We start from the raw sequence: 72089 nt of genomic DNA, 5'->3' as shown, positions 1-72089 counted from the left end.
TACGTATTTCACGTTCGTTGCAGGTGAAGGCACGGGCCCGAAAGCAGCAATTCTGCACTGTCCTCTTGGCGCGAGCGCGAGCGCATAGAACGGATATTTAGCGAAAAGAAGAAAACTGAAATAGCGCTTCGGGGAGGACCGGCGGACGGGCTAGACGGGCTTCGTTAAAATTACCTGCGCGTGCTCAGTGTACTCAACGTGTACCCAACCGCCGCTAAAGTCAGTCTGGATATGTAAAAAGAGAAAAGAAAATGTATCAGTATGTTCAGAAAGTTGTGATTGCAGAAATTCGTTTCGATAATTAATACAATTAATTAAACAGGCTTCTGTATACTTGAAGTGTAGGCAAGCGAGAAAACGAAACTGTTCAAAATGTGACGTGTAGCAACTATTCAAATTTATTTATAACCTGCAGTTCACTTTTGCAATGGCCCTACATTAGAGATACGAGCGCTTTCCTAAGCGCAGTAGAAGAAAAGAATATATACGGCTAAATCTTGTACAGTCTTTTTGTATTTATGCAAAATATGACAGTGGTCACCATCCTAATTGGTCACATAAAATACAGCAGTATATAAGCTGGTGGTGTCGACTAGACGTGTGTATAGGAATGTAGAGTGTCAATATGTGATGTTGTATCTTGTGCTGTTTCTGAATGCGTTGATGTATAAAATCTATAAAATGCTGTGATGTCTGTGTATCGCGTATGAGTGAAGTGTGGCGTGGGATATGTACATACGGCATTGTCTGGCGAGGCGCTGAGAGCAAGAATTGCTGGTTTCTTTTTTTCTTTAGTTTGAGCGCTGTCCGTTAGGTGGCGCGTGTCGCCGCCCAATTCAATGAGTCGCGCGTTTATGTGTCTACTTATTTGAGTGAAAAACATGGAGGCGTTCCATGGCTGCACGTAGCAGCCACAAAGGGTTCGGTCTGGTTCGGTTCTCGGCCTCTCGTCCAAATGGGATCAGTCCCATAGCCAGTTGAATGGGTGTTCCGTGCGGTGAATAGCGCCAAGTGCGTGCACAGACGCGGTGAGGATTACCAGGGAGTTGAAAGTGGATAACGAATGCTAACAGGTGAGCAGGAGCGTTGGACGATCGGAACCGACGCCGCTTAAATCGGTGATGCTTCGCCTCGCCGCTGTCAACCGAAAACGCCGGATCACTTGCGGCAAGCACAGCAAGCAGATGCTCTGTTCAATAAAGACATCATTCCATTTGTCGCTATTTTGTTTCCTTCTTTGAATGTTTTCTGGCCGCGAAGTAAATGCAGCTGGCCTCGCGAAAGCAATCGCGGACAAACCCCCTCAAACGCGCCCCCGCACTCCCCCCCCCCCCCCCCCCCCCCCCCTCACATCGTCGCCCCTACTCGTATTAGGTGCGGTGCCGGTGCTTCGAGGCGCGTTTCGGAGTGCTTTGTGCGCAGGGAAGGCAGCGAACGGGCGTACGCACTTGAGAAAGGTATTTTAGCAAAAAGCAGTCCAGCTCGCTAGGCCTTACTCGTATTGCTCCACTGTCGCTTGCCAGCCGCCATGTTGCTTTTGGGGGTGCTCACTGTGATTACCTGCTGATTGCGTGCCGTGTGACTGCCCATGGGGTTGTTACTATAACGAAGGAGGGGTAGCGATATCTGTGACGGCTTTTGACTACCCCAAGTGTAGTACCCTACGACAACCCTTTTGTTGAGAGTGTGGGAATCGGGCGCGTGCGCGTTGCTGCAGTGTATCGAGTCCAGCTCGGCTGGTTTTCCTTCTTCACGAGGGTGAAAAGGCTGAACGTTTTTTCACATATTATCTATGCCCAACTTTCAATCTCTTCTTGTGGAAACGGTGGTGTTGATCAGAACAAGAACAACGACTTGAGAAGACACCTTCCTCATATGCGGCAACTAGGAATGGTTTCACACTTCTTTGTCTCTGCATGTTACACCTGGTATGGAAAAGCGTGCGGTCGTTCTATGTTCCTGAGAGTTTAAATTCCTAATAATCTAGTTTCCCTGACTACGCTTCCATAAAAGAATCCGAGGAAACCGCTTCGCCATCTGCGATCCACAAATCACACCCTAGCTCTAAGAGCTTATGAACATTTTGTATGTTTATTTGAAATTGTACTTTTCCTTCAAGTTTTTTTTTGTGTTGTCATTGTAATGATACTGCATCCGGTGTCTTCAAACTAAAGTTTCTGCGATATAATTCACAAGTTATAGGGTCAAAAACTATTCGTTAACTTATTTTTTGATGCCTGTGATTGTTAGAATTTTTTTAGGGCTGGGCACTTGATTGATTAACCCAACAATTAATCGATTAACGTTTTAATCGCGATCATTGTTTACTCGTTAACCGGTTAAATTTGACAAAAGAAAGTAAAAATAAACACTTTCACCACGCAGGCTTGGACGAGCGCTCCTGAATCAAGGCAAACTTTATGTAAACTTTTGACCTAAAGTAAACTCTAGGGCAGAGATTTATAACTCCAATCAAATGGAGAATGTTATAGTTGTCCTAAAAGCTTCAACAGCGTCCGAGTCTCCGACCAAAGTAGCGGAAACTGATGTGAACAATCAAAGGAGTTCGCTATTGCTAAACTATGCTAACGAAGCTGTTTGCTCTGCGGCTGAAGTAATCATTTTGAGCGAGAGTGTATTTTGGCCGGTCTCAACTGCACTTCAAGGTTGATTTAAAATACGAAATTGTACATTGCGGCAAGTATCACATTATCACCGATAAAAAAATATATTTTTACTTTTTTAAAAATATTATGCATATGAATGAGAAAAACCTATTTACCGATAAATTAATCGATTAAACGGTGGCGATTGATCGGTGTCACGGTTCAGGGTTCAACCGTTGGCCAAGGAGAAAAGAGTGCACGATGACGAAAGAGATAAAGGTATATAATATAAAGAAGGAAGCAAAAAGAGCTCTAATAAACTAATCTACAAATGTGCAAAAATGTATCAATGTTCTCACATGTTCGTTTGCACGTGGCGATATGATTCTCGGTCTCTGCTGTTAATGGTGTAGCCCAGGTCGGTCAGGTCAGTCTGCGATTTGAAGTACTCTGTTGTTGGCTTGTTTCGTGTAACTGCTGGGAGTCGCTGTTACAGGTTTTGGTCACCATCGGATCTGTCATTCGTAAGTTGATCGGCTCCCTTGTGGTTACTCGGGTAGCTGCCGAGAGTCCCACGCCAGCGTGGAGTCAATGCCGAGGTCCCCTTTCCTCTTCTTCGGTGGTTGTCGAGCTTTCCCCTGGTCGTCGCCGAAGTCCTTTCAGTGGCTTCGGGGCACCATTCTGAAGCTGCGACTCTCTTCGGATCGACGCCGAAATCTGGGCTCCGCTGCTTCGGATGATCTTTTTTTCCTCTCGCCTCTTGTCCGCTTCTCTGTCCTTTCGGAATAGCAGTCCATACGGAAATGGCACCGGCGGCAATCTAGGCGGCAGGGTCGAGTGTCCCAGCGGTGCTGGAGCGTGGCCGGACGCCGCTGCTTGCCCCGGAGCGGCGCCGAGGTCCAGTCCTTGTGCCGAATGGCCGCCAGCCGTTCTTCGATACTCGCGCTTCGCCTCCTTCTTCTTCGGCGTGAAATGTGACAATCGAGTTAAGATATTTAATCGACGTCCATCCCTAGAAGTTTTTTTTCTATACATGAAAGCCTCAGACTTCATCTGGAACTCTCTTACGACATGTGCCTTTGAGATGGCATTAATGGTGAAAACTGAGATCTCCGGATTTGCTTTTGGTATTTAGTTCTAGTTTTTTCTTCTTTTTTGAATTTGGAGCCCAATGTGAGACCTGAAATTGTCCGAAGTTGTTTTCTATATTTAATTCTAAATTTAAATATTTTTTTTATCAGAGTTTAAGGTTTCAGCTGGAACTCCTTTAAAGACGTCAATTCGACAAGTTGTTTTTACATTTATTTTCTTTTTATGTGTGCGTATGGGTGATACCTATTTTGGCATTTCTGCAATCCTGGTTTTGTCCTACAAGCCCTTGAAGGCTTTGACGAAGCTTCGTTGTGCCTGGATATATTCCATTTTTCTCAAATAAATTATTAATTAATAATGATAATAATAATGTGAATCCCGGGCGGTCCTTTCATGTTGCTTCAAAAAAGAAGTCAGTTTCAAGCAGAAATCATATAAACCTTAGTCCAATACCGGTATTATGAACGCTATAAAAACTAAGAACGCAATGGGGCTGCGTTCCAGACACGCACATAAGAACGTAAGGTTGAGGGCGGAATTTTGGTGAGCTAGAACCCGAGCAAATGCGATCATTCGGAGTGCTTAACATCGTTATAAAAAAAAATTCTGCCAATAGTTTTAACCCACCAGATATCTGGAATATAATCAGCGCTTTTAGAGCAACTTCACTTCGAAAGCGTTTCAGCGCCGGCTTGCAGACGACCGTCAAAGATTTCAACAAACATTCTATTGAAAACTCTCATTTGTATGAAACATTTCTGTTTTCAACAAACACATATAAATCATACAAGATATATAAGAACTATATAAGATGTGTGAGAACATATAATAACCATATAAAAATTGTAAAAAACTTTTCAGAAGTTTCTTATAAGCTTCTTATATGTTCTTATATATCTTATATGGTTCTTATATGGTTTCTATATTTTCGTATATACGTTGTACGATTCATTTGCCTTTTTTGGACGCAAGAAATTTCTCATACAAATGGTCACTATGGCATTTCGCGGCGGCGTTAGGGATTGCTAGAGATAGCAGTGTGACGTCAGCATTTCCAGGTCACGATTAAAATGTATCTGTTTCCAAATTTTCGCCCGAACTTGATAATGCCAGATTACATTCTCATTTATTTGGGAGAAAACAAAATGAAGCACATGGTATTGATAACGTTGGAGTTTGTGATCTAGTTCGAAATTTTGGAGTTATGAAGGAAGTCCTACTTTATGTTATAAATGGGTTTTTGTTGTCTGGTGTCATTCCTACTGATCTGAAAACCGCACTTGCCATTCCGCTGTTTAAAGGAGCGGTACAATGATATTCAACTGAAATTGTTTTCACTTTGCACGAGCTTACTGACACTAGTGGGACTCAAAGAATATGGAGACCAGAGGTTGCCGTTTTTGCTACCACGCGATTTAAACCAGCACCCGTATATTTAGCTACATTGGAATGCGTACGATCACTCTAACAATATAAAAATACTGTAAACGAACATTAACTCACAGGGGAATAAAACCGGATGTCCTCTTAGCAAAATGCTTACGATGATTGATAAGAAGCAAACGTCATTTCACGCTATGTTGTTTTGTGATGTATTTGTTTGTTTTGTATAGATTTTTAATTTGGAATGAAATTGTATCTCTCATGCGTTCCATGTTTTTGCTACCGTTGCTGCCAAAAGGGCGGCATGTCCCGTCAGGCATTTATGCCATGTCCCCTGACACATCTCTGTACAGTTACGTCTCAAATGAAGTTATAAACAACAACACAACGAGGATACTCGCACGCAACGCCACTGGCCAAGAAACTCCTTTGTTCCGGTGTAATTTCAACGACAAAAGATAGCGTTTGCTTTCAATCTCTCCTGCGCAAAGCTTGATGATGTAGCTGCGAAGTCGCAGTACCACCCAGTGACGATATTTGAATGGATTGGATTTGAGCACTGCGTGGGCATTAGATTTTGGCTCCGGATGATTGATAGGTTGAGAAGCATTCTGGCAGTGGCCCGTGTTCAATCAGTGAAATGCCGACAGTAGCCGAACCATAACTATGTCTGGAACTCAGCGCGTGTCCTGTTTGCCAACCCCAGGGCGTGGCTATGATCAACAATGGCGGCATGTAATTGGCTCCAGATCACGTAGGCCATTCGTTCTGGCTGCGAGTTGAGGGGGTGAACGCTGCTCGTTCTTAATTTTTTCCGCGACTTCAATTGCGTGAGGTAAAAAATGGATTTTACACAGGTAGTTAACTTCAGGAATCCGTCCTAAGTGGTGTTTGCGCATAGTACAAAGAACGTTGAATTGCCCCTCTAAGCGTGGCGCGCTAGATACGCATGAATGCTATCATCCAATCTCAATTCTGCCATGCATTCGCGAAGTATTGGGACGCCATTTGTACAGTGCATTGACGAGCTTTATTGACAGCTTGTTGCGCAGCCAATGTGGTTTTGTGGATGGCAGAGGCACCCAGCCTCTGCTTGATGATTTTATAGATCTTAATTAGACTGCGTTCTTGAACAACTTAATCGCGTCCGCTTTTTTTCTAGATATGTAAAAAGCTTTTGACACTGTAATCTACAAGTTGGTTCTCCACAAATTGTACAACTTTGGCTTTCGCGGTGCTATTTTCGCCCTCCGTCAGGATTTCTTTTAAGGTCGTTCCCAAATCGCGCTGCAAATTATAAAGATGCACGATAAAAGCTGGCGTCCCACAGGGTTCTAAAAGTCCCCTTTACTTTGTAATCTTTACGTAAATGAAATTTCAATGACAGTGTCTAGTTGCAGTATCTTCCAATATACGGACGACACTTTATTTGTTTGCCACCATTTTAAATACCATCAAGCCGTTCAATTATTAAGGCACTACGCGACGAAAATCATGGACTGGTTGGACAAAAATTGAACTAAATTCAGTAGTTCAAAAACAAACCTGGTCTGTTTCACATGTTCATTGAAGGCCGCGGTCATTAACCTGCCGGTTTTGTTGGACGAATCAAGATGTCTAACTGGCACCTGTTCTCCGCTGGATTCTTTCTATCGTAGAAAATATCCAGGAGTTTATTTTAGAGTTAGATTTGTCTTTGAATTCGCATCTCTTACACGTATGTCAAAAACGTAGGAGCAGGAGCTGCTTACTGTTCAATCGCAAAGTTTTTATGCCTTTTTCATTTAGGAATCTATCGCGAATGCAATTGGCAACAGTGTATTGAGGTGCGGTATTACTTTGTTCGGTAATCGTGCCGAATTTTGACAAATAAGCATTGATTGCATGTTGAGGAGCTTGTCGAAGAGTGTTTTGAATCCTTTCGAAGTTTTGTCTGATCTGAATGTTTGCGAGTTCTTGCGAATGCCAAGTTTTTCTTCTTTGTTCATGCATATTGTCATGCTCTGCCATTTAAAAAAAATGAATTTATGGCCCCGTTGTTAACCAGTGAAACCTATAGGTTGTACTATCGTTTCGAAGTCCCATGTTGTGTTACACAATATGGGAGAAAAAGTTCGATATCAATGTATGCCCTTTATCATCAGTAGATTACCTGATTGTGACTACGAGGCCAATAGCATCTGGAAATTGAAACAAATATTGTTAGATTTATAATTGTAAGATTACGATTTTATTGTTTTTTTTTTGTGTGTGTTTATTTCTACCGATTGGTTTGCATTGCTTTTAACCACATTTTGTACTTCGTCTTCTGACTTGCCGGGTCCCGTCCCTCAAGCCTCCTTTGGCTTGGATAGACCCGTTAATGCACCTACAGCGTTCTTTGCTATGTGTGCAGTAAATATATCATTTTCATTAGCATTATTAATAATAATATTGGTAATAATAATTTGAAATAAAAAAGTAAAAGCCGTTTACAACTTCCTGTAACGGCGAATTAGAGCTCAGCTCTTGAGGAGGAGGAGGGAAGGGTACTGAGGGTAGGGTAGACCCCTCCTTCTCCTCCTCCTCTCCTCCGTCTCGAATATGCTCCAGGGGGGTCTACAGACCTCGGGGGGAGAGGGTCATGTGACCTCGGGGGGGGGGGGGGGGGAGGGAGGGTCGCGTGACCTCCGGGGGCGTAACGTGACTTAGGGAGTCACGTGACCTTGGGGTCACGTGACCTTGGGGGGTCACGTGACTTGGGAGTCACGTGACTTAGGAGTCACGTGACCTTGGGTGTCACGTGACCTCGCGGTTACGCCGACGGCGACGCCGACACCGCTCGAGCCGGAAACGGGCGCCTAAGAGCTGCGCTCTAAAAAAATAATTATTATAATAATATTTGTTAATATTATGATTACCATCACTCCATGTAGAGTTTTTAGAGCGCAACTCTTAGGCACCCGGTTGTCGGCATAAGCGGCGTCGCCGTCGGCGTCGGCGTAACCGCTTGTTGCATTATGGGAAGTTTCCCATAATGACGTGACAAGGGTTACCCTCGTGAGGGGTACGAGGGTTACTCTCACAACAAGGGTTACGTGGGTTACCCTCACGAGGTTCACGGGGGTTACCCTCAGGAGGGTCACGAGCGTTACCCTCGCGAGGGTTGCGAGGGTTTCTTACCCTCAAAAGGGTTGCCCTCACAAAGGTCCCGACGGTTACTCTCACGAGGGCCACGAGGGTTACCCTCACGAGAGTAACAAGGGTTATGAGAGTTACCCTCATGTCACCCCCCCCCCCTGAGGTCACGTGACCCCCCTGAGGTCACGTGAGTCCCCTCTGAGGTCACGTGACCTCAGGGACTCACCTATACCTCAGTACTCTTCCATCCTCCTCCTCAAGAGCTGCGCTCTAATCCGGCGTTACAGGGAGTTGTAAACGGCTTTCATTTTTTTAATATATAAATTCAAAATGTATGAACGAAAGTGCTAAAAACAAAATGGTGTGTTCGAAAAAAAATCTCCTTTTGAGGACATATGGCCAGTCAGGTTGGAGGTCATGGATTGCAGAAAACATACTTATTAGGTAAAATATTAACGATGAATTACTCATTAACTTTTAATCAATGAAAATAAACATAGTTCCAATAAAATACTTGATAAGCAGTATCGATAACCAATAAATACACTCTTTTTAGACAAGGAATAGCCAGGTAGAGCATTTTACGGCGGTCCAAAAAAAGACTCTTTTTTCAGTGTCTGTTGGAGCGCATCTTTGCGCCAGCCACCATGGCCGGAGAGCATTGATTTTGCCTTTCCGCACTTCTATGGTGGAAGAAAGTGTGGTGCACGTGCGTTGCTCGCTTCGGCCATGGGGGAAAGTGGGGTGGGCATGACGGCCGGCACAAAGATGGGCTCGGATAGGACACCGAAACTGAGTCCAAATTTAGGTTTCTTTAAAACGCCGTAAAAGGCTGTCCGTGCATTATATTGCCAGGAATGAAGGCAACGAGAGGAAGAACAGTGAACTGAAATTAAAAGGTTTAATATTCGAACTTGTGCCAAACAAAATAAAGAACTAACGTCGAGAGAGCAGAAAGCGTGCTGCGATTCGGCGGTCTGAGAGCAAGCGAAAGCGAAACTGATTCGACGAGGTCTCGCGCAGCTCCTCATCTAGGCTGTGTTCCAAATCTTAAGCGCGAAACACATGTACGACGAAACGGTCCGATCCGACGTGCGGACTGCCGGAATGACCTTGGGGGGAGAGGGTTTTCGTAGCATCGGAGGGCGTTGAAAACCCTCGCCTCCGACCGTCGTATTGCGCGGTCGGACGTCGGATCGGACGGTTTCGTCGTACATGTGTTTCGCGCTTTACCCGAGTAACCTGCCTCCTACGACAGCGGGTAATAGCACGTGATATCGCGAGAAAACGATATGCAACTCGATATTGGAACTGCTGGACTTTCGCCTGGATACTACGCGGATTAGCCCAGTCTTAAGCTACGAAAAAAATAAAAACATAGCAGCGATGGTGGAAAATAGCAGACGATTTCTTTTGATCACGAAGGAAGCAGTCGAAGAGGCGATAATACTAACCACTGCGAAGTTTTTCTTTGACAGTGACAATGCGGTGTTTTCCTGAGGTGGCTCCACCAGCTTCTTTTGCTCACCTTCCTTTTGGGCTGTGTATTGAGACTTAAAAATAACTTACTCCTTTAAGTTAGACATCAATCGTTTCTTAATATTATTCTGCACAATCGCTGTAAGTCGAGTGCAGATGCCTAAAGGCATGTACCTCGCATCGTAATTTTCACCAATTGCTTCTCGCGGAAATTGCCTCATCAATGTGAAGCGGTACAGCGCAGGGGGACTTCGCAAAAATGAAATGTAACTTACGTTCGCTTTGAGCCGAATATGATTAAAAATCACAAAGAAAGGTTACGAAACGCTATATTTCTTGGGGAGGGAGATGGGCTGGAGTTGATGACTGGTCATTTACATAAAATCTTCGATGCCTTCACTGCTTTACAAGCGTTATCCTCTTATTACACAATCTCTGGGGAAAAAATACTTCCACGCCATCTACTGCGTTCTCACATTTTCCTCCTCGCATGAACCAATCCGAATTCCTTCCATCGCCGAGGACGAGGTTGTGGAGAAGCTCCTGTTTAAGCTCGCACTCTAATAACAACAGGTATACTTTACAGCGGAAGGTGCACGGTCTGGATGTGGTGCGTGCGTTGAAACCAGCAAATCGCAATAACCACAAAGAGATGGCTGCACCTTATTTTTTGTCATTTCGAACATCTGCCACAAAACTCAACGGAGCGAACAAGCTTTGATGGCTTTGGGTGCAGAAATCAGACGACGAGCAGCCGCTGGAGAAATCACGTGATGTATTTACTCGATTTAATCCGACGTTACGCACTGATCGGGAAGGCTAGCGTGACGAATTACTCCGGAGTAAACAACCCGCTTCTGGAACGCTAGTTCTGACGTCATCGATTAACCTCGAGTAAGTTTTGAAACGCCACGGTACAAAACATTTACTCCGGCGTCGGATCGAGGAAACTTGGAACACAGCCCTAGTCAAAATCAGCATCTCGAAAATTCAGCCTAAAAGGTTCGACATCGAGCGATCGAGGTGAGACTGAACAGGCGCTTTCGAGGAGAAGAAAGTGGGACGAAATGATAAAAGTTACGTCCCGAGTAAGAATAAACATGAGTCTTCTAGACGTCTGTGACCGGGTATCTTTTGCTCTCGGCCCTGCGAGCGGCATTATGCCCCCTCGCTATAAGCGCATCGTCCCAATGCAACGCGAAAAGAAAAGAAAACGAATTGTTAAACTATTACGGTGAAATAAAATTAACATGCAGCATCACAGCCCTAACGCCCGTAGAGCGGCTTAAGTCGAACGACCTGGTTTACTCCTTCTCGTGGTTTGGGGTGTCGCGTTCCGTCGGGGAGCACCTCGTAGTTCAAGTCCCCAACGCGGCGAATGACCTTGTAGGACCAGAAGTAGCACTTTAATAGCTTGTCAGAGAGCTTGGCGAAGTCTCGAACGAACCGCATGTAGTACGCGGAAAGTCCCAAAGATCTTCGGACGGCCTTCTTCTGGGTGGGCGGTTGAAATGCAACTACGGCGACAGTCTTCTCAGTGTCAGGGCAAACTCCTTCGTTGCTCACAACGTGGCCTAAGAACTTTTCGTCGGCTTAAGTGTGAGTCCGGCGGTTCTGATTGCCCGAAGAGCGGCCCAAAGGCGTCGGAAGTGCTCGTCGAAGTTGGCTGAGAATACCACGACGTTGTCGAGGTAAACGAGAGAGCTCTGCCGTTTGAGGCCTAACAGCTCGATGTCAATGACATGGTGGAAATTTGCTGGCGTCGTGCACAGTCCGAAGGGTATCACCTTGAACTCATGCAGTCTATCGGGTGTGACAAAAGCAGTTTACTGTTGGTCCCGTTTGTCGAGTTCGATCCACCAGTAGTCACTTTTCAGGTCTATCGGCGAAAAATATCGGGAGTGGCAAAGCCGGTTCTGTGTGTCGTCGATGCGGAGGAACAAGTAAACGTCTATTTTCGTGATCGCGTTGAGCCTCCGGTGGTCTTAGAAAAATCGAAGCGTTCGTCTGTCTTTTTCACCAGTACGGCCGGAGAGGCCCATGGGCTGCTTGGCGGTCAAATGATGTCGTCGTTGAGCATATCTTGCACTTGTTCGTGAATGGCCTCTTTCTCCTTCGGGAAGACCCGTTACGACGGCCGATGTACAAGGAACGCATCGTTGTTGGTAACGGTGCGATATGTCAGAACTGTTATTTGGCGCACTTTTGACGTCGTCGCTAAGGGGTCGTTGAATTCGGCAAGGAGATCTCTGAACTGTCGTCGTACCGTGGCACTGAAGTCGGGGTTAAAATTGAGCTTCGGCGTCAATGTATTGTACTGCTGAGATCGCGAGGGCTCATCGAAGATCGCGAGGACTTCGGCGGTGTTCCGGAGTTCCTCCGCGTGACCTACAACGGCCCCTTTCGTGTGGTGCTACGTCTCCTGTCGAATGTTGGACACGACGACCACATTTGTCCATCCTGCAGCTCTGTTACGCCCTTGCGACGCCTATTCCTCTTCCGTAAAGCCGTTGGACGTTGCCTTCCAGAACAACTACCCGGCAAGCGACTGCATCGGTCACGACGGGCATCAGGATACTCGACCACGGCGGTATGTTCACGTGGTCCGCAATAACTCGGACGGCGGCTGATGCCGTTTGTATTCCTCCGGAGGTGAGACGGGCTGTCGCAATGTGAATCTGCTAGTTCCAAGGTTGATCACTGCGCCGTATTCACACAGGAAGTCCATGCGAAAGATGACATCTCTCTCACAGTAATGAAGGATGACGAACTTGACTGGACAAGTTTCCTCATGAATTTCGGCGCGAGCAGTGCACCTTTTAAAAGGCATGACGTAGTGTCCTCCGGCAGTGCGTATTTTCGGGCCGCCCCAGGCATCGTGACCTTCTGAAGGGGGCAAGAGAGCTTCCCGGTAAAAACGGGGCAATCTGCTTCGGTGTCCACGAGTGCCGACGCGTCGTGGCCGTCGATGGTCCCGCTGAGGCTGCGGGGCACCGTAATAGAATCGTCTTTCTGACGCATGACGTCGTTGGAGTGGGGGCCCACCGGCGTCCTTGGGGTATCTTTCAGGCGGTCGTCTTCCGTATGTCCACCGCCAGAAGTTGCCGCACTTAGTTTTCCCGACGAGGTTGGGGATATAGTTTCTCTCTGTGTGAGTTATGAAGTGGCGCCGCCGGACGTCGTGGTGACGACGAACGGGATTTCCGGGGGGAAGCTGGTGCTGGTGACGGCGGACGATGTAGGTACCAGTGTTGCGGAATGGACTTCCCACATTCCATTTCGAATCCATTCCGGAGAATTAGAGCTTTCATTTATTTCATTCCTTTCAACTCCTCGGACTGAAAACATTGGGCCCATTCCCACTCCTGGAATGGCTGAACTCCACCATTCCATTCCTTTAATTCCTAAGCGTGAAAATATAGCTGCTTAGAGCCACATTGCGTTGAAGAAAAAAAGCAGCGTAAAACTGCTGACGTTATCAAACACGGAAACCGAATGAAAAAATGTGCAAAAACTTCTTCAAATCATTTATTTTACTAAGCCGAAGGGTGGTCGCACAAAGAACTTTCTGGCACTTGGTGTCACTGCAGACATCGAGCGCGCTATGAAGCGCAAAAGGCTTGCGAGTCGCAACAGAGGCCATCAATTAAAACTAATCCCTTTCTTCACAAACGAACCGCAAACCACAACATATTCGGTTAGGATGTTCTTTGTCTGATAATACTTTACAAACCTCTAGTTCGTGCATGGCGCAAGAAGAAGCTACCTTGCTCCCTGTGCTTGGAATACTTACACAGCAATACGGCTAGTGCGCTGTAAGAAGCGACGCCGCGTATTCCTGCCCAAAATATCCACGCAATGCAGCAAAAAAATACAAAAAAAAACCGCTAACAAAGCGCAATCTGTATACTGCGCCAGCACAAGGGAGTGTAGCAGCAAATTGTGGACACTTGCCTTAGAACGTAAACGTGGGTTAAAAGCACGGAGTCTGACTGGTCATTATTCCGGTTCGGTTTAGGTTATTACAGCGGAGCTGTTAAGGGCTAGTTTCCCCATTTTCGTGTCCGTAGAGAAATAAATCTCGACACAACCCTCTGGACAACTACCGCCCTTTATAAGCGACTGCGGCAACCAGACAACCGGCCTGCCGGTTGTCTGGTTGCCGTCGTCGATTATAGATGACGGCACATAGTACAGCTCCGCTGCTCTTCCTTTTTTACCAGAATGGAAAGGTTGAATGAAAGTTTTAGCATTGACTTCTGTTGCGGTTGGGTTCTGGTTCGGTGATGTGTTTAAAATAACAATTTGGTTGTCGCTTCCTTTAAACGCAAACCAGCATAAACCAGTTAAAGAAAAAAAAACAGTCATTTAAAAGAAGAGAAATTAGTTAGTGTCATCTGCATTAAAAAAAACGGTTTTCAGAAGCCGGGCTGCGGAAGCAAGAACAGCAAAACAAATACATGCTTAATTTTGTTTCGTGATCTTTAATTTTAACGCGAACACAGTTCTATAAAAATTACGTGGTGATACAAGCGCTTGGAACCAGTAACAAAGTACACTACTCACATATGAAGTCAATCAGCCAGCACGCACAGTCACGGCGTGACGACCGCACGCACCGTACTCGCAGACTACCCACAAAAACAACAAGGAATTGGTATTTAGTTGTTGAGACAGCTGTAGTTTATTCTGCAAGAGTTTGGTGGACCTAGTTCCCCATTGTAGATGGGAAATGTATCCGGTGCAGTACGACTGCTAGCGTGGAGTCTTTAACGGATATCAGGCGGTACTTATACACGACCGCACGCTGTTGGGTTGCTTATCCATATCGAAACGGCAAACTACCTGCACTGCACGCCCGAAAGACTTGGTCGAACGGCTCGCTCGAAGGACTGTTAAAAAGGAGAAATACAACGAAGGCTTCTCGACATACGATTGTAAAAAAAGAAAAAAAAATGCAACGTGCAATTTGCCGTCTTCAAAAAACGCGCATACAAACACAAACACACACACACACGCGCACAAAAATTACCTCAAGCAGCATCCAGGGCTCTGGGCGACTGCCTCCCCGGCGACTGCCGCCGCAGTGTCGCGCTCATCGTAGCTTCGCATTTTCGCGCCTACAGATTTCGTCAGCGCAGAACAAAGGCACCGACAGCCGCCAACTTTTCGTTATATTCACGTTTATGTTTGCTTTTTCCTCCCTTCAAGAATATTGCTTAGCAGCAAAAAAAAAAAAGAAAAAAGGACGGACCCACGCCGACACTCGCGCGCACACGTCGCACAGACATGAAGAATACTTGTTTGGCATCTAAGCCACCGTGCTCTGGGATATAGTAGGACAGACTCCTCACCTTATGAGCTACACAAGCCAATCTGTAGCCCGTAGCTTGTCTCGTGACTCCCCGTGTCGCTCGGCCCAAGTGGTTGGACACGTGACGTCCTCTGAGAACTGGCTCCGCGGTGGCCCGTCCTTTGCGGTTCATCGTAAGCTGAAACTCAGTATAAAAGTGGACGCCTCCACACCGACTTGCCGGCGATAATTCGTGCGGTACATAGACGTGAAATGTACCTATATGTTGCATTATTATTGAGCTTTGTTTATGTCGTCGCTCCTGTTTTTTTAATCAAACCTGAGCCGCAGGCGCCACTCTCGCGAATATTTGGCTTCGCGCCGCCACCCGCAAGAAGGCGCGGGTCAAATTTCATGACGGCGAACTGTTTCCAATGAATCGGTAGCGGCCATATGAGAATACAGTTCCGTTCCGGTTCCGGCTCAATAGCGAATATTTGATTTCGGCTAGTCTTGTTCCTGTCCAGTTAAAAATTACGGCTATGCACCGGTTTTCGGTTCAGTTCGACACCCCGGGTAACACCTGCATGCTAATCACGCATAGTTACAACAGCCGCTTTGTCGCTTCTCGCGGTGCCAGGAAAGACACCTTCTTCGTTTACAACTATTCCGTTTTGGTTGCTTGACTGAAGACGCGGCATTTTCATCCTCGACGGAGCATACACCAGTGAGACAGTCAAAATATCAGACACCTCCAGTGCAATGATGCTGTTTCAAGAGCCACTTACCATGCCCTAACGAATTGCACCATTAGCCCGTAAGCCTTAAATGAAAATCTACAAAGCTTGCATAAGAATGGAGCCCATTCTATTCCCACTCCATTTCGAGCAAAAGTTATCTAATTCCATTCCCATTCCATTCCCCCAGCGTTCCCGCCATTTCATTCCGGGGTCGCGAAAGCGCGAAATGATTCCGGAATCATTCCAGTTCCGGAGTGGCAACTCTGTAACACATGCATTGTACTCCTTGATGTCCCGTGGTCGTTCTCTTCTTCTTCGGGGCGGGGCGTTCGGTGCGACCCCACAAAGCCCAAGCTGCCGTTAGGGACATCGCCGGTACACATGGTCGGCTTCCCCGCAATGGTTATGCAGCGGGCGTCGGTCGGCCGTCCTCCAGACGTCCGTCTTCCTTGGCGAAGGTTGCGCTGGGCAAGCGTTCTGCGGCGCTGGAGGGTCACGTCGCGGTGGCACCGTATACGGCCGAACAAGGGGCAGCGGCCGTGGGGCAATTGCAGCGTAGCTGAGAGTGGGCTCTTCCGGCGCCTCCACGGTGAATTGAGCTTCTGGCCTGTAGGCTCCCTGAATCTCTTCTCGGACGACCTCGGCGATGAAAATCCAGGTGGCGCGGTCAGCACTGTGTACCATTTTCCGTAGCTCTTCCCTGAGGACGTCGTGGACAATTTCTAGAAGGTTGCCAGCGCCGATGTCGCCCAGTTCGAATCGAGGGTATGCCAGAGTCGAAGCAACAAGCATGGCGGTGAGTCGGTTGCAGTGATTGGCTCCAACCGACAGGGCACGCTCGATGTTCGTTGCTTCGGCAACGAATTCGTTGACAGTAGCTGGTGGGTTGCAAACAAGGCCGCCGAAGATGTTCTTCACGCGTATCATCATTACGCGCAGCTTCTCCTCGGTGGCCTGAGGGTCGGCGTGGTTACTCAAGTGGAGGACCTCTTCAACAAAGCTGGTTACCGTTTTGTTGGGGCGTTCCCTCCTTATTTATAGGAGCTCTTTCGTTCGCTGCCGCCATTGCTGGTTCGTGAAAGTCTTCTTGAGTTCGGCCTTGCAGGTATCGCATGACGCAAGGGAAGCCTCATGGTTCTCAAACCGGTGCCTCGCAGTTGCCTCTAAGAAAAAGTGAAGATTTTGCAGGCAATGTCCAGCTGTCCATCCGTTGTAGCGTACCACGCGTTCGTAGTGCGGGGCCCAGTCCTCAATGTCTTTGTAGATCTCGTCCTGGAAGGTCGTCGGGGTTTGAGGAACGACTAACATGCAAACGATGGGGGAGTCAGCAATGGGAGTTTGCGACAATTGGTTGCTCACCGCCGGCTTCGTCGACTGGTGGCGAGTCTTCTCCGGCAGTAGACTAATTTTCAGGGGTAAACCATGAAGACGGCGGCTTCCTCGGGTCTCGGTCGTTTCCACAGACAGTTTTTTTTAACCGGATAGTGGGCTTGCACTGCCATGCCTTAGAGGGTTATGCCTTATGGCTGCGGTACCCCGCACCTTCACTAGGGAGGTCACCAGGGCCCGTTTTCTCGAACGCGAACCATGGTTTCAAGTTAACTATTGTCCCTAGAAGGGGGAATTCCAGGTCATGTGACTGGGAGAGCAGGTGCGCCGAGGGAGGAGCAGTACCTAGAAGCAAAACGGCCGCGGCGTCGCTTAATGAGGGCTAATAGTTCTGCTTGGTTCTGCTGAACATTCATTTCGATCTGGCTGTTATATTAATGACTCACCATCAACTTATTAGCACGTCAAGCAAAGCGATAGTTCAGAGGGACTACTAAACTAACCGACGGCAGCATTCCGCGAACGCATCAATCTTCAGCAGTCCGGGATCCAAGACATATGACGGTACATAAGCCTTGCAAGTGTTTTTATGGTGAGTAAAAAAAATGTTTTGCGAACGAGTGTTGGTACATATTTACAGTAAGACGTTTAATTTGTTACACTGTGCACGCCAACTCGTGAGCAGCAATTACTTTGCGGAGAAAGGGGGTTATCCTCAATAAAGTCTTCGTTCCGGGTGAACAGCTGAGACATTGTACTGTTTTTTTTTTTTTGTTCACAGTGCGCCGAGAGTATCCTGACAGCATTGAGGTTTCTGCATATCCCCGGTGGCCAGCAATTCAACGGTGACGAGAAGCTTAGCTTCTCGTCACCGGTGAATCGGTTGGGCAAACGGAAGCGAGGGCAAACAGTTGAGATCAGCAGGAATCGCAGAAACGTGCGTCGCAAGGAACGAAAACGAGACTACAGCACCGGCGTTGCCAGACTGGAAGAAGCACGGGAAAGTTATGCGTTGTTTATGGCGAAACATATTGAAGGAAATGTTTCTTACATTTTCGAATATTCGTCGACAAACTCTAGCATAGTAGCTAAAATTTTTTCGTACCATCGGAAGCAAATAAATTGGTCTTCAAGTACAACATTACTATATTTTGACTTAAAATACCATACTAGATCGATGACAACCAGCGGAAAAAGAGGATAAACAAAATGACTGGCTTGTTTCACCGATAGATGGCGCATCTTATTGCCCAATCAAAAATAATTAATGTTTTTTTTTATATCCAGCCGGTTATTACAGTACCTAGGAACTTTTCCCTTCCTAGGCACCGTGGTTTATCAAAATGGGTTTACCATCGCTTCGAGAAAACCGGTCCAGAGAGTTGATCATTCATGCAAGATCGCCCGTCCCAAGACCACTTCAGCAGCCCATCAACATTCGCTCATACCAGAAGCTATTGTGGACTGGAATGGCCTTCCCGATGACATCGTCACCATCACCGATAACGCGAAATTTAGAACTGTACTAACCAACCACTCCCCTCCCCCCCCCCCCCCCTCCCTATAATGCCCCTGGGGGCCTTGAGGGTAATTGTGAATAATAAGTAAATACAATAGAAACCGACGAGAGGTTTAACAGTGAACTGAATGTAAAGATTTAATCGGTGAACTTGTGCCAAACAAAATAAATAACCAGCGCCGAGACGGCAGAAAAGCGTGCGGTGATTTGACGGCGTAACATCAAGCGAGAGTGAGACTGACTGGACAAGGTTACGCGCAGCTCCTTATGTAGTGTGAGTCAGCATCTAAACAAATTGGTATAGACGGTTCGAGCGTTGAGCCTTCGGGGTGATAATGAACAAGAACTTTTGAGAAGGAGAAAATAGGACGAACTGATAAAAGCTACGTCTCGAGTAATAATAAACATGAATCTTCTAACAGTATGTGACCGGGCGTTCTGTGCTCGGCCCTGCGCGTGGCAGTATGTTCCTAAGATGAGTTGACTTAGTGGTTCACCTGGATGTTCGGCACGTTTCTAATGCGAACCATATTTTTTTTATTTTCAGGAATTAAAATTTATTAAAAAACTTCGCTCAGGTTTAAAGTAATTCATATGATTTTGCGATCCCGGTTTTCCACCGTTGTTGACAGTACATATGAACGTTGCATTAATTTTTGTCTCCAAGCACTCTAGCCATTATCCTTGAACATTTTCATGGTCTTTCGTAAACACATACAGTTCACTGCTTTTATGGCGTGATCAATATAGTTCCCTTATACTCATGCGGTTTACTTCACCCAGGGTTTTCTTCTCGTCATGTAATTGTGTGTAGGTGTCGGTGGGCGTTTGTATGTTTAATTTTTGATGTATTCGTTCGGTATTGTGCTTCGATGTTATCGATTTTTATGCGTAATGATTTACAGTGTGTAAGTTTTAGTGTGTTAGTACCAAGACTGCCTGATTGTCCATAGGCACATAATAAAGTTGATTCTCCATTATTATAGAGGCTGTGTTCACCCCTAAACTAAGACTTGAAGCTCCGCCTTCAGCGCGAGCTTTCTGCCCATGTTAAAGCAAGTTTGAACGAGCAGGCAGGTGCAACCAAAGCACTGCGGAAGCCAGCAAGCACACGGTGAAGGAGGAGCTTCTACTTTTAGCTTAAAGGCCACACGCACATTTGCGTTCGAGAGCGTCTGAGTGCGCTTGACTGTGTTGCGGCTGTAAAAAAAAAAAGGCCATTTTTGTTGTTTATGTCCCGTGCTAATCTATTTCACGCTTCATATGAAGGCCAGATGTGCCAGTCATTCGCTTTAGTTTCGCGACGCAACTCAGTCAAACGCACACAAACGCTCTCAAACGCAACTGTGCGTAGGTGCCTTAAACGTGAGCGGAGTACAGTAGTGGCCTTTAGTTTTAAGACGGGCTCATACAGACTCCTTTTCTAACATTAAGTTACGTCGCTGAAGCATACGTCTGTCTGCGCCACGAGTCCCGCGTATGGGCCTCATACTAAGCGTAACTACCAGTTCACGGAGATAGCCTGCCACGCGGAAATCGAGACGCAAATGTTTCGGTGACTTATACGTAACGCAAAAAAAAAAAAAAACTTTCAGAAAAAATGGTGTTGTGTGGATCAGTTTTTTCTCGGCTCCAATTCTGTCCTACAATCGTATGCAGCAAAATTAAAAGCTCCCACTTGAAGGGGGCGCACAGCGTATGGCCACTTCTGCGCTTCTGTTTAGCGCCATGTCATCGTGTCTGTTTAAATGAATAATAAGTTTTTAACACCAGGCTTTTGTGGAGACGCAATATCGCGCAGAGCGCATGAAGTTTGAATTTAGAACTTCACAACTCACAATGAGTATCAAACAAATTTTCTGTGTTTTTCACATCATAATTAGTTTACCTTTCGAATATATTTAATGCAAACAAGGGCCCTATTGGTGATCGATGATTGAAAAGAATGCAATCTTGGAGCATCAATCAGGATAGTTACAGCTGTTAGAATCAGGCAAAAGTATAGATGCTAGAATTGTTTCCTTTTGAATATGTTCGAAAGATGCATTTTTAATGCCCTATACATTTTAATTACTCAATATATTGTCACGGGTGGTGACTAATAAACAAGAAATAAACAGGAATAAACAATGGTTTAATGTGGCGAACTTGTGCCAAAAATAAAGAAGGAGACAGAAGAAAGCAGAGCGTCGCGGGCGTCGAAGTCGGCGTGTCAGCAGAATCGAGCGCTAGGGCGAGACTGACTCGACAAGGTCGCGGGCGGCCTCTTATCTAGAGTGCGCCGCTATCTCGAAGATTCGGCGAAAGCGGTTCGAGCGTCGCGTGATCGGGGCGAGAATGAACACGCACTTCCTAGAAAACAAAAGCAGGGATAAATGATAGAAGTTACCTGCGGTACATGAATAAACGGGAACTTTCTGGAGGACCGTGACCGAGAGTTGCTTTCTCAGCCTTGCGCGCGGCATTACTCCCCCCTTTAAAAGTGCATCGCCCCGATGCAGTGTAAAACAAATCAAAATAAAAAAGAACGATAAACTAAAGAGTCTTTTGGAGCACAAAAGGTCCACAGTCCTATCGAGCGTAGTACGGCTTCAGGCGCACGACGTGGACGACCTCAGGTCGTGGTGGGCGGCGTGACGATGTTCGTGTTCCGTCGGGCATCACCTCGTAGTTCAGCTCGCCGAGGCGACGAAGTACCTTGTATGGTCCAAAGTACCGTTTCAGCAGTTTCTCACTGAGGCCGCGGCGACGGATGGGCGTCCACACCCACACCCTGTCTCCGGGCTGGAAGTGGACGTCCCTGCGACGAAGGTTGTAGCGGCCGGCGTCGACGCGTTACTGGTCTTGAATCAGGAGTCGGGCGAGCTGGCGAACTTCTTCGGCGCGTTGAGCAACCGCCTGGGCGTCGTCGCTCTCGTTGTCAGATGGCTCATGGGGCAGCATGGCGTCCAGCATGGTCGTTACCTTCCGACCATGTACCAGCTGGAAAGGGGTGAATCCAGTGGTCCCTTGAACCGCCGTATTGTAGGCGAACGTGACGTAGGGCAGCACCTCGTCCCACGTCTTGTGCTCTACGTCGACGTACATAGAGATCATATCGGCGATTGTCTTGTTCAGTCGCTCGGTCAGTCCGTTGGTCTGCGGGTGGTATGCAGTGGTTCGACGATGGCCGGTGCCACTGAGACGAAGGACCTCTTGCGTCAGCTGGGCCATGAACGAAGATCCGCGATCTGTAATCAGAACCTCGGGAGCGCCGTGCCGGAGGACGATGGACTCGATGAAAAACTTGGCGACTTCGACTGCTGTTCCCGATGGCAGGGCTTTCGTCTCGGCGTATCGTGTAAGATAATCGGTCGCGACGATAATCCACCGATTTCCTTGCGTCGATGTTGGGAACGGCCCAAGTAAATCCATCCCGATCTGCTGGAAGGGCGTGGTCGGGGCAGGTATCGGCTGTAGGAGTCCTGCTGGCTTCGTCGGAGGCCTCTTATGTCGTTGGCACTCATGGCATGACCGTGTGTACAGGTCGACTTTTTTTGGGTAGTCTCGGCCGGTAATACTTTTCACGAATACGGGCCAGTGTCGGGCTGTAACCAAGGTGTCCGGATGTCGGGTCGTCGTGGCAGGCTTGGAAGATCTCCTCTCGAAGGTCACTCGGGATTACCAGCAACCAAGGTGTGTTGTTGTTGCCGAAGTTCTCTTTGTAGAGTACAGTACACCTTGTCGGATGGCGAAGGTCGGCAGTACTCGTGAGAAGACGCGTGGCACGGTACTCCTGCCCCCTTCCAGGTGCTCGATTAATGCGCGCAGCTCAGGATCGTCCCGTTGACGTCGTGCCATATCGTCGGTGTTCACTGCTCCTAGAAAGCACTCGTCGTCATTGTCGTCGCTGCAGCCGGAAGGGGTTTCGACGGGGGCTCTGGACAGGCAGTCGGCGTCGCTGTGCTTGCGGCCTGACTTATAGACCACTGTCATGTTGAACTCTTGTAGTCGAAGACTCCATCGAGCGAGGCGTCCTGACGGGTCCTTCAGCTTCGCAAGCCAGCAGAGCGAGTGGTGGTCCGTGACTACACGGAACGGGCTGCCGTACAAGTACGGACGAAACTTCGTTATTGCCCAGACGACCGCAAGGCATTCTTTCTCAGTTGTGGAGTAATTTTTCTCTGCCTTGGACAATGTCCGACTTGCGTAGGCGATGACTCGCTCGATGCCTTCTTGCACTTGGACTAGTACTGCGCCCAGTCCCGCGTTACTTGCGTCCGTGTGAATTTCTGTTTCCGCATCCTGGTCGAAATGTCCAAGCACAGGAGGAGTCTGGAGTCGTTGTTTCAGTTCGTCGAATGCCTGCTGTTGCTCCTCGGCCCATTCGAACTTCTTGGCGTCCTTCGTGAGATTCGTAAGTGGTGCGGAAATCCTTGCGAAATCCCGAACGAAGCGTCGATAATAGGCACAAAGTCCAAGGAATCTTCGCACGGCCTTCTTATCTGTCGGCGCTGGAAATGCCGCGACGGCGCGAGTCTTCTCGGGGTCTGGGCGGACGCCTTCGTTACTAACCATGTGGCCAAGGAACTTCAGTTCGTCATAGGCGAACCGGCACTTTGACGGCTTGAGTGTGAGTCCGGCGGTCTGAATGGCTTGAAGAACAGCTCGGAGTCGTCTCAAGTGCTCGTCGAAGTCAGCTGAAAAAACTACGACGTCGTCAAGGTAGACGAGACAACTCTGCCACTTCAGCCCTGCCAGTACGGTGTCCATGACACGCTGGAAAGTTGCTGGCGCTGTGCATAGTCCAAAGGGCATCACCTTGAACTCGTACAGTCCATCCGGCGTGACGAAGGCTGTCTTCTCTCAGTCCCGTTCGTCGACCTCGATTTGCCAGTAGCCGCTCTTCAGGTCCATCGATGAAAAGTATCGAGAGTGGCGCAGCCGGTCTAGAGTGTCGTCGATGCGGGGGAGTGGGTAGACGTCTTTCTTCGTAACCGTGTTGAGCTGCCGGTAGTCCACGCAGAACCGAAGAGTTCCGTCCTTCTTCTTAACCAGCACGACTGGAGAGGCCCATGGACTGCTTGAAGGTTGGATTATGTCGTCATTCAGCATCTCTTGAACTTGCTGATGGATCACCTCCCTTTCCTTAGCGGAGACTCTGTACGGCGATCGATGCACAGGGCGCGCGTCGTCCTCAGTAACGATGCGGTGCTTGGCAACCGCGGTCTGGCGCACCTTCGAAGACGTCGCAAAGCAGTCGCGGTATTCGGCGAGGAGGTTAACCAGCTGACGCCGTTCAGGGTCCGGAAGCTTAGGGTCAATGTCGAGCTGCGCTGGCGACGTACTGTCTTGCTGGGGCGGCGAGGATTAGTCAGTGATCGCAGTGATTTCGGCGGGGTTTCGGAGTTTCTCGACGTGGCCCACGGCTGCACCTTTCGTGAGGTGTTGCGTTTCGTTTCAGAAGTTCGTCACGAGGACCACAGTCCGCCCATCCTGAAGTTCAGCTACTCCCCTTGCGACGCCTATGCCTCTTCCCAGGAGCAATTGGAGGCTTCCCTCGAGAAGAACTTCGCCACAGGAAGCTTCATCGATCCCGACAAGTACGAAAACACTCGACCGCGGTGGTAGGTTTACGTGGTTTGCGAGGACTCGGACCGTGAGTGACGTCGCTTCGGGTTCCTTTGCTGGTGGAGCAGGTTTTCGTAGCGTCAGCCGGTTTGTTCCGAGGTCGATGACGGCGCCATACTCGCAGAGAAAGTCCATTCCGAGGATAACGTCCCTCGAACAGTCTTGCAGAACGACGAACTTGACAGGGCACGTTTCACCGTGGATTTCGACGCGAGCAGTGCATCTCCCGACTGGTGTGATGAAATGTCCTCCGGCGGTTCGTATTTGGGGTCCTTCCCACGGCGTCATGACTTTTCGAAGGCGGCGGGAGAGCCTCCCACTCAAGACTGAGTAGTCTGCTCCGGTGTCCACGAGTGCCGATGCGTCGTGACCGTCGATGACGACGTTTAGGTTGTTGGACACCGTTGCAGGGGCGTCGTAGCGATGCGTGGCGTCGGGAGAGTGGGAGCGCTCCGGCGTTCTTGGAGGCTCTTTACGTCGGTCGTCTTCGGCAACTCCACCTCCAGGGGTTGCCGCGCCTAGTTTCCCCGGCGAGGAGCGAGGGGCGACAGGCTTTCACGTCGGGGTCGGTGCATCGGCGAAGCTGGACGTCGTGGCGATGGCGACCGGAACTCTCGGCGGGACGCAGGCTCGGGGGACTGGGGTCGTCGCAGGTACTCGTCGATCTCCCGAGGGCGTTCACCACACCGGGGGCGCGGGTCGTTTGGGTGGAATCCGCGCAGCCCGAGTCGTCGGTATGGGCATCGGCGGTACACATGGTCGGCTTCCCCGCAGTGGTAGTAGAGCGGGCGGCGGTCGGCCGTTCGCCACACATCGGTCTTCCGGGGTGCACGGGGCTCCTGGCTGGCGTACTGGGGCTGGTCGTCGTGGCGTCGGTCGTGCTGCGGCGCAGGAGACTGGCGTCGGGGCGGCGCGACATAGGCGCGAGGAGGAGGCGGTGGCCGTCGGGCCGCTGTGGCGTAAGTTAGCGCGGGTTCTTCGGAGACTGCTGCGCTGATGGGAGCCTCTGGTTGAATGGCTCTCTGCAGCTCTTCCCGCACGACCTCAGCGATGGAGAGCGAAGCTGGTCGGTCCGCGGCGGGTAGTAGCTTTCGCAGCTCCTCCCGGACGACGTCGCGAATGATCTCGCGAATGCTTGGGATGCTGGACCCAAGGTCGCAAGCGGACGGCGGAACCGCGCTGACGCCGGGTAGCCTCTGGTAGTGGCTGGCTCGGGCTTGCAGGGTACGCTCGATGTTCGTTGCCTCGGCGACAAAATCTTTGACAGTTGTCGGAGGGCTGCGGACAAGGCCACCAAAGATGTTTTCTCTCACGCCCCGCATGAGGATTCGTAGCTTCTTCTCCTCTGTAGCCCGAGGGTCGGCGCGGGCGCTCAGGCGCAGGACGTCCTCTACGAAGCCGGTGACACTCTCGTTGGGGCCCTGGGTTCTGGTTCGCAGTAGGTCCTCGGCTCTCTCTCGGCGGTGGTGGTTGATGAAGGTAGCCTTGAGATCGTTCTTGAAAATGTCCCACGACGTCAGGGAGGACTCATGATTCTCGTACCAGTGCTTGGCAGTCCCCTCAAGCGAAAAATAGACATTGTGTAGGCGCTGCTCGTCTGTCCAGCAATTGTGGCGGGCAACGCGTTCATACTGGTCAATCCAGTCTTCGACGTCTTCGTACTGCTCGCCGTGGAATGGAGCCGGTGTCCGAGGAGCGACGGGTAGGCAGACGACAGCAGGAGCGGCGGGGGTCTGCGACTGGTTGGCCATCGTCGGCTGCCTGGTCCTGGGTGGTAAAGGTCCGTATTCCGGGTGTAGCCCTTGGGTTCGGCGACTTGATCGAGTCTCGATCTGGTCTTCGTTGGGTCCTCGGGAGCTTGGGTTCGGACTTGCAGTGCGGGAACTTGGGGGGCTGCGCTGCACGAACATGCGGTACCCCGCACCTCCACCAAAATGTCACGGGTGGTGACTAATAAACAAGAAATAAACAGGAATAAATAATGGTTTAATGTGGCGAACTCGTGCCAAAAATAAAGAAGGAGACAGAAGAAAGCAGAGCGTCGCGGGCGTCGAAGTCGGCGTGTCAGCAGAATCAAGTGCTAGGGCGAGACTGACTCGACAAGGTCGCGGGCGGCCTCTTATCTAGAGTGCGCCGCTATCTCGAAGATTCGGCGAAAGCGGTTCGAGCGTCGCGTGATCGGGGCGAGAATGAACACGCACTTCCTAGAAAACAAAAGCAGGGATAAATGATAGAAGTTACGTGCGGTACATGAATAAACGGGAACTTTCTGGAGGACCGTGACCGAGCGTTGCTTTCTCAGCCTTGCGCGCGGCAATATGATTTTTGTTTTATTTGGCGGATCTAAGTGAAATGCACTGCACGCAGCTTGAACTAACAGAGCTCACAACCTTTGAGTGTTTTATGGCGTGCACTTAGATCGAAACCTCCCGTCTCTGCACAGAGCTCCGCATTGAATTTCGCCCTGACCAAGCCGCACCACTACCTGAACAGATCGCTTCTGCTCTCCTTCACGATGGCTCTTCTCTGGATGGAGCCCATGTCCACGTCCGATGAGGCACAAGCTCATCCTGGAAAGCGCTGCAAGTCCTCTTTCCTAGGCGACGTGCATTCGGTGAGGTATTAAGCGTAAAATAGGTCCTGAAAGGTTTTTAGAACGGAACTCTTAGGCGCCCGTTTCCGACTTGACCGGCGTCGGCGTCGCCGTCGGCGTGACCGCGCGGTGCATTGGGACGCATGACGTCACTGATGGCGTCATAAGTGACGTCACTCATGACGTCTTCCGCATCCGCATCGCCATCGTCCCTGATGACGTCATCAGTGACGTCAGAGATGACGTCATCGGTATCTTCATCGTTACTGATGACGCCATCAGTGACGTCATCGGCATCCGCATCGTCCCTGATGACGTCATTGGCATCGCCTCTGATGACATCATTAGAGACGTGACTGATGACGTCATCGGCATCCGCATAGTCATCGTCACTGATGACGTCATAATTGACGTCACTAATGACGTCATCGTTATCGCCACTTGACCTCATAGGGGTCACGTGACCCCCGTGAGGTCACGCGACCCTCGTGAGACGACGGCGACGCCGCTCGGAGGGAGGAGTAGCAGACAGGATGAGGAGGTGAGGAGGAGAGAGGAGAGATATGCCTTCCCCTCAGTACCCTTCCCCTCCTCCTCCTCATGAGCTGCGCTCCAATCCGGCGTTACAGCGAGTTGTAAACGGCTTTCATTTTTTTCTGCTTTTTAAACGAAGTTGGCAGCTCGGAAGTTTTATTTAAGACTTCCCTTTAAAAGACAGATGGAAGGAAGCGCACAACGGAAATTGGAAAATGAAGGAGTTACTGGGCACTTATTCTATTTGTTACTATACTCGAAACCTTGATAACATGTTAGCCGCCATATTAGTGCTTTCCTGACAAAGCAGCATTTCTACGTGCCAAACTTACCTGTTTAGATCTCCGTTATTTCGCCCTCAACAGAAGACACAAGGGCTAGTCACGCTCGCTTCTAACCTATGGCGCTTATTTTTCCGTCCTAATATATATATATATATATATATATATATATATATATATATATATATATATAACGGGCATGGTGGCGGGAGGCCGAAGGCGTGGGTATAAAACTGAGAAGAAAAAAACCCTTAGTGAAAAACAGCAACAACGGACGATTTAATCTTCGACGTTTCGGCCGGAGTCCGGCCTTCGTCAGGAAGAACTTTTACAGATGAACGCGGGTGGTATTTATACAATGCTACGGTCGAGTCCAAATTTCGGAGGGGTGACGGTTGAAGCTTTCGAGAGAGGGAAGCGTAGGGCAGTTCTTATCCGGGTGAAGAAGCTTGACGGTCGGTGCCAAGTTTCAAGGACGGCGGGATGACGGTTGTAGCTTCTTGAGAGGGGGCGCAGGGTGACTTTGTGTCGGCTGCGGTGACCTATATAGACGAGAGCGTACAATAGACGAAAGTTACACGCGTTACGTCGATGAGTACCCGACACCTGCCGAAGTTACGTCGATGAGTACCCGACACCTGCCGAGAGTGCGGCACCAATGCAACGCCCGCTGCAGTTGAGAAGTACCCCAAGACAGCGCTACAACCTGCGAAAGCCCGCCGTGGAGAGCTCCCCGCACCCGAAGAAAGACGAATGACGACAGTTCGGTGAGTCCAGTTCCTCCACTCCAAACTACAGTACCACTTTTCTTAAAGTACGAAAGCTCTCAGATAAACGCATTAGGCACGAACTCCATAAATCAACCTTGCTAGTGTACCTTAACGCAGGCATTACCCCGAAGGGCATGTCGCTTTCCCTTCCTCCCGCCTGCACAAACCTCGACCAACATGACCGATCGGAATGGCAACAAGTTCTCCTTGAAGGTTCCCTTAAACTGGTCCAAATAGCGATTCAGCATAGTGACAAACAAGTGAAACAGTTAACGACCGCGACCGCTACACTTCTCCGTTCAAATGGCCCCTTATCGACATCCGAAATTAGCGCCCTATCTGAATTTGATAAAAAGAAACACCATGACCTCGCAACAATCAAGCTCCGTAAGCTACAGCGCGATAAGGTTCCTAACCCTGTTTTACCTCAGCTCACGACATCATTTAACTATAACGAACATACTCAACCGGCCATTAGCATAACAGACGATAGGTCAAGCACTAGTGCCCCTTTTGGCACTACAATTGTTAATCTATCTGGCGTGACTATATCAACAGAAGAGGAAAGACTCCTTTCGAGGGGATTAAATTTCTGTCCCGCCACAGGTTTTGTTGACGAATTTCAATTACTACGCGACCTCGACAACTTTGCTCGAAATTTAAGATTGCGGGAATACTTCTTGGACAAAACTTCTAGCTCCAACACCTCTCAGCAGCGTGCAACGAGCGACTGGACGCCAAAAGCTAACCGTGATGATTGTCTTGACTTATACATAGCCGCTGTGCAAAAAGACATAATGCGGGAATATCGCAGGCAGGCGGGAAGACGGGATAACCTCACTAAATCCGAACGGGCTAGCTTAAAAACCCTGAGCAATAGGACAGACATAACAATAAAACAAGCCGATAAAGGAGGAGCAATTGTGATTCTTAGCACTTCTGAATACATCCGAGAAGGAAACCGCCAACTAAATGACTCAAAGTTTTATGAACCTCTCGCGGATGACCCTACGGTGCACCACACTCAGATTGTGACCTCGGTTCTTAAGGATCTCCTAGACGAGGGCAGAATAACTGCTAACGAACATAAATTAATGAAACCGGTGCAGCCTTCTCCGGGCCGCTTCTACATGCTCCCTAAGATTCACAAACCTGGTAATCCAGGGCGTCCAATCATATCCGGAATAGGTACAGTAACCGAACCCATATCAGGATATGTAGACAGTTTAATTAAACATATACCTACAATTCTTGATTCGTACATTAAAGACACAACTCACTTCTTAAGAGAAATATCAAATTTATGCATACCAAAAGAATCGCTGTATACGAATATTCCACATGATGATGGAATACTCTCTTTAATTGACATGTACGAACTCCACAAACAACCGGATACCCCAGATGGACACGTCATCGCTACTCTAGCGAGGCTTGTCTTAGAACTAAACACGTTCGAATTTAACAATAAATACTTTAGGCAGGTTAGCGGAACCGCGATGGGCACCAAAATGGCCCCGAACTATGCCAACATATTCATGGGAAAATTAGAATCTCAGTTCCTTTCTGAATGTCCCGTAAAGCCGGTAATATACAAAAGGTTTATAGCTGATATATTTATTGTATGGTCGCACACTGAGGAGGAGCTGGTGGACTTCATAGGTCGATACAATGCTGCTCATCCGAGCATCCGCTTTACACATTCGTACTCTCAAACCGAAATACTTCCTAGACGTCAACGTTAAGATAGACGAAAGTAAACTCGCCACGAGCCTGTACCGTAAGCCAACAGATCGGCAGCAGTACCTTCATTATCAAAGCGACCACCCACACCATTGCAAGAACAGCATTCCCTATAGCCAAGCTCATCGTTTCAAACGAATTTGTTCAAAAGAGACAGATTTTGATGCGAGCAGTCAAAATTTAAAGTCAGTGCTAGAGAAACAAAAGTATCCACCCCGTATAATCGACGATGCAATCAGAAAAGCCAAACAACTGAACCGCGCAGACCTCATCAGCCCGCGCCCCACGCAAAGCGCCACACAACGCACAAATCTATGTCTAACTTATAGCATAAACCATCCTAATGTAAATAATGTCTTGAGACGACATTATAACATTCTCGAACAAAGCGAGCGCCTTAAACGCGCGTTTCCATCCGCCCCGGGGGTAGTCCACAGACGATCGCGTAACCTCAAAGACGCGCTAGTAAACTCTCGGATAAATTCATCGCCACCACCTAACGAATGAAGGCCTTGCAGGCACCCAGGATGTCTAATCTGTAAACAGATGCAGCACACAAGCACGGCCAGCAGCACGCACTCGCAGTTCTCGATCAAAATTAAAGGGAACTTAACATGTGCCTCGTCGAATGTCATTTACTTATTCGAGTGTACGGTATGCAAAATGCAATACATAGGGCAGACTAGAACGGCATTTAGACTGCGCTTTAATAATCACAAATCTCACGCCATAAATCTTCCGGCACTGCCTTTATCCAAACATCTCGCTCTCCCAAAACATTCTTTTGATAAATTGTCAGTGGCGCTCCTAGAATCTGGATTTAAATCAAATCGCGAACGAGAACAGCGTGAATCCTACCTAATTTACCGATTTAACACTATTAAACAAGGAATAAATGAAAGGCCCGGTACTCTGGCATCGATTAAAATGCTAACAGACGAATAGCAACAATCCAAAAACATTTTTTTTTTTATTTTGTTGTTAACAGTGGTACTGTGTTTGGGGCCGGAACTGGACCATCAACTTTTCTTTTATTTCCAGGTTCTGATATCCATTGTATTTCTTTTTACTTCTAGGTTTAACATTGTTCCCTTCCAGGTTTGACTCATGCATGCCTGCATGCACACAAAGTGACCGTGCCGCCCTTTACTTTTTTTTTTTTTTTTTTTTTTTTGGGGACAGCACTTTAGTTTGCACGTGTAACTTTCGTCTATTGTACGCTCTCGTCTATATAGGTCACCGCTGCCGACACAAAGTCACCCTGCGCCCCCCCTCAAGAAGCTACAACCGTCATCCCGCCGTCCTTGAAACTTGGCACCGACCGTCAAGCTTCTTCACCCGTATAAGAACTGCCCTACGCTTCCCTCTCTCGAAAGCTTCAACCGTCACCCCTCCGAAATTTGGACTCGACCGTAGCATTGTATAAATACCACCCGCGTTCACTGTAAAAGTTCTTCCTGACGAAGGCCGGACTCCGGCCGAAACGTCGAAGATTAAATCGTCCGTTGTTGCTGTTTTTCACTAAGGGTTTTTTTCTTCTCAGTTTTATATATATATATATATATATATATTGTAACAGCGCAACTTCATCAACATCCACACTATCATTACCATCCACAACAGTGCACCGCCTGCACGGGCGGTGTGTGCCACATGCTAGAGCTCGCGGGGCAGAATTGCTCCAGGGCTCGGCCAGTAAGGCCGGTGTTTTTTTATCTCCATTTCGTCTTTCTTACACATGGTGGAGGTCGGCAACGGTCTTCCCGCCACTCTCCTCATCTGAAATCCTGGAACTTCGTCACCGCAACCTAAACGTCACCGCTGCCAAATCCAACCCCGTGGTTTCCTCGGAGAGCGCAACGATGGCTACCAGCGCAACTCAGACAACCGGCACTCAACCGGTACCTGTTTTGACTGTGACGTCCCGCCATCGCGACCCCAGCGTTTTCGCTGGTGTCGGAGCCGACGACGTGAGTGACTGGATTGATTCCTTCGAACGAGCTAGTCGTCACAACCGCTGGGACGACTATCTAAAGCTCTCTAACGTCATTTGCTACCTGACAAACGTCGCCCGCACGTGGTTCATTAACCACGAGCTCGAATTTGACACCTGGATTACACTCAAAACGTGCATGTTGGAAGTCTTCGGCAAGTCTGCAGCACACAAAAATGTCGCTGATCGCAAGCTTGCTCTAAGAGTACAACAAAAAGGAGTGTAGGGTGCAACGCACCCACAGATCCATTCTTCTTATGAAAATAAAAGAGATGGCTCGAGGCGCAGCACGCGCACGCGCCTCGGAGAGCGCGTGCAAGAGAATGCTCTTAAGCCGCCATCACAGGCAGACACGTCGTTCGCTTGTCTCGTTCTATGTCCTCACTTTAAATTTTCCAAGCCTCACGCGAGCTCCTGACTGGACCAGACCGGTTTCGCACGATGTCCACCATCACATCGAAACAACGGGCGCACCGGTTCACTTCCGACCCCGTCGTCTGGCTCCAAAAATACTCCGCATCGCTCGCGAAGAATTTGAGCACATGCTCGAGCTTGGAATTATCTGACCTTCGTCAAGCAGCTGGGCGTCTCCCCTACACATGTTGTCCAAGAAGAACGGAGATTGGAGACCGTGTGGCGACTTTCGCGCACTGAACAAGAGCACAGTGCCTGATAGATACCCCCTCCCAAACATTCAGGACTTTACTGTCAACCTCCAAGGCGCGACCATTTTTTTGAAGGTTGACCTTACCCGCGCGTACCACCAGATCCCCGTCGCTGACGAAGATATCTCAAAGACAGCTATTACAACTCCGTTTGGTCTGTTTGAGTTTCTCCACATGCCCTTTGGCCTCAGTAATGCGGCTCAAACATTCCAGAGATTCATCGACGCTGTCACGCGCGGGCTTCCCTTCGTATTTGCCTACGTTGACGACTTGTCGGTCGCTAGCTCGACAACGGAGGAGCACACCAACCACCTCCGTCTTCTTTTCCAAAGACTCTCAACCACGGCATCATCATCAACGCCGCAAAAAGTGAGTTTGGGAGATCAGAACTCGAGTTTCCTGGGACATTGACTGGGCCGACACGGCATCAGACCTTTGCCGTCGAAAGTGCAAGTGATCAGGGACTTTCCAAGACCTAGCTCGATCACAAAGCTTCGCCAGTTCCTCGGCCTGGTAAATGTTTACCGCCGGTTCATTCCCAACTGCGCGAGGCTACTCCAGCCTCTTGATTTTCTACTAGCCAAGACTGCACGTGCCACTACCAACCTGCCTTGGAGTGAAGACGCGGAGCATGCCTTCTGCGAAGTAAAGACTGTACTTGCAGACGCTGTACTTCTGCGACATCCACAACACGATGCCAGAACCTCGATCATGACAGATGCTTCAGCTACGGCTGTTGGGGCGGTCCTACAACAACAGGTGGACGGTGAATGGCAGCCCCTGGCTTTTTTTTCCAAGAAGTTAAAGCCCGCCCAGACCCGCTACAGCGTCTTTGTAAGAGAACTGCTCGCAGCGTACTTGGCCGTCCGGCACTTTCGACACTTTGTCGAAGGTCGCCCCTTCGTCATCTGGACGGACCATAAACCACTCACCTACGCCATCCGCAACTCAAGCTCTGTCTATACCCCTCGAGAGATCCGCCAGCTGGCCTTCTTGTCGGAGTTTACGACGGACATCCGGCATATCAAAGGGAAATCAAACGTCCCCGCTGATGTACTGAGCCGAATTGACGCCGTACCTTCGCCTGCTCCGCAACTCGACATCACGTTGCTGGCTCGTCATCAGGCATCCGACGAGGAGCTACAGCAGCTCCGCACATCAAACAATTCTCTCCAGCTAGAGGATGTTGAGTTCCCAGGAGGCATCACCATCGTCTGCGACACGTCCACAGGAACGCATCGCCCATTCGTTCCGATGGCGCTACGAAGGCCGCTTTTTGACGACATTCATTCGTTGTCGCATCCCGGCGTGAAGGCAACACAGAAGCTAGTGGCCAATCGCTACGTTTGGCCTCGGCTGAAGTCCGACGTGCGTGACTGGGTGCGGACCTGCTTGGCATGTCAACGAGCCAAGGTTCACCGTCATTCCGTGCCTTCATCCACGAGCTTCCTGCCACCAGATGCCCGTTTCGACAAGGTCCACATCGACCTGGTCGGGCCCCTTCCGACATCTCAAGGGCAACGATACATCCTGACCTGTATCGACCGCTTCACAAGGTGGCCGTAAGCTACACCATTGCCCGACATGACTGCAGCCACCGTCGCCGAGGCATTCGTCTCGTCCTGGGTCGTCTGAAATCGTCACCGACAGAGGGCGTCAATTCGAATCCAACTTGTTCACCAAGTTGTCCCGAATCCTAGGCATGACGAGATCTCGGACAACTGCATACCATCCACAGTCTAACGGCCTGGTGGAACGTTTCCACCGACACCTCAAGTCCGCGCTCATGGCCCACGCGAACTCCAAGGAATGGGTACAACAGCTTCCACTCGTCTTACTCGGAGTTCGAACGGCGTTGAAGCAGGGCCTCGGCTGTGCAACCTCTGAACTCGTCTATGGGACGACTCTCCGATTACCATCGGACTTTTTCGAGGTCGACCCGTCTCCAAACACGAGGCCAGAAGACTACGCCACAAAGCTGAAGGAGGTTTTTACAGACCTACGACCAGTTCCTACGCGCGCAGTATCTGCCAAGACTCCTTACGTCTCTCAGGACTTGTACAGTGCAACGCATGTGTTCGCGCGCCAAACAGCCAGACGGAAACCGCTCTAACCAAATTATATGGGACCGTTCCCGGTTCTGGAAAAGAAGCCAAGTGGCTTCGTTGTACAGATCAATGGACGACGAGACACCATCGCTCTCGAGCGTCTAAAGCCAGCCCATCTCGAGCACGCACCCGTGAACCTCATCACATGTGAGACGCGCGAGGAAAGTCCGAACTCTCGCAGGAAGTCTGCTCAGGTTCATTGGACTAACTCATGGCCAGAGCTAGCGCCCTAATTGTGTGTTGTCGTTGTTCTTTTCGTTTTCTTTAATCGCTCGTTGGGGCTCCTCGCTAAGGGGTGGCATATCTGTAGGGTGCAACGCACCCACAGATCCATTCTTCTCATGAAAATAAAAGAGATGGCTCGAGGCGCAGCACGCGCACGCGCCTCGGAGAGTGCGTGCAAGAGAATGCTCTGAAGCCGCCATCACAGGCAGACACGTCGTTCGCTTGTCTCGTTCTATGTCCTCACTTTAAATAACGTGGCAGGGCCTCGCGGCCCCCCACAGGAGAAACCTAGACCTCCTATATCGAGGATGTCCTGTCCCTCATCAAGCTTGCTGACAAAGACATGCAAGAACGAGACAAACTGCAACATCTCCTCAAAGGCATCGAAGAAGAAGCCTTTCGTGTTCTTCTTGTCATCAAGCCAAGCACATTAACACAATTCTCGGATGAGTGCCTTCGACTTCAAGAAGAGAAGACACATCGCGTTACATCCCCCTTTCCCGAAGTCACAAGCAACGACGCTCATAGCATTGCAGCGTTAACATCGACCATTGCAGAGAGCCTTAGAAATCTCATTCGCGAGATTGTGCGCGAAGAAATCGCCTCTATCAGAGCATCCTCTCAAGCCAAGCCTACGGAGTCCTCTTCACTCAAACAAATGATCCAAGCAGAAGTCGTGGCAGCAATGCACTCTCTGCCACCACCTCGACCAACGTACGCCGAGGTCGCCGCACGTGCGCCTGTGCAGTCACCTTGGCACAACCAGGGCCTTGCATCATTTTCTCCGACCCCCCTCACAATTCGTATCTGAATGGGGCCATCACTGACCTGCCGCTTTTGCCAACAACCGCCCAGTCTCCTAGTACTGCGGCATCCCTGGGCGCGTCCAGCGGAGCTGCCGTCGGCGCCGCCAAGAGCAGGCACCCAGCGATCACTTCTCCTCATCCAACTGGGCTGCTCGCCGCACTTTTCATTCACGTCCAGAGCTTCGCTCACCGCCCCGGGATTGGACGAGCGTCCCCAGCCGAACACGTCACGACCCACTACTCGTAGATCACCATCTTCCCGAGGGAGATCTCTGTCTCCTATGATTCCTGCTCATAACGGAGAACCCCGACGCTCTGGGAGAAACTGGTAAGCGCAGTTCCTGGGGGCACAACTGCGACCGCTTCCATCGTTTCAAGTCCTCCTATGCCACCGCAAAATGTAATCGATATTGAAGGAGAGGGTCTTTCTCTAAGGGCGTTAATTGACACGGGAGCCGCAGTGTCAGTCATGGGGCAAAATATTTGCCGCAGACTCAAGAAAGTATCCACACCGTATACTGGCATTCACTTAAAAAGTGCATCAGGACGAGTAATTTCCCGTTCAGCAATGTGCACAGCTCGTATTAATATTCAGGGTAAGCACCATCACGTTCAATTTATTATTTTGCCTTCATGCAGTCATGATATTATTCTTGGCTGGGATTTTCTTGCCGCCAACAATGCTTTTATAGACTGTGCCACGCCCGAGCTGTCATTAGAAACTGAGAGTGTTGTCAAACCACATAACACAAAGCCAAGTCAACGTTGCACTATAACCAGAGACACCCTAGTGCCAGCAAGAATGGCTGTGATTATGGCCATTGCACCCGAATACGCCTACACTGGAGATGTTCTCGTAGAATCTGCGCCTGACATTATCTGGAAAAAGGGTATGGTCGTGCCTTCTTGTATGGCAACTTTTGGCCCTTTTGGTACTGACGTGTTAGCCGTAAACGTAACAAATTCGGACATCGTAGTTCCGCAGTCTATGGTGGTTGCTGTAGCCGCTCCTTCGACAGGTTTCAACCTCTTGGATGTTTCTGCCCTTGACCATCCTGCTGAACAACGAGCTAGCAGCAGCACTACTGATTTAGACTCTACTATCAATCCTGCTCTTCCTGACGATCAAAAAGCACGTGTCCTTTCTCTTATCGAGTCATTCCGACGCGCATTCGACTCACAGACGGACGTTCTTGGCAGGGCTCACTCTATTTACCACACGATAGATACCGGTGACGCTTCCCCCATACGGCATCGACTTTAGCGTATTGCTCCTGTCGAAAGGCGCAAGATGGAAACTGAGGTAACAGAAGTGTTGAAACGAAATGTCATACGTCCTTCCAACAGTTCCTGGTCTTCCCCTGTTGTTTTGGTTAGAAAGAAAGATGGGTCGGTCCGTTTCTGTGTAGATTACAGAAAACTCAACAACGTCACTCGAAAGGACAGCTATCCAATGCCTCGTATTGATGACGCCCTAGACACTCTGAGGGGAGCAAAATATTATTCCTCGTTGGACCTAAGATCCGGATACTGGCAGATCCCGATGTCTGAATCAGACAAACAAAAAACAGCCTTCGTGACACCCGGCGGTCAATTTGAGTTTAACGTCATGCCATTTGGCCTCTGTAACGCGCCCGCGACCTTGGAAAGAAGAATCGACTCCATCCTACGTGGCTTAAAATGGCGTACTTGTCTTTGTTATCTTGATGATGTTATTATTTTTTCGTCCACATTTGAAGAACACCTCGTCCGGTTGTCAGAAGTTTTATCTTGTATCACCAATCCGGGCTTACAACTCAATGCAAAGAAATGCAATGTTGCAGCGACTCAAATCAAAGTTCTAGGACATCTTATTTCCCACGAAGGAATAAGACCCGGCCCTGAAAACATTAGAGCTGTCTCTTCGTTGCCCCACCCTGCAAACACAAAGCAGCTTAAAAGCTTTTGGGGTCTATGTTCTTATTTCCGTCGTTTTATCCGTGGCTTTGAACATATTGCTTCTCCATTACATAATCTTCTTTCTTCCAGTATCCCATATACATGGACTACCGACTGCGCATTGTCCTTCAACGCCCTTTGAGACGCGTCGACTTCTGATCCAGTACTGAGTCACTTCGACGATAACGCAGCAACTGAACTTCACACAAGTGCCAGTGGAACCGGGTTGGGTGCTGTACTCCTCCAAAAACATCTCTCCAGCCGTGACTCTCACGTCATCGCTTACGCGAGTCGTACCCTAACCAGACCTGAAAAAAATTACACTGTGACTGAACAAGAGTGCTTGGCAATAGTATGGGCCATCGGACGATTCAGACCCTATTTGTACGGTCGTCCGTTGACGATTGTCACGGACCACCATGCCCTATTTTGGCTATCCTCAATGAAAAACCTATCTGGACGTCTAGCCAGGTGGATCCTCCCCCTACAAGAATATCAGTTCACTATCGTTCACAAAAGTGGAAAGAAACACTTGGATGCCGACGGACTGTCTCGTTGCCCTCTTGCACTGAGTTCCGCACCGACGACGTCGACGACAATTTGCCTAGCGTCAGTTCCCCAGCACCAATCTCATCTCTGCCCAAACAGAAGATCCTTGGAGTGCTAAGATAATTCGTACCCTCACTAGCCCAGTTCAAGACACCAAGTTCCTCCGAAAAATACGCAACTTCGTCCTCCTCAATGGTCTCCTCTACAAACGCAGTTACCTCCCTGATGGCGCGCGGCACCTACTTGTAATCCCGAAACAGTTACGAGATACCGTCCTCGCAACTTTCCATGACCATCCCACAGCGGGTCACCTGGGCACTTACAACACCTACGCCCGCCTCCGGTCCCGTTACTTCTGGCCAGGCATGTATCGGACGACCGAGAAGTATGTGCAACCGTGCGTTCCTTGCCAACACCGCAAACCGTCGCGACACGCGTCAGATGGACAGTTGATGCCCTTACCTTGTCCCGAGAGGCCTTTTGACCGAGTCGGTATCGACCTTTACGGACTACTACCGAAGAGTTCGGCTGGCCACCGGCAGATCGTGGTAGCCATGGACCACCTTTCGAGGTATGTCGAGATGGCTCCTCTCATCGCAGGTACTGCACAAGAAATTGCACAGTTTTTTCTTACCAACATAATTTTATGCCATGGTGCGCCACGATGTCTCCTCAGCGACCGTGGAACCGCGTTTTTGTCCGCTCTCGTAAAAGAGGTTCTTGCTGCTTCTAGGGTTTTCACCAATTCACATCCACGTACCACCCGCAAACAAAAGGTCTTACAGAACGGTTCAATCGAACCGTATCGCAAATGCTTAGCATCTATATCTCCAACGACCATAAGAATTGGCACTTCATTCTTCCCTTCCTCAGCTTCGCCTACAACACTTCTATCCAATCGACAACGGGATTCTCTCCGTTCTTTCTCGTTTACGGTCGGGAAGTGTCCTGCACCATAGACAGCCTCTTTCCGTACACTGACAGCAACTTTCAAAACTCCTTCGTAGCAGAAACAGTTTGCCGAGCCGAAGAATGCCGTCAACTTGCTCGCCTTCGCACCAATGACAACCGACAACAACAAAAGCAGCGTTACGAGCAAGATCGCACTTCCGTAATATACCATCCAGGTGACCTTGTCCTGGTTTGGACACCCGTACGCACGCCAGGGCTCTCCGAGAAACTTCTCCACAAATATCTCGGACCATATACTGTCCTTCATCAAACATCTCCAGTCAATAACTCCGTGACCCCGCTAACGCCGTCACCCGATCGGCGCTGCCGGGCGCTGCAAAATGTTCATGTATCCCGGATGAAGCCCTTCGTCCAGCGCTCCGACCATGGCGCAACTTCATCACCAACCTAAAGGTCGGCCAGGAGGCCTCCATCTTCCTCTACGGGGAGGATATTGTAACAGCGCAACTTCATCACCATCAACATCCACACTATCATTAGCATCCACAGCAGCGCACCGCCTGCACGGGCGGTGTGTGTCTCCCCTTAGCGAAAAGTCGTTCAAAATCAGTACACTTGAAGTGTACTGAAGTATACTAAAAGTATACTTTCAGTGCGGTCTTTGTACTGATTGTACACTTTACGTGTACTTAAGGTATACTTCTAGTAAAAAATGGCGGTGGACTGAAACTATACTCGTTCGTACAAAAGTAGTACATGTAGTAGAATCGTAGTGCTCACGGTAAAAAGTAGTTCAAAATCAGTATCCAAGAAGTGCACTCAAGTGTACTAAAGGCCTACTCTCAGTGCTTGCAGTCGGCGTACTCAAATTATAGTAACGGGTATGTATGTGTCACACATCGCAAACACTCTCTCTCATGCAAACACCTAAAATGACTTTGTATCAACAAATGGAATTAATTATAATTAATTCCATTTCTTGATCCAAAGTCATTTTAGGTGTTTGCATTAGAGAGAGGGTTTGCGATGGTCGACGCCTGATTCATTTCTGCATTTGGTCGTGATCGTCTGCTATTCTAACTAAAATTCAACAAGTAATGTGTTAATATTACAAAACGATTGCCACAACAAAATGTAAAAAGTATAAATATACTTTTTATCTCATTCCACGCAAGTAAAAGTATGATCTCTTTTATTTCGGTTTTACTACTTTCTCAGTCGTTTGACCTGCTGCCTTGCCTGTAGGATTTCGCTCAATCAATGTATCCACAGCTGCTAGTCTTTTTTTTTTTTTTTTTGCTTGTTTTTTGGATTTTTTTTTAATTGCTACAACTGCAGTTTTTATTAGTCCTAAAAAGGCATCTCTTGTTATTGAAAGGAATCGTAGCAAGAGCGTTATTTAAAAACAGATAAAATTGTAAATGCTGGGGAAAGGATGCTTGTTTCGGCTCCGCTTGTGTGAAAGCCATACTGATGCTGTTAGCTTGGTTTCCTTTTAATGAACATTATGAAATGGTTGTATTAGCGCGTTAACTTGCGTTGATCTTTTTTTTCTTCTTCCCAGTGTTTCGATTGAACAGGTGGGACTAACAGTAAAAGCGTGTAAGGCGCAGTACTGCAAGTGGATGATTTCCAAAAAAGGATCACAGTTAAAAAGTAAGACACGCGCAAAATACAAAAAGAAAAACCCTTAGCGCGAGTTGAACTCGGAACTTTCACGCCGCGACGACAAGTACCGGCGCTTTGACCTCTCGACCACAGCAGAAGGCGCAAGGCGCGGCGCCGCCGGAGGTATATAAAAATACTGCTACCGCTTTTATCTCGTGTGGTTTTTTCTTTATTTTGGCTCCTATTTGCCCTCCCTGGCCGTAACTTTACCTGCCGCTCCTACAGTATAAAGGGGCGGTCAATTAGACTCCAGTTGAAAGTCCCTGCAATCAGTTTCTGCGAGCGAAATTAGGCTTTTGTGCTTGAAGCGATGCGGATCTCTCCGCCATTAGGCAGGGACGCTAGGTACTTCCTTGTCCCCATGGAGCTGGTCACGTGACGTAAAAGTCCCTCCTGGCCGCGGCCGCGGCCGCAGCCGCAAGATGAGCAAACCGGCCCAGGAGTAAGAAATAAAAGAAGAGTATACCGAAGATGATGGCGCTTCGCCTTCCGAACAATGTCTTCCGTAATATAAACTGGTTTCTAAGCAAACCAGTTTATTTTTACTCTAGAGTGAAACGTCGTCCTTTAACCAAAAAAAAAAAAAAATCGGTAGGAACTATATGTTTATGTTTTCTAATTGAAACGTTAATTATCAAATTTTGGTTATTTTCCACTTGTTTCGGCTATTAGCCCCCTACATTACATCCTCTGGCCGTACAACTCACCTACACGGGCCGCATTCGTGTAGCTGTCACAGCCGTTCTTAAAACACTTTGTAGTGACTAAAAACATTGCATACTTGAACTGGCAGAATGGCGGTTCACCACGGTATGATGCCCTGCCCCACCCATACCAGAGTTCTAGCCAAGGGCCTGTTTCAGTTGGTACTTCTGGGTCGTTTTCGACGGTACCCGTCCGTGATGCCTGTCAGCACTTGTTGGACGATTACGTGTTGTTACCTTGTGGTGTCTGGAAGACGTCTCCACCTGGCGTGCTTGCCGCGTCCTAAAAGGTGCTTCCTCAATGTCTGTCTTCTGACTTCAGAGAAATGTTGTATTGTCGCTGGCCACGATCCTGGTGACGTCACAGCAGAGGCGATGAACGAGTCCTATTCTGCTGCAAGTCGCTCTCCACTTAAGCGTCAGAAGATGGGAGTTGGAACACCGCGACGACTGTGGCACTCGCGTTCGCTCGTGCCTTTTGTCCAAACTTCCAGCATCAACCGGCAGGATCGCGACATCAGACAATGGGGCGCAGTGGCTTGTGAGACTTCGTTGCCACCTTGAGGACACTTTTGACGCATGGGCGGGATAGGACGGTAGACACACCAATCGGAAACGATTGTTTCCGGCACCGTAGGTAACTGATCTCTAATTGTTCACGTCCTTAGCCCTTCAAAAAATATTATTATTTTTATCCACATTTTACCCACGGTAGCTATCTCTGAATTCACTGTTCATTGCGTTTTTCTTGTGCAGGCCTGCAGTAAACCTGTACACAACTACACGAACTCCCTCGTGGTACCTCAGCACATTATGACTGGTTGGAGCAAAGGAGCAAATTATAATTTGTACTACGATAACCCCGCTACCATCAAATGGAAGGTAAGAAAGCTAAAAGACGCACAACTCAGTGTGAACTAGAGCTTTAAACGTAGGTATCGGAATGACTCAATCGGAGGACTTTTTGAACAAATCTTATCAGTTTCGCTTTGTATAGAAACACAATCTGAGAACGCAAGAGTATTTTTTTGTTTTGCTGATGAGAAATGTCTCGGTTTGTATCGACTTAGTATTCTTCCTCTTAATAGAGGGTTTTGAGAAAAATGCACATAAATGTAGAATTACGTTGGTCATATGCATGTTTGACCGCCTTGGAAAGGCCGCAGCGAGTTCATCCTGAGTAGGAACTGATGCTATTTTAGGGTCTGTAATTCGTGAACGAGTGACGCTCGGGGTGAATTTACAAGATTGGAAGGCACCGTACCTTCTCACCAGAAATTTGTTTTGGCAGATTTAAATAGTGATTTCAACATTCGAACAAAAACAAAACCGGCGAGGCAGTTCTGTTCCCTCTCAAGTTTTTGATGCATTTGAGAGCTAATCAAATCTCGGCCTTAGAGGTTCAATCCGAATGCACAAATTCCACTCAATGAAACTGATGAAGCACTCAATGAAGTGCTTTAAATCAGCCAACTGGAAATATTTTTAAAATGTAATTAAAATAGCCAGGAGGACGGCATTCTTGGATTGTGCCATTGCCAACTTTAGCGTAAATAAAAATTATGCTACCGTGTTCGAGAGTGTTTCGGGGAAATTGCTCCGTGGAAGTTCTCCCATCAGCAACCACCGAATTTCTGCTATTGTCTTCGACACTTTCATGAGTTATAACTTATAGGCTATAGCGAATCACTCAAAACGTTTCAGCGTCAAAATGAAAGCAAGTAATGCGTTACAAATAACGTCGCAAAAGCAAAAAAAGCAAAAAAAAAAGAGAAAAGATTGAGGACGGTGAGCGCCACATTTAGTGAATGTTGTTGACTCAGTCCATCTTCATTAATGGTGGCCATCGCAGTAGTGTTACGGCGCGCTAGAAGACGGAGATGTGGCGATCGCTCATCTCAGCCCACTGATCTCTACTGTAGTAGGCATAATTGCGGATTAGGAGCCCGTCGGTGGCACCACCGGTTGGCCATTGTTTGACACCAGGCAATGCAAGCCTTTGGGAGAAACACACAAGAGTAAGAATATTAAAGCTTGTACGTGGTGCTTGAAGTTGAATATTTTATGGTGTGTTGCAATCAATACATTGGATATTTGAAGATACAATTACATTTGTCAAGCCAGCGAACGCCCATTAAAACATCAAACGTGTCAAAACAGCCTTGGCTGAGCTGGAAAGCTTGCTTTCGTAGTGAAGTAAACAAAGAAACTTGCCCTAAATAAGACCATCCTCGTGAGAGCCCAGAAAGATCCATCTTCACAGCTGCTCTCTGGGAGGGAGCTGAATGCCGCGTAGCAAAACCTTCAGGCTTGTCGTCTGCTAAACCCAACTCATTGAAGCCGCCACCAGCTCCGCGTAAACTCTGGGTAACTATTGTCTCATTGAGCTGCACCACATTTTTCTCCCAGCGGAGTCAATCTAAACCACAATACATTTTTTATTAGACCTTTGAGGGGTGCAGCCTGACCTCCGGTGTCGATGAAGGCTGCTCTCTTCGGTTTGATGGCGGCGAAGTCGATGGGGCGGCATCGTTGAGGGGTTTTACAGATCGGCGACGAACTGGATACTGTGATGAGGATTCTTGGATGAGGAGACGGGACTCTGGGAGCGGCGTGTGGAGGGACGGTCGTTTTTTTCATAAGTCTGTGAACGGCATTTTGGGAAGGGAGTGAGCGTAGGGCCGTCGGTGGCTCGGCTTTCCGGGAATACGGTGCTGTCGTCGGGATTGTAAGTGCCGTGAGTACAGCCGAATTAACAACGGTGGTAGCCAGCGTCATGCAGCCGCCGACGACAGACAGAAGCGCAGAATGTGCCCAGCTGTATTGCAGTAGTAACATATAGGTTGGTGGTCCTCGGTCCACCAGATGTCTGTTCTGCTACACGGTTGATTTCGTTGAGAAGGCAGGTGCGTAGTGGGGAACGTCTGGCAGGCGCAGAGCGAGGTGACTACGGGTGCCGTTTGTGAGTAAGCAGGCGGCGTGGCCGTCAAGTTGTGTAATGCAGCAAGCATCTCGTTCTGGATCGTAGTTCGGAGACTTGCTGTCTGTAACTGCGCCTTGAATTCTTGCACGCCTTCCCGAATGATGGTGCGGGTCAGTGTAGTCAAACTCTTGTCAATTGGAATATCGTGGGCCACTTCGGGGAAGGCGGTCAAAAGGGCGTTTAAAATTCGTGCGCCGCCGAGTTCTTTGTATTTCCTGCATTCTGCAACAAGGATAGTGACAGTTGCAGGTGACTTTCGGGCGACGATTGAAGAAAGCTCATATCACAGTTCTTTCAGCAAATGAAGGACCTTGTCGTCCTCGGTCATCTGGGGGCCGACTGGCCAGCAGAAGCGCAGAACATCGTCGATGTAGGCGGTAGAGGACTCAGCTTTAATTTGGTAGCGCCGGAGCAATAGGTTCCTGGCTCGTTCCCGGTGCTCAGGTTTGCCGAACGCTTTGGCAAACGGGGCCTTGAACCCATCCCAGGAGTTACACAGGTCAGCAGCGAGCATGCGAAAAAACGAGTTCGCGAGTTCGCATACCTTCTCAAAGGTAGGTCTGGAGTCTGATCTGGTCCGACCGTATTTTGAATGTCTAGGTTAAGTTCTGTCGTAAAAATGTCCTTCCTTGGTTATCGCAGCTTTCGGAATACTAAAAGAGGGGGGAGGGGCGTCAACTATTGAAGTATTGTTAACAGTTCTTTAAACGGAAGAAAAGCCAATTGTTGAATTCTTTATTATTCTCAACAGAATTATCGATGTCTACTTCATTTGGTTTTATTAAAGCGACTGGTTGCTTCGTGTTAAATATCGCCAATATTTCATAGGATTAGACACTAAAAATTTCTCTAATGTCATAGTGTGAAAACATCGACATCATTGTTGAACCGTTGACCTCGTTTACCTTCGAAGTTTAGATATATTCGACTTCCCGATCTTCGTTCGTGAATTACAATCCTATTAATTTTACGCTTAACATGCGAAACCTCTGGAGTGATTCAAAGATTAGGCTTTTGTATCTGTTTGCAACGTGCGGGCTCAAAATCAATTATACAAATGTGAACATTGTCCCCCCCCAAAAAAAAAGAAAAAGAAAATTCAATTTGAACGTTTATACACTTAACTCGCAGAAACATTGAAGTTACAGTAGAGCGACCTTGCAGCCAGTTTCACTAGGCCCCTGCTGCCGCCGTCCATCGTGGGGTTTGTAGTCTTCTGCGCGCGCGACGACCCCGCTAAGGGTCTGCGCGAGCAGAGCACGAGGCCGCACGACGTGTCTCGTGAACTAGCCCCTGCCTCATCTGAGCCAGACCTAAGGCGGCGTCACGGGTGCGTGGAACGCTCACCGCTCATTCACACTGGAAGCGGATCCGCGTTCGCAAAGCGGTTGTATAAATATCCAGTACAATTACACGCGCACTCGATGACATCAAGTGCGCGTGAAATTGTACTGGATCTTTATACAACCGCGTTCGCAAACACTTTGCAAACTCGGATCCGTCTCCAGTTTTAATGAGCAGTTAGGGAGGTAGGTCTATTCGATGGGGAATAAATCATTTTCCGCGTGTGGCCAAGCGTAATGAGGGACTTTAGTCACATAGTTCGTTTTCTTCCAAGAAAGTGCTTGTACACATTCATACGAAACCAAATAGTGATCTGAAATACGCTCTTTAGCATGACAGGTAACCGTGTTACCCAAGAGCTCTTCTGACACAATGATGAGCATTCTGCTGCTTTTTCTTGAAATTCTCGTAGGGCATGGGACGATTTGTGACCAGTTATGATCAAATGTCGTACTAATCAAACGTTTAGAATGTGTGCCTAAGATGGCCTTGGCGGTACACAGATAAGTAAATATTCTACTATAACACTTTTGACGAGCAGGATCGGTGTGCGGCCATTTTTATATAGTTCTGGCGTGACGCTTTGATTCACGAAATACTTGTTTCTCCACTCGTATGACACAGTTTTAATGTTTGACCGATTTCTTGCACATGTCATCAGCGACATGCCGCAGACGTCGCGTGGTGAATAGATTTCAAAGTACCTTCCCACTGTGGCGATATGATGAATGTCCTTATATTTGCTTTCACTCTGCACATTTTTATCACTCAGATATGCAGCATCACGAAAAAGTTCCCCCAAATCCTGTTTGGCGTCGCCCTCTTCGACATCGACGCCGAAGACACGCGGAGACAGTGCGGCGGCGCACCGTTCTTGAAGGAAGCTGTGGGCTACTGGCGTGTGGAACCTGTGGCGAACTATTACAAGATCAACGTCAGCGATCCTGGTTTTCTCCAAAAGAGTCCGCCCTGCTAATAATCTGAGGGTAACGCAGAACTCTTTGTGACAATAAACTTTTCATATTTATTGTCGTTGATGTTTGGAGGATTAAGATCACCTGCGATTACAACGTTCGAAAACAAATGCCTTCGCCTGTTTACAGAGTCGTATAGTTTTTTAGAACACTTTATGAAGCATGTGGAGGTCTATATACCTCTCCAATAGGACTAGGGCCATCATACTTATTTAACTTGATCCGGACAGATTCAATGTGGTGTCATGGACTAGGATTGCATCAATATCTTTTTTTTAGCATTATTGCTACTCCGCCCGCTTTCGGACTTCTATCTTTTTCAGAAATTCGGTAAAACGGCGAAGTTACTTCCTCATTAACACCAGCACGCAACAATGTTTCAGTAATAACAACTATGTCCGGAACGTCTAACAGAAACACCGTGTTGAGCAGTTTTATTTACTTTGCTTCTTGCATTTACGTTGACGAGAGTGAATGAAGGATATCTTAAATCCTCTTGTCATTTTTCTCTAGATGCGTATCTCTTTCGCTTCGCAGCCTCGGGTTAACCAAACTTTCGGTACTGTTTTTGGAGTCCCACGTACTGATAGCATGATTTGCCTACTTTTATCAAATCTTAGCAGAATTTTATCACATTTTATAGCCGCTGCTGTTACCCGCACGTGCCTCTGATTTCATGACGGCACGAGCGTAAACGAATTCAGTTCCCCGATAAATTTAGCAAAAAATTGACATCAGGTGACCTATGCACCAATTAGACTATCCGTTATCTTTGGCGGGAAATTGATATCACGTGACCTGACGTCACGAAAGCTACAGACGAATTCAGGTTCACCGCTAAATTTAGCAGAAAAATTTACGTCACGTGACATACGCACAGTCAGTTTCCTCGCTAAATTTAGCGAAACAAATGCCGTCACGTGGTCTATGCACATATTTGTATCCCCGATAACTTTGGCGGGAAAATTCATGTCGCGCGATTGGACGCCACGGGACCTAGAGACGAATTGAAGTTCCCCGCTAAATTTAGCAGCCAAATTTACGGCACGTTACGTTGTGGGAAGTACGGACAGACGGCCTCGACATTGGCAGCAGTGTCTACATTTACGGCGGATTCGGCAGGCCAACGTATCTGTAGACGACGTCCTCTAGGACGTCATCCTTGAAGTCGTCCTAGACGCCATTCTTGAGGTCGCTCTTGAGGTCGTCCGAGAGGTCGTCCTCGGCATTGTTCTAAACACCGTCCTTGCCGTCATCCTCGACGTTGTCGTAATTGTACGCCACGGGACCTACAGACGAATTCAAGTTCCCCGCTAAATTTAGCAGCCAAATTTACGGCACGTTACGTTGTGGGAAGTACGGACAGACGGCCTCGACATTGGCAGCAGTGTCTACATTTACGGCGGATTCGGCAGGCAAACGTATCTGTAGACGACGTCCTCTAGGACGTCATCCTTGAAGTCGTCCTAGACGCCATTCTTGAGGTCGCTCTTGAGGTCGTCCGAGAGGTCGTCCTCGGCATTGTTCTAAACACCGTCCTTGCCGTCATCCTCGACGTTGTCGTAACTGTACGCCACGGGACCTACAGACGAATTCAAGTTCCCCGCTAAATTTAGCAGACACATTTACGGCACGTTACGTTGTGGGAAGTACGGACATACGCCGGGGCTTACCTTTCAAGGCGAAAACCTTACTCGTCCCATTTCGTGAAACAGCGGCGTCGTTATGCCCGAAAGATGGCCAAGCAATACGTCATAAAGCACGTGTCGCTCACGCTCACACTCAAGTGCGGGAGCGTGACATCACCGCCGGAGCGCCGTGTGCAAAAGGTGCGCTTCGGACGTCATCTGTAGTCGTATATTTTGTGCGATGGACTGTGAGGCGACCCTGTCTACATCTACGGCCTCGACATTGGCAGCAGTGTCTACATTTACGGCGGATTCGGCAGGCAAACGTATCTGTAGACGACGTCCTCTAGGACGTCATCCTTGAAGTCGTCCTAGACGCCATTCTTGAGGTCGCTCTTGAGGTCGTCCGAGAGGTCGTCCTCGGCATTGTTCTAAACACCGTCCTTGCCGTCATCCTCGACGTTGTCGTAATTGTACGCCACGGGACCTACAGACGAATTCAAGTTCCCCGCTAAATTTAGCAGACACATTTACGGCACGTTACGTTGTGGGAAGTACGGACATACGCCGGGGCTTACCTTTCAAGGCGAAAACCTTACTCGTCCCATTTCGTGAAACAGCGGCGTCGTTATGCCCGAAAGATGGCCAAGCAATACGTCATAAAGCACGTGTCGCTCACGCTCACACTCAAGTGCGGGAGCGTGACATCACCGCCGGAGCGCCGTGTGCAAAAGGTGCGCTTCGGACGTCATCTGTAGTCGTATATTTTGTGCGATGGACTGTGAGGCGACCCTGTCTACATCTACGGCCTCGACATTGGCAGCAGTGTCTACATTTACGGCGGCTTCGGCAGGCAAATGTGGCTGTAGACGACGTCCTCTAGGACGTGATCTTCGACATCGTCCTAAACGCCATTTTGATATCGCTCTTGAGGTCGTCCTCGGCGTCGTTCTAAATGCCGTCCTTGACGTCGTCCTCGACGTTGTCGTAGAGGTCGTCCTAGACGCCGTCCTTGACGTCCATCTCTGGGACGTCGTCCTCGACGTCATTCTATACGTCGTCCTAAAGGTCGTCCTAGAGGTCGTCCAAGAGGTAGTTGCCAACGTCGTTCTCGACGTCCTACTAGACGCCGTCCTTGACGTTGTCCTCGATATGTGTACGGCAACGCAGATGCTTCCTCACGGAAGCCGTGCACCCTTCAATACGCGTAAAAACATTACTCAAAAACATTTTACCCGCGGTACTATAATGCTTTCGCCTTCCTACACCCGTAAGGAGTCTTAAAGGGGCGGTGCAACCATTTGCAGGCTTTGGCTAATTAATTGCGGGAATTGATCCCGGCCACATATAGAACGAAGGGTTGAAAACTATTCTTTCCTGCTTGCCCTAGTTTTCATTAAAAAATTAGAGAAATTGATACCTCTGGCACCCCTCAACTCAACATTGAAGCGGCACCGGCTTCGCCTGTGACGTCATTTGGAGTGGCGTTGGTTTCCGGTTGGGTTCTTCTGGCTTCCGTTTCCCCAGCGCTCGCCGGCTCGCCGGGCTCGCCGCTGTCCCGCTCTCCCGCAGATTCCCGACCAACATGGCGGCATGGGCGGACGGCCTGAGCGACGTCGAGCGCAAGACGCTTGCGCATAGCAAGTCTTGGACTTGTGCGGCGGGCAGTCGACGCGGCGGGCAGTGGAAGTCGAAGTCGAGACACCACGATACTACGGACCACGACCAACGCACTCCGCCGAGCGAGGGAAAGACAAAACGTCCGGGTTGCTCGTGTAGCCGCCGTAGGCGCCTCGGGCGTCGACGGATGACGGCGACGGCAGGTTTTGTCGACTTGCGGTAGATGGCGCCACGATTAATTCATACCCTTTTAGCGGCAATATTAGGCTTCTGAAGCGTTTCTGCATGCCTAAATAACAAGATTTTTTAAAGTTAACCTTAAATCAAGCTTACAATTGCCTAACACTATCACTTACAAAAAACACTCCAAATGACGTCACACCACAGATTCCATTTGCGGCCACCATGTGGCCGCAGGTTGGGAAAAAAGTCGTTCTTTATTTTGCGATTACGCAGCGAAATAGAGGTATTTTGGGATATGGTGGCACTTTTTCTCTTACTTATGCGGAAGTGAACAATATAAAAAATACAAGCTGCACATTCGTTATTGTTGAAATCATTTCACCGCCCCTTTAAGTGTCTTCCAGTAATTTTATATCGACAACATGGTCAATCCTCAAGAACGTACAGTGATGAATTCAACGGCCACAGCGGCGGCGCTATGGGCTTATAGCCAGCGCGCCAAGCGAAAACACACGGCGCGCATGCGTGGGTGGATGCATAACAGTGACATGACAATGCAAGTCACCAACACAACATTCCTTCCCCTTTTAGTTTACAGACACTATTACACAAGTGTAAACACTTTGTATGACACTAGTATAAAAATATTGGGGTGTGTGTATGTTCATACAGCCTAGAACTTAGTCTGCCTCAACGGGCGACTTGTCTCCCAGCTGTAGACGATAAATTTAGCCAAAAGATGGTTAGGGCACAAACGAGCTGGTGGTGGTTAAACATTTCGAAAAAAAACCGAGACTGGGACAATAAGGGACGGACAAACACAAAGTCTCAAACAGAGCTGAATTTTATTTGAGAACGAAGGGTGTTTAAATAGGCATCAAATCCTACACAAATCAAAAGAGACGAAGGAAAGAGAGAGAGAGAAACATACACAACACAAAAAAAGACGAAAGAAAGGGAGGGAAAATTGGCGAAACCCGTTGTTGTACTGCTTGTGGCACGGCTTTCGCCAATTCTCCCTCTTTTTTTCGTCTCTTTTGTGTTGTGTATGTTTCTCTCTCTCTCTTTCCTTCGTCTCTTTTGATTTGTGTAGGATTTGATGGCTATATCGTTCTCAAATAAAATTCAGCTGTCTTTGAGACTTTGTGTTTGTCCGTCCCTTTTTGCCCCAGTCTCGGGGTTTTCTTGAAATGTAAAAATTTAGCCAGTGTGGTACAACCGCATATGGAAATAACACGGCTTGTACATTTCAATTCTATTTTCACACTCAAATTTACATCAGCCTGTCTGGTGGTCTTTTGGAACGCGTCCTTCATCGAGGAGAGACGTGTGAGTGAGAGGGACGACCCCGGCTTCTTCCTGCGCGGCCGGTGCCGTCATCAGCTTCCACTAAAGTCCCCAGATGAGAGCTTCCTAAAGTAGCGACATTCTTTGAAGCGCCAACTGCGTGATGGTACAGGGTTTAGAAGGCAAATGGCGGCGCACAGCAGAGGTTTGAAATGAATGCCGCCATTTGTTCCAGCGGAATGCGCCTTGCCCTTTGTATCGGTTGTCGTTACTTGTAAAATAAGTATCAAGGGACTTTAGTTTCCACACGTGTATCCTGAGCGCGAGCGCTGTCAGGCAGAGCAGGCCAGTACGGCTATGGTGCCTGGATCGCGTCTTCGACTGGTGTGTTTGGCGTCCTATCACGCCCATACATTAAAAGTGGTCCCGAAGTGGCAACAAATGACGTCACAGAAGCCGGAGTGTCATGCTGTTGCCTGTCGCGATCCTGGCGGTTGGCTGTAGAAATGCTGGCGAAAAGCACGAGTGAACGCGAGTGTCGCTGTGGTCATGGCGTCCCAACTTCCGGCTGCTGCAGCTTCCGTGGACTGTCACAGTAGAGAGCGACCTGCAGCAGAACAGGCGTCTGCCACATACACCAGAACTGTTGGAGCGCCGCCAGGATCGCGACCGGCGACAGCATGACACTTCTATGACATCATCGGGCGGAAATCGAGGGACCACTTTTTTGGCCGCGGTGAACACACCAGTCGGAGATGCTTTCCAGGCACCATAGTACGGCTGACCGACTTGTTTTGGCACAGGGTTATGCACAGAGTTTGCGGCACCCAAAAGATCTGCATAGACAAATCTAATGCGCTGTTGTACCCGTACCAAAAATGTAACATTAGACACAACCTTCATTACTATTTTAAGAAAAGATTTGACATTCAGTTGTCACGAAGTTCACCATTACCGCATCCCCCAAAAGAGAAGTGCGAGCAATACCACGGCGTTTATTCGAGCTCTTCTTTATGCTCTTCATTCTGGTTTGCATTGCACGTGGCATGTTTGGTTTTAAAAATAGATAACGGAGTTCGCAGATTTTTTTTTTTTTTTTTTTAAAGATTTACTGTGAGTCTTGCCCGTGAACGAATGCAATGTCATTTTGTATAAAAAAAGAAAAATGTCAATCAAGTGCCGCGTGCTTCTTGTGCACTCCTTTTTTTTTTGGCTGCAGGTGGTATGCCGGCGTTAGCGTATGCTTGAATCTATTCTTAAAAAGGAATTCTTGAAACTCATGACAAGCGAATTCAATAGTTCAATAGTTTTATTGCACTCGAGTGAGTTCCCACCAGGCGCGGAGGAGACAAGAAAAGGCAGGGGCCCATGCACTCTGTGTGCAGTCCGCGTCCACCCGGAAGCAGTTGATAGATACAATATATATACAAATACTTTAAGGAAGAAAGGAAAAAAAAGGGGGGGGGGGGGGGGTTGGGAAGCGTGTCACAGCAACAGCCGCTAGACTAGAACGCCCCAGAGCCGCCACCACCCAACCACCGAATGTCGTCCAGCGCAAGCACAGACCGGACGGAAGTGCCGCGTCTTCTCGCCGGCTGGACACGAGTCCCAGCTAAATCCGAAACAGCACTCCGATCCCCCGCCTGCTTTGGGCGACGCCAAGCGACGAAGAAAAAAAAAAAAACTATCACCACCAAGGCGCTCCCAGCCAGCAGTAGTCGGGTCACAGGTGCCAGCCATCCTCCCTGGTTATTAATCGACAGAGTTCTTTTATGAAATCTCTGTTATTAGGAATTACTGCGGTCAGCTCCGGTGGTAGGGCCAACTAGAGTTCCTGTATCGGCTCCGTACGGGAGCCAGAGTTTCGCGTCTTTTTTCCATGCGCCGCCGTGCCGCTATTCGCCGAGATCCGATCACGTGAAGAGCCGGATCAAGTGCTGTGCAGGAAAGTAGATGTTGCGCGCGCCCAGCCGAACGTTCCCCTGCTTTTGAGCGGGCCTCGCGCCTCGAACGCGCGGCGCTGCTATTCGCCGAATTCAGTGATGTGAGTAGCTGGATCAACATGCCATGCAGGAAAGACGGCGCTACGGGGATGAACGCGCAACTCTGGCTCCAGCAGGGAGCCTATACAGGAACTCTAGGGCCAACCGGAACTCAGCGACTCGTAGGAGGCGCGTTCTCCTGGAGCGAAGTGCGTGTCAGCCCCGGTTGCAGACGGCTGGTACGCCTGTTGAGACGCGGTGTGTTGGGACAGTCTATGTCGTTCTCACTCATAACACGACAAAGCAGCCGAATGGAGGCGACGTCTCTACGATGCTGTAGCGTCTGCCTAATAGCGTTGCGGAGGAGAGAATCGGTGGTAACGTCCCGCTAACTGAGGAGGCAACTTCTAGGCGGTAGAGCGTAAAAGCAGCTTTGAGAACATAAGAGCGCTTCAATACAGGGACGAGAGTAGGAACAAGACAACACAAAGCGTCAACTTGAACTTGTTTAATCGTCCGAAAATCCAGGGTGTAAATACTCTGCATCATCGCGCCATTCAACCAATCCCCTGCTCCGCCAATTCAAGCCCAACTCGATCGACAGCACGCTAACACATCGATCCCCGTAGTTATTTTTTTTATTAGGTCTGCCTCGATATTGCCCTTTACCGTCTTATTTCTATGTTTTCTAATAAGAGGACAAATAAATTCAGGTTTGCACACACAGTCATGGCAGTGCATTGACAAGTGAGCGTCACGCTGTCCGCTCACGTTTTTCTGAGCGGACAGCGAGACGGTAATTTGTCAATGTACGGCCATGACTATGGGTGCAAACCTGAATGTAATTTTTGCAATATTATTAGAAAACATAGAGATAAGACAGCAAGGGAAATTATAAAGTCAGACCTGATAAAAAAACAAACAAAAAAACTACGGGGATTGATCTGTCAGTGTTGCGTCGATCGACATAGTTCTTGCAAGTATTGGCGTGCCATGGAATTGGTTGAATGGAACGATGATGCAGAGTATTTATACCCTTGATTTTCTTACGATTAAACCATTTGAAGGTAGCGCATTGTGTTGTCTTGTTCCTACTTTCCTCCCTGCCTTTAGCGTTATTATGTTCTCAAAGTTCCAGTACCAACTCGCCCAAGAATCCACATTACGTAAAAGCAACCCTTCTTTTAAGAAACTGATAACCATTGTCTCTCAGAACTTTAACCGGCAGTCCATGGGATTCAAACACCAGCTGTATAACCACTACAGATTTTGAGCGGTTGTGCTAGACTTGAGTTTGACCTCAACTCACTTGGGGTGCGAGTCATCCACAACCAGAAAGATCTTGCCATCTCTTTCGGCATAGTCCAGGTGGACAGGTTCCAAATAGTTGGAACACCACAACCACGGCTGTAACGGTGCTGTTGTTACCGAAGCGCGGACAGTGTCACAAATTTCGCACTGCTCGACAGACTCTTCAAGATCTTTCTCAATGTTGGGCCACCAGACGATCCCCCGTTCATGTTGTTAATGCCTGGATGTTCTTCGTACAGATGATCTAGCACATTTCTTCTCGAGGAACTTGGAATAGCCACGCGGTGGTTAAATAGGAGCCAGTTCATGTCCAATGACAGTACCGTCTAACCGAAGTACGGTTCCAGTTCTTTGTCAGCAACTTTAGGCCAACCATGCTGAGTCATCTAGCGAACCTATCTCAGCTGTCCGTCTTTCTCAGTTTCGTTTCCGACATATTCAGCTGTTAGCAGCACGTCTGGAACGGGCGAGACGTAGTGAGCAGCTTCCCGCGTCCACGGGCAAGGTAACGGTAACCTTGACAACCGATCATGTAGAAAATAGCGCAACATTGAGCTCACTCACACTGAAAATACACGCACACTAGAAAAAATATCACTCCAAGTCACGCTAACTTATAACTCAGTCTTTATTTTCGTCTTCTTTTCTTTTCTTTTGCCCGTGTGAAAATTGAATATATCGCCTTCTTTGTCTTCTGTACTAAACATATGTCAATGTTTATCGCACGTATTACCTTCGAGTTGTAAGTTAGCTCGACGTGCGTCATATTTTTTTTTTCTGGTGTGCGTTTTTTAGTAAGTGAGTGAGCTCAATTTTGCACTATTTCTTACACGATGAATACCCAACTTGCCCAAGAATTCATCCTAAGAAACTTGACTCCCCCTCTGCATTTCCAATAAAACCACCCTTTTGTTAGTGGATCGTGTACTGGTAACTGGCAAGTAAGTTGGACCAGCCGTGCATTCTTGCTGCGACTACAGAACTAGAATGCTTTCAGGAATCAAAAATGTCTCTATGCCATACACGACCACCAATGCTTCTCTCTCGATATGAGCGTGGTTCCGCTCAGCGGCGCTCAACGCTCGAGACGCATAAACTGCTGGCCTCTCTTCTCCATTGATAACATGAGAGATAACTGCACCATTACAATAAGAAGACGCCTCACACGTTAGTTTTAGCGGTTTTGCTGCGTCAAAGGGCTCAAGAACAGCGTTGGTACACAGTACTTGTTTGCAACACTCGAAACTTCCTTTACACTCCTTCTTCCAGTTACGTGCGTTTTCTTTTTTGAGCAGTTTGTTAATCGGTTCTAGTGTTGAGGCAAGGCATGGCAAAAACTTTGCGTAAAAGTTTAGTAAGCCTGAGACAGCATTCGACTCTTTCTCGTTCTGTGACTCTGGCACATTGACACCGCTTTGACAGTTTGTTTTGTTGGCTGCAGTTCACTGCTGCTTATCTCGTGTTTAAAATACCTAACACTTCTCTGAAAAACTGTACTATTTTCGGAATTTACACGAATTTCGTGCTTGGGTAGTCGTTCCAATACACGCTCGGTATTTTTTGTACATTCCTCGTATGTTTTGCCGGAAATTAGAACATCATCGACGTAGCAGACAGTGCATAGTATTACCCTAAGTATCTGATCCATCACTGACTGGAACAATGCAGGCGCTCTTGCCACGCCGTAGGGAACTCGTCGGAACCGGTATAGCTCGAGGCGGTTATTCACCGTTAGAAGCTCTTGCGACTGCTCTTCAAGCTCTAGTTGAAAGAAAGCTTTCGACAAGTCGAGGACGGGGAAAACTGTTCCTAGCAGTACTGCCGCAAAAATGTCTCCGGGCTATGGAAGCGGGTAGTGATCTACCTTCAAATGTGGATTTAGTGTGACACGATAATTCCCACAGAGTCTCACTGTTTTCTCTTTCTTTGGAACAACGAATAAGGTCGTTGCTTCATCGCTGTGTTGGGCTCGGTAGATTACACCGTTTTCTTCCAATGTAGTTAGCTGTTTCTTTACACTTTCACGGAGCGCATAAGGCACAGGCCGAGCTTTGCGAACTACAGGCCGGGCGTTATATTTTAAAAGTAAGCCTCCTTTGAAACCGTCAATTACGCCGAATACACTTTCAAACGCGTCACTGTACTTCTGTTTCAATGACACTTGCGTTGTGACAGTGTGCACTGACATTATCCGAGACCAGGGGGGCTAAGCTCGGCGCGGCGAGATCGAGGCAAGTTCTCCGCCAAACTCGCCGACCGCCGCGATTGGTCGGCGCCGTGCATGACGACACGCGCCGACACTCCCTAGATTGTTGTTGTTTCCGAGTTTTTTGGCGCAACAGCAACGGAGGCCATACCGCGCCAGACTAAGTTAACTAATGAAACTCCTATGGTTACCTCATTACAAAAAGGCGATCCTGGAAACAACTGGGACTAGATCTGGTGTATAAGGCCAGTACTAGTAATATATGATAAAACTCGATCAAGAGGAACGAGAGGGTGCTTTCCCAGCAAAAGAGCGGGATGAAACGGAACACAAATTCTAAAAAAACTCTGGAAAATGAGGGCGTCGTTCAGTGTCGAATTCCGGGCAGATCCACAAAATATGAAGAATAGTAAGATTGTCTCCACAGTGCTCACAAACTGGTGGATCCTCCCCACAAAGGAGATATCTGTGTGTAAGGAAGGAGTGCCCAATTCGAAGCCGGCACAATACAACTTCGTGAAAGCGGTTCTTAAGTGAGGAGCTTTCCCAACACCCAAGGACTGGTTTGCTCACATGGAGCTTGTTATTAGTCTCCATGGCCCACTCTGTCTGCCACAAACTAAAAAGTGGTGACTTAATTAATGGTTTGATATCCTGATAGGGCAAGCTTGCTTGATATTTAGAGCAGTTACCTGAAGATGCAGCGAGCCTGTCTACCTCCTCATTACCCTTTATTCCCACATGACTCGGAACCCAGCAGAATTTTATATTGTGACCTTTACGTAAACCTCTGTTGAGTTTACTTTGCACCTGTTCCACAAGCATATTCTTAGTGGCTTTTAGAGAGCATATTGCAGTAATGGCACTTTGAGAGTCCACAAATATTACGGCCCGTCTAGTTTTAGTTTTCAGGATATAATCCAATGCAAAAGACACAGCATAGACTTCAGCAGTAAATATACTCGCAAATTCCTCTAGACGTTTAACTTTTACAAAACGACCTGAATGCACGGCACACCCGACAAATGATGAAGTCTTGGCACCGTCTGTGTAAAAGTGAGCATAATCTTTATATTTCTCTTCTAGGTCAAGGAATTCCTGCTGAATCACAAGAGCTGATATGCTATTCTTATTAAACTTAGTGAAAGTCCAGTCACAAAAAACACGCACCACATTCCAGGGTGCCACGCAGACTGTGTTCTGAATTAGGTTAAGTTCGTCCAGATGAAGTTGAAGTGAGGAACAAATTGCTCTATACGAAAACTCAAGGGTCTGACAATGCTTGGCTTATTTTCAAAGAGACGGTGGAATTGAGATCTTTGTACGGAATGGTACGTTGGGTGATCAGGGTTTGCTAGGATCCTAGACGCGTAAGTTAGGCTGAGGTATTGACGTCTTTTACACAGCGACATTTCATTTGATTCCGCATACAAACTAAGTACAGGCGATGTCCGAAAAGCACCTGTTGCCAAACGCAAGCCAAGATGATGTACAGGATCCAACATCTTGAGAGCAGATGGGCGAGCCGATCCGTACACCACGGCGCCATAATCAAGACGAGATCGCACAAGCGCGGTGTACAAATGCAACGGACATTTCCGATCTGACCCCCATGATTTATGAGCCAAAACTTTCAGAAGGTTTGTGGAACGAAGGCAAATTTTCTTGAGAAATTTCAGGTGGGGAATGAAGGTAAGTTTTTTGTCAAATATGACACCAAGAAGCCTGTGCTCCTTCCTAACAGGGATCAGAGTACCGTATAGTTCCAAAGCTGGGTCTAAGGAAAGCCCGCGACGTAGGGAAAAAGGCACACAGATTGTCTTTGCAACAGAGAACTTGAAACCCTTTTCGTCTGCCCACTTAGAAAGTTTGTTTATAGCTAGTTGTAACTGCCGCTCACAACTAGAAAGATTGCAAGAAGATGAGGAGATCTGTATATCGTCAGCATAAAGAGAGTAGGAAATGGACCGAGGTAGCATTCGTGCGAGAGAATTCATTTTCAGTACAAACAAAGTGACGCTCAAAATGCTTCCCTGTGGGACTCCGTTTTCTTGAACAAAAGGTTAAGACAGGGTGCTGCCAAGCCGGACATGAAAGGTTCTGTTTATTAGAAAGTTCTTAATGCATTGCAACATCCTACCACGGATATTGCAAGCATACAAGTCTTTCAGGATACCATATCTCCAAGGGGTATCATACGCCTTGTCTAAGTCAAAAAACACTGCAACACAGTGCTGCTTGTTCACAAATGCCTCGCGTATAACGGTTTCCAGGCGAACCAAATTATCGAGAGTAGATCGACCTCGGCGAAACCCGCACTGATTTTTGTCAAGGATCTTTTGGCTTTCTAATATGTATATTAACCTCATGTTTATAAGTCTTTCAAATGTTTTCCCGACACAGCTCGTCAGAGCAATGGGACGGTAGCTTGAGGGTAGTGAAGGGTCTTTCTGTGGCTTTAGGAGCGGGATGACATGTGCATGCTTCCAGGCATGGGGAAAGCAGGCTTTTTCCCACCATAAATTGAAGAACAAGAGAAGACTTTTCAGGGACTCAGGAGAAAGGCGACGAAGCATTTCATAATGAACTGCATCGGGCCCTGGAGCAGAAACCCTCGTTATGTCAAGTGCCATTTCAAGTTCACACAGTGTAAAAGGCTGGTTATAAGGCTCAGAGTCTCCTCCAGATATGGAGATGTTTTGTCGCTCTGCACGAGATTTAAATCTACTGAACGAATCACTGTAGTTTGCCGAGCTGGATGTGTTATAAAAATGTTCACCAAGGATGTTGCCCATGTCAACTAAAGATGAGGAAGGGGCATCAAAAGTGGGAATTGCAAAGCACCTATAATCTCCATTTATTTTCCCGTATCTATCTCAAACCTCTTTGGCAGGCACAAAACTATTTATAGAAGAAACATACTTCATCCAGGATTTCCATTTCGACTGCTTCCTGGTCCAATGGGCTTTAGCTTTCCGCTGCCTGAACTCTGCGAGATTACATGATGTGGGATATCTGCGAAGTTTGCCCCAAGCCCTGTTTTGATCCGCTAAGGTTGTGGCACACTCCTTGTTCCACCATGGTTTGCATTTTTTTGGCACATTACCAGAGGTTCGTGGAATAGACACCTCAGCAGCATTTAGTATCTGCTCAGTAATATACAGTGTAGCATCTTCGGGTGACATAGAAGAAAGCAGAGAAGGGTCCAAGGTGGAATGTAACCCAAAAAGTGACCAGTCAGCTTTATCTAACTTCCACCTAGAGATACGTTTCAAAAGTGAGGGCAGCTGAACAACGCTCTCTAAACCAATCGGAAAGTGATCACTGCCAAAAGGGTTGTTGAGAACATTCCATGTAAAGCAAGGAAACTATGAGGGGGATGTGATCGACAGATCTATGGATGTAAATGTGGTGTGAGCTGCACTGACAAGTGTTGGCTCTCTCCCATTAAGAAGGCATAGCCCAGATGCCAATAAAAAACGTTCAACTACACCTCCACGAGTGTCTTGACGAATACTACCCCATAGGGGGTGATGGGCCTTAAAATTGCCTAGAATCATAAAGGGTTGTGGGCGTTGACCTACAAGACCCTGCAATTCACAAAGATGTAATGGAGTGTTAGGTGGTAAATAAAGTGATACTACAGTTATGAGGCGGTCTAAAAGAAGGCGCCCTGCCACGGCTTCAAGTAGTGTGCAGAGTGGGACCTCAGAGCAGGCAATTCCACCCTGTACAATCACTGCCACGCCACCAGAGGGAGTGTCACTAAGACGGTCTTTTCTAAAAACCCGGTGACGTCTTAAAATATGAGGAGAGCGGTCATGAAGATGAGTTTCCTGAAGAGCAAGAGCTATTGGCCGAAGCTCATACATGAAATGATTTACATCATCAATATTTCTTAAAAGTCTACGACAGTTCCATTGCATAAAATTTACTTTTGTCATTTATAAAATTTGTATATGTCGTAAAATGTAAATTAATAAAGCTCGCTAGTTAAAAGGTTAAAACTCAGGAGAGAGACCACTTGGATTACTTTGGCGCAGTAACCGGTTTTTTGTTCTTCTCTGTACGGCTCTGCGTCTGCCACTCCATACTATCCGGGTCAGAAGCAGGAGCAGCCAAATCGTCTAACTCCATGGACAAGTCTGCCTCTTGAGTTGTGTCGCTGGTGTTAGCCAGCGTTTTCTTTCGACTCGGATCACGGGGAGCCAGGCCCCGGCCGCGACCAGCCGAGACGGCAGCGGAGGTGCTGGGCAGAGCGTCTTTACACTCTGCCTGCTCCGACCCCATGGGTACTAGGGGAGCAGCACGGGAGTTGTGCCGCTCTTTGGAGGAGGCCCTCTCCAGTGAGTCTGGGCGAGAGTGTCGCCCCTTCTCACCGGGGGAAGGCGTCGAAGTAAGGACTGGCAATGGCATTGCCTGCCTGTCCTTAGACTTGAGGGCAGCTAGTGTGCTCCCTCCAGAAGGTGGGGAGAGCTGCTGCCCCTGCGGGGGGGTGGGGGCCCGAGGGGCCACTGCCAGGGCTTCAGGCGAGACCTGGGTGGCCTTCAATTCCGTTCGCGGTGGAGGGCCCCTGCGCACCGCGTCGGAGTATGTGCCTTTAGAAAGAAAAGAGAATCTTTGTTTTGCCTCGGGATACGATATGTTTTCTTTGGCTCTTAGAGTAAGGATTTCTTTCTCTTGTCGCCACAAGGGGCAAGAGCAAGAGTAGGCAGGGTGAGGACCCTTGCAGTTGGCGCAGGAAATGGCATCTTCACAGATGTCGGCTACATGGTCGTGGCTGCCCCACTTTGAGCAAGTCTCTTTCCCTCGACAGCTGCGTGATCCGTGGCCAAAGCGCTGGCAACGGAAGCACCGCTGGGGGTTGGGGACATAGGGGCGGATGCGGCGATTAATGTATCCTGCCTTGATGGTTTCTGGCAGTGTGTGTCGTTTAAATGTAAGAATGACGTGTTTGGAAGGGATTTCCTCACTATTTTTTCGGAATATAATGCGCTTAACAGCAACAACACCAACACCTTGGAGTCCCTCGAGGAGTTCTTCCTATCTAGTGTGCAAGAAGTCATCCTCGGAGAGGACCCCACGGATGGTGTTGAGCGTGCGGTGAGGGCTAACTGACACTTTGACATCAAGAAAACTAGTCAACTTCAGGATCGCTTCACTTTGTTTTTTGGTGGTTACCTCCACTAAGAGGTCTCCGGAGTGCTGCTTTTTAGCCTTGTAGGGGAACCCGACAAGGTTTTCTAGTACCTTGGCAACAACAAAAGGCGACAGCTTTGCAACAGGTTTATGTTCATCGAGAGAATGAACAACGAAAAACTTTGTAAATGTTTCAATTTCAGGATCTTTGTCAGTGGTCTTGGGTTCAAGACAACGCCTTTTAAAGCCTTGCCGTGAACGGGGTTTAGAGGGGTGGGGCGCCATAGGAGGGCAAAGAGTGTTCCGAATCCGCGGTGCACCGCCCATCACCGAGCCCAACAAGGGGTTAGGTAACGCACCATAACAAGAAGGGCTTGGCTGGAGACGTTACGCTAACAGTGCTGCCGGGAAACTATACCCAAGTGTGGGTCAAGACAGAGGTCCATTGCCACCCAAGGTGAGCCCTTGCCGCCAAAGAGGGGTGAAAAAGGAGTGAGATAAGTGAAAGAGAAGTAAAGGAAACAGGAAAGGTAAAAGTGAGAGTAGTGAGAGTGAAAGTAGAATAAATGGCGACTAGACTGAATCATCCTGGCCGGGCCTTACCAGGACTCCCGTCTATGAGAAGCGGGGGCCGAAGTGGTGTATTGCATCACCCGGGGGGCCCCGAAGGGTCCAAACCTGCCCCGGGCTCGGCTCAACCACCAGGATTCCCTTTTCCCCAGACACGGGAATGCCACGCACAGCCAGACGTGGGCGGGCGAACCCGCATGGCTCAGGGCCCGTGGAGACGCCACTCTCCAAACACCTGCTTTCACAGGTGCCCCCTGCGGGGGACACTCCCTAGATCGTGACGTTAAACGGAGGGTTTGAGGCGGTCGGAGAGTTGCATATTCGGAACTCGCGGCGAGATGCGGTGACGTCATTGTGACGTGGCAGAAGCCGCCGCGGATGGGAAAAGCTTGCCAGCTCCGACCTAGGCGAGTTTGGGCGAGTTGGGCGCGAGATCAGGGAGAAGCGTCCAAAATGGCAGCGTTTTCGTTCGTGTTTTGCCTTCGGCATAGGTATTTAAACCACGCCAATGTGTTGGACATGGACGACGTTCATTTTCTACAACACTCTCGCCTCTCGAAAGACGTGGTAAGGTGGCTGTGCGATGAACTGCGTGGCGAACCGGGCTTGAGGCGATGGAGCCGTGAATGAACCGACGCCCCCGTCGTGAATTCTACATTCAAATTCTACAAAGTGAATCCTAGAAACAAATGTGTTTTTACGGCAATCTGCAACCATGAACGCGATTTAACATTACCTACAGGCTTTTACAATTATTTTGATGGGTTGCTCTGCTGCGTAGATTCAGGATAAACGCACTTGATAAAATTCAAACTAAAACATGATAGAAGAAAAGCAATATACATGAATGGCGCAGACTAACAACTGTGTAATTTCTTTCTCATCTTTCTTCTTCCACACCGTATTTTGACAAAAAAAATGGCCGTTAGTTGTTTATACAGCAGGAGAACATGCCAGAACATTGCGACATTGTCACCTACTGTAGATAAGCAATTTAGCCAGTGCAGTATGACTGCTAGCCTAGGGTCTTTAATGTGCACCACGTAGCAGTGATACACGACCGCATGCCGGTAGGATGCTCATCAACATCGAAAAGGGCAGGGGTGGGGGGTGAATCCACGATCCTGAGTTTTGCAGCGCGAGCTTTCGCTCCACGTGCACCCTATTCTGAAAAAAGAAAAAAAATATTGTGGCTGTGTGGCGGTGTGGGGGGAAAAAGATGAGAAAGAAACTACACAGTTGTTAGTGTGCTCTATTCCTGTATGTTGTTTTTCGTCTATACTCTGCTTTAGTTTCTACCTTTATCAAGAGCGTTTTTCTTGCAACTACGTGGCGCAGCAAACCATCACAATGTAAATCACAATGTTGTAGTGATGTGTAAAAGAGAAAGTTACGTCAGATCATATCACGCGAGTGCACTGATTGGGTAGCGGTTCCCATTGTTATAAAGTCAATAAAAGGCGAGCGATCGGGCCGGTCGCTCGAGGACACGCTCAGACCACAATCCAGAACGAACGTGTCTGTTGGCTTGCTCCTGCGGGATCTGATGTCGTCGGAGGAATCACCACTCCGAAATGACCGGCCGTTTCCCGGAACCCACACCGCAGCCCGGTGAGTCGGACCTCACGCATCCAGCGATGTCCCGGCGAACCTGCCTTTAGGTCAACGGCACCTCATCACCCTGCAGACCAGTTGGCCAGCGCGCGGTCTTATAATACTACAAATATCTAGTTAACTAGCCCACATCCAAGCAATGTTTGTATTATTAGCATCCCTGCTGTTACCTATTCTTATTTGTCATTTAGGATTTAAATTAAAAAAATTGGGCTGTATTTATGTTGATACTGCCTAAACTTGGTCTGCCTCAACGGGGAAGATTCTCCCAGCTGTAGATGAGAAATTTAGCCATGCAGTGCCGTACAACCGCTAGCCTGGGGTCTTTAACGTCAATCCCGCGGTAGTGTTACACGACTGCACGCCGGTACGATGCTCATCAACATCGAAACGGGCAGGGGTGGGGATTGAACCCAACATCCTAGGTTCTGCAACGGATGTTTCGCTCGACGTGCTCCGAGCTGGTGTGCGCTAGCCCAGCCGGCCACCGATCCCCCGATTTAAATAAAATAAAAACCCTTCACTGTGGAGCGTAGGGAAAAATCGGAGCTACGCTGGGGAACTCGCCGCCGCCGGGGGGGTCGGAAATGTAAGAGGGTGAGTGGGAAACTCGCCAGGGCGGAGTCAAAAGAAGCTCCTCCCCTCCCTCGTGACGTGGCATTGGAGAGATTCCCGCCGGAGGCGAGCTTAGCCCCCCAGTTCAGTCGCACTTTTCATAACCAGTCACGGACCAGTTAGTTTGGAGTGACTTCCCTTTTGCATCTGCGCAATGACCAACGGCAGGGTGTGGTCGTTCCCCTCGTGCGTTACTCGAACGTTAACACATCCTTTTACTGGAATCAAACTTACATTGCGAGCTTTTAGCGTTACGTTGCTTCTTCCGCAGCATTTCTTCCCAAACGTTTTACGAAATGCGCTTTCGTTCATTATGTAAACATCAGATCCCGTATCTACTTGCTTTTCGACCTGTTTGCCGTCGATCACTAGGTTTACATATTAGGCGCCTACCTTTGAGTTTGCTGGAACTTCGAACAATTCAGCTTCCTCAACGGCTTTCGCTACCGTTGTTACTGCATTGACATTTGTTTTACAGATTTTGCAATGTGAAAATCTTGCTCTTTAAGTGAGCAAAAACCTTTGAGTTGTGTGCGCTACCATATCTAGTACGCGTGACATTTGTCTTTGAAGCCGGAAAAGTCTTTTTACCTTGTCGCTGCGTAGACCTTCGTTGCCAGTTGACGTCACCCCGGAAGCTCCTGCTAGCTGAGGGTTCCTCTGTGCGCCGAACCTCTCCGCTTTGGCCTAGTGCCGCCTTTATTCCCAAGGCAGAGCTGTAGGCCCGGTCAAAGGTGAGCTCTTTGTCGTTGGTTCCCAGTAGCTTGCAGCGGATCGTGTCATTCTATAGTCCCACAATGATATGTTCTCAAAGCGCATCTTCCACAAAAGTGCCAAAATTGCACGTAGCTGCCAGCTTCTTGATTTCCACGATAAAGTCGCTAATGGTCTCACGTTCACCTTTAACCTTTCGGTAGAATTTGTATCGTTCCACCACCGGGGAACGCTTGCGAGCGCAGGGGTTCAGGAGGATCTTGACGATGTCGTCGAAGTTGGCTTCCGCAGGGCTTTTTTTGGAAAAAGTAGGTTCCGAAGGGTGATCAACGCAGCTTCGTCGATAAGCCTGATGAATAACTGCTGCTTGGTGGCCTGGTCAATCTTTTGTGCAGTTGCGAAAACTTCAAAGCGTTCCACGTAAACTTCGAAGTTGCCCTTTTCAGGAGAAAATTCCGGGAGTTGCCCCAAGACAGAACTGTTCCGGATGGTACTGTCCGAAGTCTTGTCGTCGTCTTCCATGCTCATGGTTCTTTAGCAAACAGGCTTGTTGACCCACACCTTGTCGCCACTGTTACTTGTGGGAAGTACGGACAGACTCTGAGGCAGGATGGCTTACGGCATTATGGACAACATGGTCAATCGTCAAAAACGACCGACGCTGAAGAGAACGGCCACAGCGGCGGCGCTCCGGGCTTATACACAAAGCGCCAAGCGATAACAGAGGGCGCGCATATGTGGGGCGCACACATCACACTGCGGTATGACAGCGCAAGTCATCGACACAACATATCTGACCCATGCACGGATTCAGTTTCCCTGCTACATTTTAGCGGAGAAATTCACGTCACGTGACCTAGGCACAAATCCAGTTTTGCCGATAAATTTGGCGGAAAATTTGATGTCAAATACAAAATACAAAAGAAGTTGAGTTTCTCGCTATATTGAGCGGAAATATTTCCGTCACTTGACCAATGCACCCATACAGTTTCCCTGCATAATTTGGCGAAAAAAAAAACACATCACGACCATAAAATCATTTATTCATCAACAACATAGCGACGAAAAATTAATGCGTCATTTCAATGCATGATATCACAAATTTTTTCGCTGTATTTAGCGGGGAACGTGCATTTTTTCTTTATGTCCTTCGACATCAGGTGAAGTGAAAAATTTTATCTGCGAATATAGCGGGGAACTGAATCGGTGCATAGGCCACGTGACGTGAATTTTCCCGCAAAGTTAAGCTGGGAAACCAATTTAGTTCAAATGCCACGTTATATAAATTTTCCAGCTAAATTTAGCGAGAAAACTGTATTGGTGCATAAGTCACGTGACGTCAATTTTACCGTGAAATTTAGCTGGGAAACTAAATTAGTGGATAGGTCATGTAATGTCAGTTTTTCAGCTAAATTTAGCGGAAAAACTTAATTGGTTCATAGTTCACGTGACGTGAATTTTTCCGCTAAATTTAACTGGGAAACTAAATTAGTGCATAGGTCACGAGATGTCATTTTTCCGCTAAATTTATCTGGGAAACTGAATTGTCACATGAGTCACGTGACGTGAATTTTTCCGCAAAATATAGCTGGGAAATTAAGTTAGTGCATAGGTCACGTTATGTCAGTTTTCCAGCTAAATTTGGAGGGGAAACTGAATTGGTGCATAGGTCATGTAACGTCAATTTTTTAGCAAAATATACCTGGGAAATTAAATTAGCGCATAGGTCACGGGATGACATTTTTTAGCTTAATTTAGAGGGGAAACTGAATTAGCACATAGGTCACGTAACGTGTATTTTGCAGCAAAATATAGCTCGGAAATTAAATTAGGCCATAAGTCATGTGATGTCACTTTTTCAGCTAAATTTAGAGGGAAAACTAAATTAGTGCATAGGTCACGTGATGGTATGTTTACAGCTAAATTTAGCTGAGAAACTGAATTGGTCCATAGGTCACGTGACGTAAGTTTTGCTTCTAAATTTAGCTGGGAAACTAAATCCGTGCATAGGTCACGAGATGTCATTTTTTCCGCTAAATTTAGCTGGGAAACTGAATTGTCACATGGATCACGTCACGTGAATTGTTCCGCAAAATATAGCTGGGAAATTAAGTTAGTGCATAGGTCACGTGATATCAGTTTTTTAGCTAAATTTAGCGGGGAAATAAATGGGTGCATAGGTCACGTGACGTCAATTTTTCCGCAAAACGTAGCTGGTAAGCCAGATTAGTTCATAGGTCACGTTATGTCAATTTTTTCAGCTAAATTTACCAGGGAAACTGAAATGGTGCATAGGTCACGTGAAGTCAAATTTTCAGCTAAATTTTAGAAGAGAAACTGAATTCGTGCATCGGTCCCGCGATGCCGATTTTTCAGCTAAATTTGGCGGGGAAACTAAACTGGGGCATAGGTCACGTGACGTAAGTTTTCCGCTAAATTTAGATGGGAAACTGATTTAGTGCATAGGCCACGTGAAGTCGTTTTTTAGCTAAATTTAGCGGGGAAACTGAATTGCGGCATAGGTCAAGCGACGTCAATTTTTCCGCTAAATTTGTTTGGGAAACTAAATTGGTGCATAAGCCATGTGATGTCATTTTAGCTAAAATTAGGGGAAACTTAAATTGGGCATAGGTCACATGATATGAATTTTTCAGCTATATATAGAGGTGCACTAAATTAGCGCATAGGTTACGGGATGTCAGCTTTTCAGCTAAATTTAGCGAGGAAACTTATTTGGTGCCTAGGTCACGTGACATCAATTTTTCCACTAAATTTAGCTGGCAATCTAAATTAGTGCATCGGTCACGTGGTGTCAGTTTGTCAGCTAAATTTATCAAAGAAACTGAGTTGGCGCATATGTCACGTGACGTGAATTTTTCCGCTGAGTATAGCTGGGAAACTAAATTAGTACATAGATTACATGATGTCAGATTTTCAACTATATTTAGCGGGGAAACTGAACTGGTGCATAAGTCACGTGACGTGATTTTTTCAACTGAATTTAGCTGGGAAACTAAGTTTGTGCACAGGCCATGTGATGTCGTTTTCGAGCTAAATTTAGCGAGGAAATTAAATTGGTGCATAGGTCAAGTGACGTAAATTTTTTCACTAAATCTAGCTGGGAAGCTATATTTGAGCATAAGTCATGTGATGTCATTTTTTGCTAAAAAGGGGAAACTTAAACTGGGCATAGGTTACATGATGTCAATTTTTCGGCTAAATTTATCAAAGAAACTGAATGGGTGCATAGGTCACTTGACATCAATTTTTCCGAAAATTTTAGCTGGGAAACTAAATTAGTACATAGGTCACGTGATGTCAGTTTTCGGCTAAATTTAGGGAGGGAACTGAATTGGTGCATAGGTCACGCGACGTGAATCTTTCCGCAAAATTAAGCTGGGAAATCAGATAGTTTATAGGCCACGTTATGTCAATTTTCAGCTAGATTTAGTGGGGAAATTGAATTGGTGCATAGGTCACGTGACACGATTTTTCAGCTGAATTTAGCTGGGAACAAAATTTGTGCGTAGGTCCCGGAATGTTAGTTTTTTAGCTAAATTTTGCTGGGAAAGTTAAGTGATGCATAGGTCACATAAAGTCAATTTTTTCACTAACTTTAGCTGGCAAGCTAAATTAGTGCATAGGTCACGTGATGTCAGTTTTTCAGCTAAATTTAGCAGGAAACTGAATTAGTGAAGAGGTCACGTGACGTAAATTTTTCACTAAATTAAGCTGGGAATCTAGATTAGTTCATAGGTCAATTTATGTCAATTTTGCAGCTAAATTTATCGGGGAAAATGAATTGGTGCATAGGTCATGTGAGGTGATTTTTTCAGCTGAATTTACCTGGGAAACTAAATTAGTGCAGAGATCATGTGATGTCCGTCTTTTAGCTAAATTTAGCTGGGAAACTGAATTGGTGCACAGGTCACGTGACGTCAAATCTTTCACTAAATTTAGCTGGCAAGCTAAATCATGTCATAGGTCACATGATGCCAGTGTTTTTTGCTAAATTTAGCTGGGAAACTGAATTGGTGCATAGTTTATGTGACGTCAATTTTCCCACTAATCTAAACTGGGAAATCAGGTCACGTTATGTTAATTTTTCAGATAAACTTAGCAAAGCAACTACATTGGTGCATACGTCACGTGACGTGATTTTTTCAGTTGAATTTAGCTGGAAAACTAAATTAGTGAATAGGTCAGGTGATGCAGTTTCCAGCTAAATTTAGTTGGGAAACTGTATTGGTGCATAGGTCACGTGCGATCTATTCCACTAAATTTAGCTGGTAAGCTAAATTAGTGCATAGGTCACGTGATGTCAGTTTTTCAGCTAAATTTAACTGGGGTACTGAATTGGTGCATAGGTCACGTGACGTCAATTTTTTTACTAAATTAAGCTGGGATATCAGATTAGTTCATAGGTCACGTTATGTCAATTTTTCAACTAAATTTAGCAGGGAAAGTGAATTTGTGCATAGGTCATGTTACATGATTTTTTCAGTTGAATTTAGCTGGGAAACTAAATTAGTACCTAGGTCACGTGATGTCCGTTTTTCAGCTATAGTTAGCTGGAAAACTGAATTGGTACATAGGTCACGTGACATCAATTTTTCCACTAAATTTAGCTGGCAAGCTAAATTAGTGCATAGGTCACGCGATGTCAGTTTTTCGGCTAAATTTAGCTGGGAAACTAAATTTGTATCATAGGTCACGTGCCGTGGAGTTTTCCGCAAAATTAAGCTGGGAAACCAGATTAGTTCATAGGTCACGTTACGTCAATTTTTCACCTATATTTAGCGGAAGAACTGAATTGGTGCATATGTCACGTGCCGTGATTTTTTCAGCTGAATTTAGCTGGGAAACTAAATTCGTAGGAAGGTTAGGTGATCTCAGTTTTCAGCTAAATTTAGTTGGGAAACTGAACGTGGCGTCGATTTTCCACTAAATTTAGCTGGGAAACTAAATTAGTGCATAGGTCACGTGATGTCAGTTTTTCAGCTATAGTTAGCTGGGAAACTGAATTGGTACATAGGTCACGTGACATCAATTATTCTACTAAGTTTAGCTGGTAAGTCAGATTAGTTCATAGGTCCCGTTATGTCAATTGTTTCAGCTAAATTTACCAGGGGAACTGAATTGGTGCATAGGTCACGTGACGCCAAATTTTCAGCTAAATTTTAGAAGGGAAACTGAATTGGTGCATCGGTCCCGCGATGCCGATTTTTCTGCTCAATTTGGCGGCGAAACTGAATTGGGGCATAGGTCACGTGACGTAAAGTTTTCCGCTAAATTTAGATGGGAAACTAAATTAGTGCATAGGCCACGTGATGTCGTTTTTCAGCTGAATTTAGCGGAGAAACTGATTTGCGGCATAGGTCAAGTGACGTCAAATTTTCCGGTAAATTTAGGTGGGAAGCTAAATTGGTGCATAAGCCATGTCATGTGATTTTAGCTAAAATTAGGGGAAACTTAAATTGGGCATAGGTCCCATGATGCGAATTTTTCCGCTATATAAAGAGGTACACTAAATTGGCGTATAGGTTACGGGATGTCAGTTGTTCAGCTAAATTTAGCGAGGAAACGTATTTGGTGCATAGGTCACGTGACATCAATTTTTTCACTAAATTTAGCTGGCAAACTAAATTAGTGCATCGGTCTCGTGGTGTCAGTTTGTCAGCTAAATTTATCAAAGAAACTGAATTGGCGCATATGTCACGTGACGTGAATTTTTCCGCTGAGTAAAGCTGGGAAACTAAATTAGTACATAGATCACGTGATGTCAGTTTTTCAACTATATTTAGCGGGGAAACTGAATTGGTGCATAAGTCACGTGACGTGATTTTTTCAACTGAATTTAGCTGGGAAACTAAGTTTGTGCACAGGCCATGTGATGTCGTTTTCGAGCTAAATTTAGCGAGGAAACTTAATTGGTGCATAGGTCAAGTGACGTCAATTTTTTCACTAATTCCAGTTGGGAAGCTAAATTTGGGCATAAATCATGCGATGTCATGTTTTGCTGAAATAGGGGAAACTTAAATTGGGCATAGGTCACATGATGTCAATTTTCCCGCTATATATAGAGCTACACTAAATTAGTGCATAGCTCACGTGATGTCAGTTTTTCAGCTAAATTTAGCCGGGAAACTGAATTTGTTCATCGGTCACGTGATGTCAATTTTTACACTAAATTTAGCGGAACTAAATTAGTGCATAAGTCAAGGGATGTCAGTTTTTCGGCTAAATTTACGGAGGGAAC

At 47.7% G+C, this 72089-nt stretch overlaps 1 pseudogene; it reads right to left on the bottom strand.

Annotated features, from left to right (window-relative positions):
- Nucleotides 1-48194: 48194 nt before the first annotated feature.
- Nucleotides 48195-66358, bottom strand: LOC121046665 (annotated as a pseudogene).
- Nucleotides 66359-72089: the final 5731 nt, after the last annotated feature.

This window comes from Ixodes scapularis, unplaced genomic scaffold, assembly GCF_016920785.2.
Source record: "Ixodes scapularis isolate PalLabHiFi unplaced genomic scaffold, ASM1692078v2 PGA_scaffold7__128_contigs__length_106722199, whole genome shotgun sequence".
In the NCBI taxonomy this organism is placed as follows: domain Eukaryota; kingdom Metazoa; phylum Arthropoda; class Arachnida; order Ixodida; family Ixodidae; genus Ixodes; species Ixodes scapularis.
Note: the sequence above shows the minus strand (reverse complement) of the source record. Positions and strands in the feature narration are given on the sequence as shown.